The sequence below is a fragment of the Macrotis lagotis genome, chromosome 2 (genome assembly GCF_037893015.1).
Source record: "Macrotis lagotis isolate mMagLag1 chromosome 2, bilby.v1.9.chrom.fasta, whole genome shotgun sequence".
In the NCBI taxonomy this organism is placed as follows: domain Eukaryota; kingdom Metazoa; phylum Chordata; class Mammalia; order Peramelemorphia; family Peramelidae; genus Macrotis; species Macrotis lagotis.
In genome coordinates, this window is record NC_133659.1 from 152,270,305 (window position 1) to 152,342,393 (window position 72,089).

The 72,089-nt window shown below is 35.8% G+C and overlaps 1 pseudogene; it reads left to right on the plus strand.

Annotated features, from left to right (window-relative positions):
- Window positions 1-17,776: 17,776 nt before the first annotated feature.
- LOC141511978 (triosephosphate isomerase pseudogene) lies at window positions 17,777-18,594 on the plus strand (annotated as a pseudogene).
- The last annotated feature ends 53,495 nt before the right edge of the window (window positions 18,595-72,089 follow it).

Genomic DNA, 72,089 nt, shown 5'->3' on the forward strand with positions numbered 1-72,089 from the left:
ATAAACTGCTTCTCTTTCCATCTGACAGGTAAACTATTCTTTGATATTCTAGTTAGCTTATAATATTATCTTTTAATGCCCATATTCTGTACCCATTTTGATCTAAGATTGGTATAGGGTGTGAGATTTGGTATAATCCAAGTTTCTGCCATACTAACTTCTAATTTTCCCAACAGTTTTTATCAAAGAGAGAGCTTTTATTTCAGAAACTGGACTCTTTGGGTTTTTCAAAAAAGCAGATTATTATAATCATTTCCTGCTATCTCTTTTGCATTAGTCTATTCCATTTATGCACCACTCTATTTCTTAGCCAATACCAGACAGTTTTGATGAATGATGCTTTATAATATAATTTTAGATCTGGTAGAGCTAAACAATCTTCTTTTGTACTTTTTAATTCATTAAATACCTGGAAATTCTTGACTTTTTATTTCTCCATATGAATTTGCTTACAAGTTTTTCTAATTCATTAATGTAATTTTTTGGAATTTTGGTTGGTAGGGCACTAAATAAATAGTTTAAATTAGGGAGAATTATCATTTTATTACATTAGTTTGGCCTATCCATGAGTTGATATTTGCCATTTTTTTAAACCTAATAAAGATGGAAATTATTCTTTCTTTTTCTTTTCTTTCTTGCTTGCTCGCTTGCTCTTTCTTTCTTTCTTTCTTTCTTTCTTTCTTTCTTTCTTTCTTTCTTTGTTTTTACAAGGCAATGGGGTTAAGTTTCTTGCCTAGGGTCACATAGCAGAGTAATTATTAAGTGTCTGAGGTTGGATTTGAACTCAGATCCTCCCAACTCCAGGGCTGGTGCTCTATCCACTGCACCACTTAGCTGCCCCTCCACTGTGCCACCTAACTGTCCCAAAGATGGACATTTAATGAAATAGGGGACTTTCATACTTTCCTGATGAAATAACCAGTGCTGAACAGAAAAATTTGTTTTTCGAGTTCAGGACTCAGGTGAAGCATAGAGAGCATGGACAGGAGGGACAAATCATGAGGGACTTAATGATGTTGAACTGCTTGTTTTTTCTTCATGAGAAGATGATACTGATAACTTACTCGTATGAACCTTCTCATTTATTAGGGCAATTAGAAGGACCATATATAGACAAAACACAGGAAGGGAGCTGAATTTAAAGGTATAAGATATTAAAAAGATGGAATTAATGGGGGAGAAATGAAAGTACTGGGAAAAAGGGAAAGAAGAAGTAGAATGGGGTAAGTTATTTCACATAAAAGATGTCAGAAAAACCTTTTGAAGTGGAATGTAAGAGGGGGAAGGTTAAGGGGGTTGAGTGAACCTTACTCTCTTTGAAAGTGGCTCAGATAAGGAAAAACATATACACTCATTTCTGTATAGAAATCAAACCTAGAGGAAAATAGGAGAGAAAAGGGATTGGAGAAAGGGGATAGAGGGAGGGGAAGGGATTGTAGGTGATAGAAGAGAGGGAAGATTGTGGGAGAGGGGAGTCAATTGCATTACACTTTTGAGGAGGGACAGAGTGAAAGGAGAGAAACAATAAAACAAAACCAAAAGAATGAAAAAAAAGACAAAAACGTGAAATATCTCTTTGGAAAAACAACTGAGCTGGAAAACAGATCTAGAAGAGATGATTTTTAAATATTTGAACTACCTGAAGGTCATAATCAAAAAAAAATACTCTAGATTTCTTTTCTAAGAAATTCTCCAGGAAAACTGCATTCTAGAAGTAGAGGATAAAATAGAAAGTGAAATAATCTACTGATCACCTCCTGAAAGAGATCCCAAATGAATACTGCCAGAAAGGTTATGGCTGTGTGAGGGGGAAATAGTATTCAGGAAATAATCTAGCAATAACAATTATTGGAGAAAATGTTGAAACAATTTCTCTGGTGGACTTATTATAAAGAATGCTATCTATCCCCAAAATAAGAGCTGATGGTGCCTGAATGCAAACTGAAGATACTTTTTTGTTCTCATTTTAATTTTCCCAAAGTTTCTCTTTCTTTTTGGGGTCGAGTTATGTTTACTTTTAGAATATGAGTATTGCAGTAATGTTTTTCATGGCTACACATTTTAACCTGTAATAAGTATCTTGCTTTCTCAATGCAGAGAATAGGGTTAGAAGAAGGGAGAGAATTTGCAACTCAAGTTTCTGGAAGTAAATATTTAAACTTGCTTTTGCATGTAGTTGAAAGAAGGTTTTTTTTTAATTTAATATTTATTTATTCTCATTTTGTACAAATATTGCTTTTTTATACATTAATAAAATATTCTTGTTTAAGAGTAAACAAAATACCCCTCCTCCCCCAATAAAATATAGACTTGCTTGAGCGATAAAGGGAAGAGTAAAACATTAAAATTAAAATTTAAAAAAATGATAGTAATAATTGTAGGTATGGCCAGGTGGTGCAGTGTACAGAGCACCAGCCCTGGAGCCAGGAGCACCCGAGCCCATATCCAGCCCCATACACCCAAAAATCACCCAGCTGTGTGACATGCAAGCCACCCCAACTCCATTGCCCTGCAAAAACCAAAAATAAAAAGGAAAAAAAAGGACCCCAAATAAAATAAAATAGTAATAATAGTAGGGGCGGCTGGGTAGAGGAGAGAGCATTGGCCTTTGAGCCAAGAGCACCCGGGTCCAAATCCGGCCTCACACACCCAACAATCACACTGCTGTGCAGCCCCAGGGAGGCCATCCAGCCCCATTTGCCATGCACCCCCAAAACAATAATAACAATAATAATAATAATAATAATAATAATAATAATAATAAATGTGCTTCAGTCTGTGTTCTAACACCATCAACTCTGTCGTGGATGGATCACATTCTTTATGATAAGTCCATCACAAAAGTTACTTCCATATTTTTTGACCATTGCCATTACTGATCGCAACTCCCTCCTTTCGTATTTCTCCACTATCATGTACTATATTTTCTCTCTCCTTTCACTCTGACTCTGCTATAGGGTAGCTGAGTGGCACAGTAGACAGATCCCTGGCCCTGGGGCCAAGAGACCTCCAGCCCCCATACCATGCCTTAGACCCAACATCCACCTGGCCCTATGGTCCCAGACAGGCCATCCAATCCCAGCCCCTTGCAAGAAGTAAAAAATAAAATGTGTTTTATATCTGACCACTCTCCCCCCATGGTCCATCCTCTCCTTCATTCACATCCCCACAACACCTTCCCCCTGCCCCCCTTCTTACTCCAGATGTCTATACCCCATTGAGTATATATGCTGTTTTCTCTCCTAGCCACTGCTGATGAAAGCGAAGATTCCCTCATTCCCCCTTGCCTTAACCCCTTCCAAATCATTGCAATAGCTCATTGTAATAAAGAAAAATCTTATTATATGAAATATCTTGGCCTAGTCCCCCTCTCCTTTTTCTTTCTCCTATTACATTTCCCTTTTTTCTATTGAATCCATTTTTACACCATATCTTATCTTCAAATTCAGCTTTCTCCTGTGCTTCATCTATAAAATCTCCCTCAACCTGTTCTGTTAATTGAGAGGGTTCACATGTGTATTATCAGTGTCACTTTTCTATACAGGAATACATGCAGTTCATCATCATCAAGTCCCTCATATTTTCCCCTTCTCCTCCACTCTCTATGCTTCACCTTAGTCCTGTATTCAAACCTTCTGTTCAGCTCTGGCTATTCCAACAGGAACATTTGAAATTCCCCAGGTTCATTGAAAGTCCATCTCATTCCCTCGAAGAGGACATTCAGTTTTGCTGGGTAGTTGATTCTCGGTTGCATTCTAAGCACTTTTTTCTTCTGGTATATTATATTCCAAGCCCTATGAGCTTTTAATATAATTGCTGCTAAGCCCTGTGAGATCTGATTGCAGCTCTACGGTATTTGAATTGTGTCCTTCTGGCTGCTTGTAATATTTTCTCTTTGACTTGGGAGATCTGGAACTTGGCTATAATATTCCTGGGAGTTGGTTTTTTGGGATCTCTTTCTTGGGGGATTGGTGGATTCTCTCCATTTCTATTTTTCCCTCTGCTTCTAGGCTATCAGGGCAATTTTCCTGTAGTAATTCTTTGAAAATGAGGTCAAGGCTCTTTTCCTGATCATGACTTTCAGGCATTCTAATAATTTTTAAATTATCTTTCCTAAATCTGTTTTCTATATCAGTTGTTTTTTCAATGAGATGTTTCACATTTTCCTCTAATTTTTCATTTTTTTTTTTTTTGGTTTTGAAGTATTGATTCCTGATTTCTGGTAAATTCAGCAATCTCCCTGAGTTCTATTCTTTGTCTGAAGGATTTGTTTTCCTCAGAGAGCTTTCTTATCTCTTTTTCCATCTGGCCAATTCTGCTTTTTATAGCATTCTTCTCCTCAATAACTTTTTGAACTGTTTTATCCATTTGACCTAAGCTCGTTTTTAGCATGCTATTTTCTTGGATTCTTTTGGATTTCCTTGACTAGGCTGCTGATTTCATTTTCATGTTTTTTCCTGAATTTCTCTCCTTTCTTTTCACAGTTTTTTTTCTAACTCCCTCATTTGATTTTCAAAGTCTTTTTTGAGCTCTGTCATAGCCTGAGCCCAATTTCTGTTTTTCTTTGAGTCTTTAGATGCAGGAGCTTGTGCTTCCTCATCTTCAGACTGAGAGTTTTTATCCTTCTTGGGCTCACAGGCTAAATATTTCTCAATGGAGTTCCTCTTTTTTCTCTGCTTGCTCATTGCCCCAGCCTAAGCCTTTTTGGGGGGTTGCTTCCTCAGCTTTTGGGACACTCCCAGAAAGAACTCAGTGTATGAAGCTCTGTTTTCCCTCCTGGTCTGTGAATGACCATAAATTCCCCCCTCTGCCATTGGGCTGAGGTGGGGGGGGGCTGCTGTTTTATGGGGGGGCCTAGACTGGGATCAGGATCTGAATGTGGTCAGAACCCCAGCATCCTGTTCCAGGGGCAGAGGATAATGCTCAGCAGTCTCTCTTCACTCCCCTCCCTAGGTTCAATGGGCTCATGGCTTGGGGGCTCCTGCTTGCGGGTTTGCCTGCTTCTGTTTCCTGGATCTGGACTACCTTGGCCATGCTGCTTGCTGTGTGCCCTGGGGGCTGGGCTTCAAGTGCTTGCTCTGGCAGAGGTCCCCCTGCTGTTCCTCCCAGTTGTGCCCAGTGCTCCCCAGGGCATAGGTCAGTAAACTCCCCAGCTGCTGGGAGCTGCAGCTGCCAGCACCTTGGGGCTGCCTCTGGGAGGCTGAAGTTCTTTTTCTCTGGTGGGCCACCCCTCTGGCAGACCACCCCTCCAACCCCGGGGAGCAGAGCCTTTCTGCTCTTTTCCAGGTTACCTTGAGTAGGAGAACTGCCTCACTGGGTCCCTCTATGGGTTCTGTCTCTCAAAAATTTAGTTAGAGTCCTTAGTTTATAAGTTTTATAAGAGAGTGCCTAAGAGAGGATCCTGTCTTGTAGCCATTTTGGCTCTGCCCCTTGAAGGAAAGTTTTAAAAAAAAAATTAATAAGATACCAGACAGTGAGGTTCTTTTTAGAATTAAACTACCAAGCATACAAACTCTTCCCCAGAGAGCATAACTCCTATGGACTACTCACATTGTTTGAATGTCAAATGTACAGCTGCCAAAAAGAGCTTCTATGAATATTTTTGTATATGAAGGATTTTTTATCCTTTTTCATTATTTCTTTAGGATACCAACCCAATAATGGTATTGCTGCATCAAAGGGTATGCCCTTTAAGTAAAATTCCAAATTGCTCTCCAGAAAGGTTGGATAAGTTCTCCACTCCACCAACAATGCATTAATGTACTAGTTTTCCCACATCTCTTCCAACATTGATTATTTTCCTTTATAGTCCAATATTGAACAATCTGAGAAGTAATTTTCATTTCTCTAATCAATAATTATTTAGAGAAAATTTTCATATGACTACAGATAGCTTGATTTCTTTGTCTGAGAATTGCCTTTCTATCATTTATCAAACTTCTACAAGAAAGGATTAAAAGAATTAAAAAAAATAAAATGAAAGATTATACTAAGGAGAAGGCTGGACATGAGTGGATAAATAACACCAGATGAAGAGATCCAAAGGCCTATTATAGTAAAGGGAAATAACTAAAGGTGTAACCATTGAGCAAATTCTACCCAATAGATTTGAGCCAGAGACAGAATGATACTCATTCCTAATTGGGTATAAAAATTTATCTACCCTACAGGAAAGAGTGGGGAAAAGGGAAAGAAAAAGGAAGAAGCAGTTGATAAAAGGGAAGCCTGGAAGGCTAAGGTATAAGTGAAAATATAAACATTTGAAAGAAAAGTTAAAGGGGAAAGGGAGCAAAACAGGTGAGGAGGAATAAAAGGAAAAGAAAAAGAAAAGTACAAACAGGGAAAGACAACATGGAGAGAAATAAAGAATAAGTAATCAAACTTAACTGTAATTGTGAAAGGGATAAACACTTCTATAAAACAGAAGTGATTAGAAGAATGGCTTAAAACCATTGCTGCTTACAAGAAACACATTTTTAGTAGAGAGATATACACAGAGTAAAGGTAAAAGGCTGGATCAAAATAGATTATGCTTCAACCAAAGTAAAAAAATCAGGGGCAGCTGGGTTGCACAGTGAATAGAGCACTGGTCCTGGAGTCAGGAGGACTGGGTTCAAATATAGTCTTAGACAATTACTAATTACCTAGCTGTGTGACTTTGGATAAGTCACTTAACCCTTGCAAAAATAAACCCCCCCAAAATTATGGGTAGTAATAGAACTTATTAAAAGGGATCTTTTTAAAAGGTACCATAGACAATGAAGTTATATCATTATTAAACATATATGCTCCTAGAGGTATAGCAACCAGATTCTTATAGCAGAAGGTGAATAAATTACAAGACACAATAGACAGCACAACTACAAAAGTGGGGACTTCAAACTTCAATCTAACCACAAAATAAACAAGACAAAAGTCGAAAAAGTGAATAAAATCACAGAAAATGTAAATATGATATACCTCTAGAGAAAACCGAATGGGTTTAGAAAGAATATACCTTTATCTCGGCAGTAAATGGCACTTATACCAATGGAATAAAAATCTTACAATCAAATGCAGAAAGGCAGAAATTATAAATGCATACTTTTCAGATCATGATGCAATAAAGTTACATGTAATAAAGGACCATAGAAAAGTAAACCAAAAATTAATTGGAAACTAAAAAATTAATTTTAAGGAAGAAATCTATTAACCAATAAATCATAGGAATAATCAATCAATCCATCCTAGAAATTGATAAGAATGAGATATCATACCAAAATTATGGGATGCAGTCAAAGCAGTTTTTAGGGAAAATTTTATATCTCTAAATGTTTACAAGAATAAAGTAGAGAAAGAGAACATCAATGAATTGGGTATGTCACTAAAAAAGCTAGAAAAAAAAGAAATTAAAGATCCTCAATTAAATGCCAAATTAGAAATTCTGAAAAATCAAAGCAGATTAATAAAATTGAAAGCAAGAAAACCATTGATCTAATAAATGAAAATAAGAGTTGGTTTTTATGAAAAGAAATAGAATAGATAAACCTTTGAACAATCTGATGTAAAAAAAAGAAAGAATACCAAATTACCAGTATCAAAAATGAAGAGTGTACTCATCACCATGAGGAGGAATTTAAAGAGATGATTTTGTCCAGTTGTATGCCAATAAATTTAATAACCTGTGTGAAGTGGATGAATATTTACAAATATACAAACTACCCAGATTAACAGAAGTGGAAATAAAATACTTAAATAACCTAATTGTAGAAAAAAGAAATTGAAGAAAATATCAATAAACTCTCTAAGAAAAAGTCTCCAGGTTCAGATGAATTTACAAGTTAATCCTACCAAACATTTAGTGAACAATTAATTCCAATTTTGTAAAAAACTATTTTTAAAAAATTGGAAAAGAAAGAGTTTTGCCAAATTCCTTTTATGACACCAATATGGTGCTGATACCTAAACCAGAAAGAGTTAATACAAAGAAAATTTTAAACAAAGATCACTAATGAACGTTGATGCAAAAAATGTTAAATAAAATTTTTACAAAGAGATTATAGCAAGTTATTACTAGGATAATGCACCATGATCAGGTAGGATTTATACCAAGTTGTCAGGGATGGTGCAATATTAGGAAAACACTCAACATAATTGAACATATCACTAACAAAACCAAAGGAAATCATATAATTATCTCAATAGATGCTGGAAAAACCTTTGAAAAAATGCAACATTCATTCCTGTTAAAACCCTAGTGAGTATAGGAATACATGGAGTTTTCCTTAAAATAATAAGAAGCATCTATCTAAAAACATCAACATATATCATATGCAATGGGGATAAACTAGGTCAATTTCCAGTATGATCAGGGGTGAAACAAGGATGCCCATTATCATCATTACTATTCAATATGGTATTAGAAATGTTAACTTTAGCAATAAGAGAAGAAAAAGAAATTTGAATTGACAATGAGCAAGCAAAATTTTCACTCTTTGCAGATGTTATTATGGCATACTTAGTATACCTGAGAAAATCATCTAAAAATTTACTTGAAACAATTATCAAATTCAGCAAAGTAGCAGGATATAAAATAGACTCTCATAAATCACTAGCATTTCTCTATATAAACAAAGTCCAAACACAAGAGATAGAAAGAGAAATTTCATTTAAAGTAATTACAAAAAGCATAAAATACTTGGAAATCTACTTCTCAAGACAAACCCAGAAACTGTATAAACACAATTACAAAGCAGTTTTCAAACAAATAAAGTCATATCTAAAGAACTGGGAAAAAATTTAATTGCTCATGGTTAAGTTGAGCTAATCTAATAAAAATGACAATTCTACCAAAATTAAATTACTCATTCAGTGGCATACCAATCATACCATCAAATAACTATTTTGTCAAGCTAGGAAAAATAGTAACAAAATTTATCTGCAGCAGCAAAAAGTCAAGACTATCAAGGGATATGATGACAAAAATATAAAAGCAGATATTCTTGCTGAAACAAATCTAAAACTATACTCTAAAGCAGCAATCATCAAACCTCCCTAGTGCTCTTTAAGGAACAGAGTAATGGACCGGTGGATGAGGACAGATTTAATAGAAACAGTTGTAAAAGTTTATAGTAATCTATTGCTTGACAAATTATCCCTTAGCTTCTGTGATAAGAACTCACTATTCAAAAACAATTGTTGGGAAAATTAGAAAATAATATGGGAAAAACTATGCATAGACCCATATCTTACATCCGTTACCAAATAAGATCAAAATGGGTATAGGATTTAGATATAAAGGGTGATACCATAGATTAATTAACAGGTCAAGAAATACTATATCTGTAAGACTATGAAAAGGGGAAATGTTTATGCCCACATAATAAATGGAGTACATTAGAAATTGCAAAATGATGATTTTGACTATATTTAATTAAATAGTTTTTTTGCACTAATAAAACCAATGCAGCCAATATAAAAAGGAAAAGAGAAAGCTGGGAAACAATTTTCACAGTTAGGGATTCTGAAGATCTCATTTCTAAAATATATATAGAGAATTGAATCAAATTTATAAGGTTATAAGTCATTCTCCAAGTGATAAAGAGTCAAAAAATACGAGTAGGCAGTTTTCAAATAAGAAATTAAGCTATATATCTATATAGATATAATTATATGAAAAATGCTCCAAATAATTACTGATTAGAGAAATGCAAATTAAATATATATGAGGTACCACCTCACACCTATCAGATTGGCTAAGGTGATGAAAAGGGAAAATGATCAGTGTTGGAGAAGTTTGGGACATCAATGCATTGTTGGTGGAGTAGTGAACTAATCCAACCATTCTGGAGAGTAATATGGAACTAGACCCAAAGAGCAATAAAACTGATCATACCTTTTGACCCAGAAATTCCAATTCTAGGTCTAGCTTTTTTGTTGTGGCAAAGAAATGGAAATTGAGGGAATAGCCATTAAGTGGGGAATGGCTGAACAAGTTATGGTATATGAATGTTATAGAGTACTATACTATAAGAAGTCATGAATGGTTGAATTCTCAATAATCATAGAAATATTCACAGGAACTGATGTTGAGTGAAGGGAGCAGAACCAAGAGAGCATTGTGCACATTAAGAACAACATTGCAAGTTGATCATTTTGATGGATGGAGCTCTTCTCAGCAGTTCAGAGAGCTAGGACAACTTTGGGAAATCTGTTATGGACAATGTTATCCACCTCAAGGTGAAGAAAAACAAAACAAAAACAGAAAAAACACTACAGAATCTGAATGAACATTACTTTCCCTTTTAAAAAATTTCTCTCATGTTTTTCCTTCCTATCCTATAGTTTTCTTTCTTTTCACTTAGTCCTATTTCCTCATACAGAAAATGACTAATCTGTAAAACAAATGTACATATGCAATGTTCTCTAGATTGATGCTGAGGGAAGAGGTTGGGAAGGGAGGGAGAAAGGAAATTATGTAACATAAATATGCATGCAGATGAATGTTGAAAAATTTTCATGACATGTAATTGGAAAAATATAATAAAAGATCAATTAGGAAAAAATAATATATGGACATCTTGAAAAACTTACAAAAGTAGAGCAACCACCATTAGTTAAAAAAGACTAAAATAGCCCGAGATCTGGAGGCTGTACATTAGAAAGGAATAGGTGGGTACTATGTTGCCCAATTAGCCAAGAAGCTTAAAAAATGCATGATAGAACAAACAGATTAAGAACAAGCTAAGGAACAAGATTATGATACCTGATCCTCAGGCAGGAGCTATTTTTTCTTTGTCCTTGTTAGACTGATCCTGTTTTACGTATGTGTGTAGGTAAAAGAACAGAGGAATATTTTGCAAATGGGAAGAGGCAGGTTTGTCAAGTGCTGACAGATCCTGATTGGAGCAAGTTCAGAAGGTTAGAAATTCCAGGAATTTATATGCCATATAAAACACAGTTCTACTATGAAAAAGAGCATCACATTATTGATATAGGCCAAATCATTATTAAATTGAATTCATTTGAATTAAATAGAGGAGACTGATTTTGAGACCATTGTAATAGTCCAGACTGTATTTGTATTTCCAAAGATTATAGAGAGAGAAGACAGCGGTAAGTGATGTGACACAGGAATTAACAACATCTTTTATGTTAAAGGATAGAGAAGAAGCCCAAGGTTCAAAATGTGGTAGAATGGGGGTGAATAGTATCATGGACAGAAAGAAGCAAATTTAACAGTTGAAAAGGTTATAGGTTAAGAGATAGGAAAGCATTAATATTGACATGATGACTTCAAGTTGACAATGAGAACATCTGGACATCTGAATGAAACTAAAACTTCAGTTATCTGGAACTCAGATCTGGGGTTTAGTTTAGAGAATGTGACAAATGAAATTTGGTAATCATCTCTATAAAGGTAGATGAAACCATAAGACTGAACAAAATTGTAAAGGGATTAAATATCACAAAAGAAGGAAAATTGTCCAGAGAAAAAGTCATAGGGAATACCCAACCGAACAAGTCAGGAAGAGGGTAAGGAAGAAGTATAAAACTAGAGAACTAGAACATGTGATTTTTTATGATTCCATGGGAAGATAGAATATCTAAAAGAAGGAAATGATAAATACAGAAGAGAAGTTCTCTATGAAGGCTTCCTTGAAACTCTGGTTCATGAGGATCTCTCTTTGAAGTCAGGGACTGTTTCATTTTTGACTTCTGTCCCCAGAGTGAACAAAGTGCTAGACATATGACAGACATTTAATAAATGCTAGCTGGTAGATTTATTATCTTCTGGAATTCAATGTTAGATTGGCCATAATTAGTCATAATGCTATGCATTATGCATTTCCTCAGGATTATATTATTTCCTACTTTTCTCCATTTTATATATGAATCTTGTCTCTCCAATTAAATAATGGGAGAGTCAGGAAATGTATTTTTGCTTTGTTTTCTCATAACACCTAAAACAGAACTGAGCACAAAGTATTTGCTCAGGGGTATTTATAATTCTGAAATATTTTTCAAATGCTAGTTCCTTCTCAAATCATCAGTCATAGAATCTTAAAATTTTACTGTTGAAAAGAATTGTATACCCCTAACTAACCTAACTTCTATTCAACAGATGAGCTTCTCTCCAAAGATGTTTAATGGGTGGTCCTTCAACTTTGACAGCCTCTTCTACTCTTGGAAAATTTGAGTTGATTTTTTAAAGTACCCCCCCCCAAATTTATTAAAACAAAAATGTGATTCTAGTTATTTTTATACACTGGGAAATGAAATACATGTGAGACATCAAATACATCTATTTCCTCTTCTAGATTATAGTCCCTCATTAATTTGAAGACAGCTACCATTTACAAATCATTGTGGTAGTGGATTTTATGTGGCTGAACAAGTTGTATTATGGAATCATGATGGAATAATTCTGTGCTATAAGTAATGATGATCTTCTTGATTTTAGAAAAACATGGAAAGACTTACACAAAATGATAATGAATAAAATGGGGGTGGCTAGGTGACACAGTGGATAGAGTACCGGCCCTGGAGTCAGGAGTACCTGAGTTCATATCTGGCCTCAGACACTTAATAATTACCTAGCTGTGTGGCCTTGGGCAAGCCACTTAACCCCATTGCCTTGCAAAAAAATCTAAAAAAAAGAATAAAATGAGCAGAACCAAGAGAACATTGCATACCAATAATCACAATATTGTTTTAAGAGCAACTCTGAGAAAATAAGTTATTTTGACTATTATAAATCCCGAAATTAACTGTAAAGGACATTTAAAGAAAGATGCTATATGTATTCAGAAAAGAATTGATAAGAAGAAAGCATAGAACAAGTTTACCTCTATATGGAATATTGTTGAGTCCCCCACTATCCTCTCCTGCTTCTTCACAACTTGCTTCAGCGTGTTGATATCTTTAAGTGTAATGTTTACATCAGCTCTCCAGTTCTGATCACTATACTTATGTTAATGCAGTTTAAGTTTTAATTATTAATTATGAACTTTCAAAAAGGAAGCCATGTCATTCCTCTGGTGCATATTGAGTTTGTAACCATCTGAAACCCACAGGGATTTTTTTATATTAATTCCAGTTAACTGAGATATTTCATATTTGTACAGGCAAATTTTTTTAACTTAATTTTGCTCCTTGAAAGAAACAACAATATTTCAAAAGTTCTTATACTTATCCCAACTAGGTGACACAATGGATAGAATGTCAGGCTTGAAGTCAGGAAGATTGACTTCAGATCTGGCCTCAGGGACTTACTTACCACCTGTGACCTTGGACAAATCACTTAACCCTGCTTACCTCAGTTCCTTGCTTGTAAAATGAGCTGGAGAATTATGAAGAGTTGGACCCAAACTGAAACAATTTAACAGCAAAGATTTATCCCATCATTCCAAGATATCCATTTCTCTTTAGACCCTCATTCTATCATGCTAAATGTCAGTTCCCTTTCATGTTTTTGTTATCACCCAAAATAAGGATAATCACAATACCTGGGTCTTCTGAATCAATGTTACCCAGGGCAGGGGTTAAGCAAAGCTTTGAGGAAATCTGTCTCAATATTAATTTTTTCAAAGAATTAACATCTAACCATTAAAAAACATCATCCAGTTGACTGCTTGACCCGTCTAGTCTTCATTCACCTTATTCCAAGCAGATGAACTCTGTAATCAAATGACATAGGATTCCTTACTATTCCTCATACAAGATGTTACATTTCTCCAGGTATGTTCACCAACTATCCCCTATTTTATCTAATCTTTTCCTCCTGGCTTCCCTGACTTCCTTCAATTTCCAGACAAAAGTCTTTCCCAGTTCCCCTTAATGTTGGTGCTTTCTTCTGAAATTATTCTCAATTTATCCTGGAGATAACTTATTTGTACATAGCTTTCATTGGCCTCTTGGCTGCCTCATGCATACTCCTAGAGAAGAGGAACCTTGATTTTGCCTTTCTTTGTCTTCTTTACTTTTAGTAAGCATTGAATAAATAAATGGTGATTGACTGATTTGACTCTTGCTCCACGTGAGACATCCTTTTTTGTTATCCAAGATGTCAACCTAGATTGTTAAAGGTCCTTACCTTGTTTTTCAATTCAGAAGTCTTTTATTCTTTTTCTGACCCTTGAAGTTTCCTTCAGTTGTTCCAGGTGGTCCCACAAAAAAGTTTTCTCCATTTCAATGACCTCTCTCTGAACTTTGCTAGTGCAAGGAAGGGTTTCAAACTGGGTATTTCCCCCAGAAAATCCAAACAGACAGAGGCCATCATTTGTCACCATATGTTAAGGGGTTGGGAAGGGGGCCCTTTTGCTAAGTAACATTATGCCAAATGGAGGCTGATAGTCAAGTGCTAATTCATATAGTATACACAGGATGTACAAGATAACTTTTGTATATGTACATACCATTTAGGTTTATTCATGTTTATACGAACAATACATGTAAATTATGCATGCACTAACTATGTGTTTATATGTATTAAACTATACATAAAGATTCTGCATGGTTGCATAAATGGAGTTGGCATCTTGACTGATTTCTCAGAACATTAACTGAATAACAAGGGCTGTCATATCATAAAAAGGTTAAAACTAACCAAATACATTTTTTCCAAACAAATGTGAACAGGTCTTGGAAGGACAAATACATCTAATGTATTTAAGTGCCCCAACAATTTGAATCCTATTTCCTACTTCAATTTTGTTTTATGTTACTCCATTTTCCAGTTTAAATTAAAAAAAAAAAACCATTGGCTGTCATATCCCTTGCCTTTACACCTCTTGTGTGGGGCTGTCACCCATGTCTGCAATTCCTTTTCTGCCTCTTAGAAATCTCCCCTCTTTTCCCTCAAAGCATAGCCCATGTGTCACTTCTTCATAAAAACTTTTTAGATATCCAAATTTCTGGTGTTTTCTTCTTTGAAATTACTGTATATGTTATAATTCTCCTCCTCAGTAGAACTGGATGTTCCTTTAGGACAAGAACAATATTTCAGAAAGAGTTTAAATGAACTGAATTTGTGGAGGGAGGTATTAGAAATTCAAACTGACAGTAATCATTTATTAGGCACTTGATGTTTATCCAGGACCATCAAAGTGGTCTTCTCTCTATTCCTCACATAGGGCCCATCTTTCATCTCTGTGTGTTTGCACCACTTGCTTCCCATTCTTGAAATGCATTCCCTTTTCATTTCTGTTTCACAGAATCCCTCTATTTCTTTGTTGTTTTTGTTGTTCATCCTTTAATTTTAAGAGGCCAAAACATCACACAGGTGATGTCTTTCCTTATGTGTAAACTGGATTTAAATGAGGCAGAACTGGGAAAAGTCATCAGCCTCACTCTCTTCTATAGAACTACTGAAGTCCAGGACAAACGTCAAAATGCAGTGCGTGACCTTGACTTAGGAGGCAGCTCAAGCACCACCTTCTATATGAAACTTTTCCTGATCTGTCTCACTCTTATTAATGTCAACTCCCATACTACCTTAAATTTAATTACTTTATAATTATATTTGTTCATTTACCTTTATTATAAATATATTTCTATATATATTTGTTGTCTTCCCCACTAGAATATAGGTTCCTTGAACTTAGGCACTACTTCATTCACTTTATTTACAGCTCTAGTACCTAGTAGTCTTTGTCACATGGAAGATAATCTCCAATTTGAAAAAAGTGAGTTATATTAAGTGGCAGAAGCAAGGAGGCAGAGCATTTCAGGCATAGGACTAGTTGGTGCGAAGGCTATTCAATACCATCAATTGAATCTGAATCTATTGACCACCCGTACACTCGATCACAGGACAGTTAGGTGACATAATGGATACTCCAGATCTGGAGTCAGAAAGACCTGGGTTTAAATCTGACCTCAGACATTTACTAGCTGTGTGACACTGACCAAGTAATTTAACTCTCATTTGCCTCAGTTTCCTCAATTGTAAAATGAGTTGAAAAAGGAAATAGAAAACTACATCTTTGTCTTTGCCAAAAAGACTTCAAATGGAGTCACACAAAGAGTTGGACATGACTGAAAAAATAACCGACCAATCAGTACTGCCATATTAATCATTATGTATTTGATAAAATTTAAATAAGAGAAAGAACTTGCTATATGCTAGGCATGCTAAGTGTTTCACAGATATTATCCAATTTGATCCACACAACAGTTCTGCATTTCCCCCCATTTTACTGTTGGGGAAATAAACAGAAGTAAACCGAAGTTAAGTGACTTGCCTGGCATCACAAAGGTTGTAAGTATCTGGTGAGGTTTGAATGCAAGTCTTCCTGATTTCAAGCCCATTGTTCTATCTTCTGTGTCATCTAGACAGCTCAAATAAAAATAGAAATTTCAAAATGAATAAGATGCCAATGAAATAATATTTGATTCCAAAATTAATAAGGATTCACTTGACATTATTGAATAGCAGAGTTATATGGTCAGGCCTATAGTTAAGAAAAGTCACTTTGGCAGATATTTGGAGGATGACTTGACAAAGGATGAGAAATGAAATAAGTATATTATTTAGTTCATTATTGCAATAGTGTAGGCAAGAAGTGATGAGGATCTGACCTAGAGGGGTGCTGTGTGAATAGGCAGAAGGGTACATATGCAAAGGATGGGGAGGAGGCAGAAATGACATGATAAGGTAAATGATTGTATAAGGAGAGTAAGGGAGAAGGAGGAGTTCAAGATGTAATTGAGTTTGGGGGGTGGAAAATGGTGAAGATAAGCTTGAATGTTTCCAGTAGCCCCACCAAGGTACTACTATTCTAATGGCTCTAAAGGTCCAACACCTGACTCAGAAATAAGAGAGATAAAGCATTTGGACAGCAGTCAGAGCAGTGTGGGAAAGTGCTGGTGGGGGTGGGGTGGGAAGGGAGGGTGGAAGGAAATTTTGTAATTTAAAAATATACATGTGCATATGGATGAAAAAATAAAAAATAAAATAAAATAAAGTGTTGGGTGGAAAAACCGGGCGGGGTTATGGTGGGTTTGGAGACAAACCCCATTATCATCTTTCATGGAGAAAGTGGACTACAAATGATCTTCCCCCATCAAACATCCTTTGAGATTAGGTACTTCACTTACTACAACTCCAGAGAGCACCTTGGAAACTATTAGAAAGTGATGATAGAAGATGATTAAAAAAAAAGCAAACTCCTTTCAGTTTTATAAATCTGTGTCATGTAACACAAGATGCTCTGAAATATGACACAGTTGTATACAAATGATAACCTAAAACTCCTTTATACTATGATAATAGATCAGGCATAAACTTGAACTTACTCAAGGTGGTAGGTACAGGTGAGCATGAAGCATGGATCAAATGTGCCACCATGCCCTGGGGGAGCATTTCCATTGACCTCTCTCTTTTCCATCAGATCCCAACCTATTAGTGTTCTATGCATTCTTTTGATGCTAGGGAACAAGATAATCGCAGCCCTAGTGGCTATGATGCTGTAAAGGAAAAACTAGGAAAATGTTATTGAATCTAAGAACCTAACTTGTGAAGGAGAAATACAATTCTTTCTCACCAACAGGTCATTCCCTTCATAGTATCAATGGAAAATTTACTCAAGAGTGTCAGCAATGGAGAAACTGGCTGAAGCACTTTCCTTTTGGGGGCTTCCCTTGGAGCTAGTGAAGACCAGAGAGAATTGTCCATTTCATCACAGTTACATACTTTGACAATTCCTGGGGGAGAGTAACATTGAAAATAATATGATTAATTGTTCTCTACTGCTCACCTTGAATCTGCTGCAGAGCTGTCTACCTCCCATGAGCTATGTTACCATGGAAATTCTTCATTGGGGGGCAAATGGAAGATGAATAGGGAAAAGAAGGATTTGGGAGAGTTCATTGCTATGATTAAGGGAGCCAAGTTGCCCACCAACACCAAAATGATATATCAAGTTCCCTCTCTCTACTTCACTTTGGTTCAGCAGAAACTGGATGGAAAATTTGGCATAGCTTCTCAGAACTGCTACAAAGTAAGTCTTTACAAGGGAGATCAGCCCTGCCAAGATTAAGAATTGAGCAGTCAATTGGGTAATCCTCAGATACTCTGACAAAAGATAAATCTTCGGGGAGTCAGATGAGCTTATTGGGCAGAAGATAGCCCAGGCTCTGTCAAGAAAACCTAGGAGTGATTGTCTGTCTTGGTGAGAAGTTAGATAGGAGGGAAGATGGAATCACTGAGAAGGTTGTTTTTGACCAGACCAAAGCCATTGCAGATAAGTGAGGAGCTGGAACAAAGTGGTTCTAGCCTATGAACCTGTCTGGGTTATTGGTACCAGCAAGAAAGTTACCCTTCAGCAGACCCAGGTGGTACATGAGAAGTTTTGGGGCAGGCTTAAGACTCGCATCTCAGAAGATGTATCACAATTTACAGATCACTTGTGGAGGCTTTGTGAGAGGGGTCAACTGTAAGGAGCTGATGTGCCAGATTGATTACTTGGCTTCCTGGTGGGTGAAGAGTCTCATAGACCTGAATTCCTGGATACCATCCATATCAAAAAACTAAGTTCTTCATGTGGTCCTCTTAGTCTGGTTTATCCCTCCCCTTCCCATGTGATTGTGATGATGGCTCCCCATTCCCTGTGATCTAATTCAAGTTACACCTTTGTCTGCCATATAGGTTGTGTGTATCACTTCTCAGATCCCCAGCTCTTCCTCTAATGGATAGGGCCTTTCTCCTTTTACTGTAAATTTGAAGGAAGCTCAAAAAAATTGTATGATTGAAGAGAGTAAAGGCACCCCTGAAAGATCACATAAACCACTTCTTGCCAAAGAGCTCTTTAACAATCAAAACTTTGCAGCTTCCAGAGATCAGGAAAGCAACTTTACTGAAAGATCAACATTCTTTTAAAGTTAGGATAAGCAAACAACAAAAGGCATGCAGTGAGTTGTAGGGCCAAATTGTAGTTTATAAAGCAAATATTCAGCCTAAACCAGTCTGGATTCTATGAGTTACACACATAAAGCAAAGAAACAGTCCATGGAAATTAGCTCAAGACATCCACAGGTAATTCTGTAAAGGTGACCTCAAGGACAACTGCTTATGATTCATAAGGTAGTGAATTATAGATGCACAGTCTGTGAGTTCATGGCTCATCTTTCCATAGCAATAGTATTTATAGGACTCTGACACAACAGATGGTGTATTGTCATCTTGAGTAGGAAGAGATTAATAATATTGAAAATCTAGTTTCAACTATCTATTAATATTCTTCATATAATTTTTTTGCTGAAAATCAAGATAAAGCAGCCTATGTCAGGGCTTTAGACATCCACAGAACAGTACAAGAGGCATAAAAACCTATGATTCTATAAATCAAAGACTCAGAGATGGAGGGGCTTTAGAGTTCACCAAGTTCCTCTATTCTCCCAGATAAACAGTCTGTTCCATAAAATACTAATTATCCATCCTCTCTTTAAACTCCCACCAGAAACCATCAGACACCAGTACGGTCTTAGTGACTTACAATACTATCCTGTACAGGACTTCAGCAGAATGTGGTCAGGGTATGATCCTCCTTAGCAACCATGCTGTCTGCCCAGTATAGTCTTTTTATAAGCAGATTTCATCTCCCATTGTCCTCAACTGGTCTTTAGAGCCATTACTCCTTTATGCTATTGTTATTTTTCAAAACATGCCTTCATTTTTTTCTTATCCATCATTCTGTGACTTAGCCTTTTCACTCACTTTCCCATTTCTGCCTTCCTCATCATCCTAAAGATGGTAGCTTTTTCATTTTTCCAGAGGAAAAGGTTTTGTAAAGTTGCCCTGGTTACTAATAGCTCAAACATAAACTTCAAATATAAACTTAAATGATCTTTTGCACAAGTCTCAGATTTGAGTGGTCTCTTGGTGCCCATAGGAACATCCTAATTAAGTCTGGATACTGTATCATTTAGGAGTTTTTGTGATACTGTTTTTCTCTTGTTTCTCCTATTTGTCTTTTCCCTTTCATTTAGGGATCTCATAAGCTTTCATGGGTTTAATTAACATTTCTTTGTGAATGACTCCTAGATCTGTATATCCTGTTCTAGTCTCCTGATGGTGATTCCTATCCCACCAACTACTTATTAGACATTTAAAATTTGATGTTCTCTAAGTAATTCAAACACATGTCCAAAACATAATTCATTATCTTCACCAAACTCACTCCATCATCAAACATCTCTATTTCGATTTAAAATTTCTTTTGGATTTATAGAATACAAGCATTTCTATCACATAGTACAATTTTTATAACATAGTATCTGAAACTGTAAGTCTACTATGCATATATTATTTCTTTTAAATATACAACAGAATTAACAGATAAATTTATTTTCTGCTCCCTATGCCCTAGAGATGGCTGCCTTTAGACACAAATATGTGTGTATAATTACATATACACACACAGACACATATATGTTAATTAATTCTATACATACTTTCATTTATCACTTCTTTCTCTGGATGGATGTACTTTTTATATATCCTTTATATTTAATTTTGGTATTTAGAATAGACTTATTAGCTTAAAGTAATTTTTAAAACAATATTGTTATTATATACATTGCTCTTTTGTTTCTGTTCATTTTGATTCTCTTCATTATTTTGTGCAAATCTTTCTATTTCCCCTCCCCCCACAAAAATTGAACTCATTCCTGTTGCAGAGTAATATTCCAACACAATCATATACCATAACTTGTTCTGCCATTCCTCAAATTATGGCCATTCCTACAATTTTCAGTTCCTTGAAACCACAAAGAATGCTACTAGAAACTTTCTAGAACATATAGGATACTTTTAATATCTTTGTTTTTCTGCTTTTAGCTATAAATTCTTTTGGTCAATATTTGTAAAGTTTCCATGAACAGCTAAGAAAAAAGAAATATGTTCCTTCTATTTCCATTCAGTTCTTTCCATATATCTATCTTATTTAATTAATCTAAAATTCTATTCATTTTCTTAACTTCTTATTTATTTTGTATTTAGATTTTAGTAGTTCTGAGAGTACTGAGAGTACTATTATAGTACTACTATTTCCACCTGAAATTAATTCAGTATGTCTGTTATCTCTTTTTCAATAATTTATTTATTTATTTATTTTCATATCATTGCAATAACCTTGCTGTGAAAGTAGACATAAACCTCCCCCCCCCAAAAAATAGAGAAAATTCAAGAGAAATGAAATGAGAGAAAAAAATAAATGTACTTCAGCTTGTGTTCATTCACCATGGACTCTCTCTGGACAGGTTGCATTCTTTAGCATAAATCCATCAGAGAAGTTGCTTCAATATTTTTTCCCACAATTGCTAATATTAATTAGGTAGATGGTCATTGGATTCCTTCAATTTCTATTGTACCCTCTTCTTCTAGGTTTGCAGGGTGATTTTGATGCACTATTTCTTGAAAAATGTAGTCAAGGCTCTTTTCCTGATCATTATTTTCAGGTAGCCCAATAATTTTTAAATTAGCTCTTCTGGATCTAGGTCTTCTAGGTCTGTTGCTTTTTATTTTCAAAGAGATATTTCACATTTTCTGTAAGTTTTTCATTCTTTTGGTTTTTTATTGTTTTTTTTAATTAATTAATTAATTTATTTATTTTTAATTTTACAATTTTTCCCCTAATCTCACTTCCCTCCACCACCCCATAAAAGACAGGCTATTACTCTTTATATTGGTATACATTGATCCATGTTGAATGTGATGAGAGAAAAATCATATATCCTTAAGGAAAAAAATAAAGTATAAGAGATAGCAAAATTACATAATAAGTTAACATTTTTGAAAAATTAAAGGTAATAGTCTTTGGTCTTTGTTCAAACTCCACAGTTCTTGCTCATTCCTGATTGTTGCACTGATGGAATGAGCAAGTCCATTAACTTTGATCACCACCCACATGTTGCTGTTAGGTTACACAATGTTCATGAGGTCCCCCAACCAATGGAGTTTTGCTGTCTATGTCTTCCTGTAACTCATTTTCCTTCTCCTTTAAGAATGTGGATGTTATACCATATTCATTTAGTATTGAAATTTCTTCATTATCTATGGTATCTTTTAGGAGGTTATAGTTTCCTTTCTTTGTTCTTTCAATAAGATCTATTTTTGTAACTGCTTTGTCTAAGATAAGGATTGCTACCCCTCCCTTTTTTTCACTCCAGCTGAAGCAGCCTTTTACCTATACTCTGTGTGTATTTTTCTACTTCAAATGTTTTTCTTGTAAACAGTATATTATAGGGTTTTAGTTTCTAATCCACTCTGCTATCCACTTCTATTTTATGGGAGAATTCGTTCTATTCACATTCACAGTTATAATTACTCTTTATTGCCCTTGAATTTCCTCTCAGTTTGTATTTTCCCCTTCTTTCACTTTATTCCTCTTCCCCAGTGTTTGACTTTTGAATAACACCTCCTTTAATGTATTCCCTTCCTTGTATTCATTTCCCTCCCTTTTCTTTGCCCTTTTCCTTTTCCTTTTCCCCTTCATCCTTCCTTCTCTTTTATCAGTCTTTCCTCCTCCCCCTTTAATGCTTGAAAGATAAGATAAATTTCTTTTTAAAAAAATTTATTTAAGGCAATGGGGATTAGTGACTTACCCAAGGTCAATTAACCCGATTGCTAGGCAATCATTAAATGTCTGAGGCCAGATTTAAACTTGGGTCCTATCGATTCCAGAGCTGGTGCTCTATCCACTGTGCCACCTAGCTGCACCCATAAGAGATAAATTTCTAAGCCTAACTAAATGTGTGCATTAATCCTTCCTTGAACCAAATCCAATGAGAGTAAGATTCTGGCAGTTTTTACCTCCTCCCTTCTTTCCCTCCTTTGCACCTCTTCATGTGATGTAACCATTCAACCTTGCCTTTCTTCCCATCTCTTTATATTCCCCACCCTTTTTGTTTTTTGTTTTTTTTTTTGCAAGGCAGTGGGGTTAAGTGATTTGCCCAATGTCACACAGCTAAGCAATTACTAAGTAAGGTCATATTTGAACTCAGGTCTTACTGAGTGTTCTAACCACTGTGCAACCTAACTGCCCCTAGCTCCCCTCCCCCCTTTTAATGAAATAATTTTTGAAAACATTCCAGCAAAATCATGGACATACCATGAATGTCCACACCTAAGAATATTCCCTTTAATAGAGTTACAATGCTTAAGAGTTATGAGAATCTTCTTTCCAGGTGGGAATGTAATCTTATTGAATAACAGCTTTTTTCTTTCCCCCAGTTTACCTTTTCATTTATCTCCTGTTTTTTGTTCAGCTCTGATCTTTTCATTAGAAAATTTTGAATGCCACCTAGTTCATTAAATATCCATCTTTTACCCTAAAAGAAAAGGCTTAATTTTGCTGCATACCTTCTTGGTTGAAATCCAAAATTTTCTCTTCATAATATCATATTCTAGATCCTTCAGTTCTTTAATGTTGATGCAATGAGATCCTGTATCATCCTTGGTATTTGAATTGCTTCTTTCTGGCCAATTGCAGGATTTTCTCCTTGATCTGATAATTCTGGAGTTTGACCACAATATTCCTTGGTGTCTTCATTTTGGGAATCCCTTTCAGGGGGGGAATGATGGAGTCTTACAATGACTATTTTGCCTTCTGGTTCCAAGGTATCAGGGCAGTTCTCCTTAACTATATCCTGAAGAATGGAGTTCAGGCAGTTCTATGATTCTTAAATTTTCTCTTCTGGATCTAATTTCCAAGTCAGTTATAGTAACAATAAGATATTTTACATTTTCTTCTATTTTTTTCATTTTTTTCATTTTGTTTAACAGAGTCTTGTTGTCTCTGAAGTCATTAGCTTCCACAGATTCCAATCTATTTTTTCAGGGATGAATTTTCCCCATTTAGATTTTACATCTCCTTTTCCATTTGGTCAATTCTATTTTTAAAAGTTATCTTTTTCCATTTGCTCATCTGTTTTTTGTGTTGAAGGAATTGTTTTCTCTTTGCATTTGTCCAATTTTATTTTTCAAGGATTTGTTTTCTGTCATTTTTTCTTGTTGTGAGATATTATTTTTCTTTTGCATTGTATTAATTTTCTCTTGCATTTCTCTCTCTAATTTTTCCATTTGATTTTTAAACTCTTTTCTGATCTCTTCTAAGAAGTCTTTCTGGGCTGGAAACCAATTCATATTCTCCTCTGAAGCTAAACATATAGCATCCCTTCTGTCATCCTTTTTTGAGTTGGCTTCCTTATCTCCAAAGTAACATTCAAAAGATCCTGCTTTGTGCTGGTCTTTTTTTTTTCATTTTGGGATATTAGCTTTTTTTTCATTTTGGGATATTAGGGTTTTGTGTTGGGGGAGGGGGGTTGGTTTGCAGATTAGGTTTTCAGAATCCTGCTTACTAGGGTTAGGAACTCCAAGGGATTACTCAGTGAGGCAACCAGTAAGGAATGCCAGATTTTTCTAGATTGTCTGTGTCAGTTTTTCACTTCCTAGGTCTGGGGATGGATCTGTGCTATACTCACACAATCTAGTCAGTGGGCTATGCTGTCAGGATGGAAATGTCAGAGGGTCTTTCTGGATGACCAGAGTTGGGGAATTCCTACAGCCATCACACCAGGGCTTTGGGGAAAGATGCAAACATCTGGGGCTATACTGGAGAAAATCAGGTCCTCCCCCAGGTATTGGGGAAGGAGAGAAGGTCCACTTGGAAAACTTCAGGTTTGGGCAATCCAGACCAGTTGAACTGGCACAATGGTTATCCTGGCCAGTCACACTGGAGCTCTCCCAGTCTACCCACACTGCACACCAAAAAAGCTTCTTCTTCTACCACCATGGTTTTCAGGTTAGACTCCCACTCCACCCTGTTGCCCATGAACTGAGTCTCTGTTCTATGCCCTGGGCATATCCATGGTCCCCTGTGACAGACTTTGCTGGAAAATGTTTCTCTCTGTTCTCTTGTGGGTTCTATTCATCCAAAATCTATTAAGAGGCTTGATTCATGTCAGTTCTGAGCCAGGAGAGCTTAAAACAGTGCCTGGCTTCTCTCTGCCATATTGGCTGAAAATCTTCTCTTTCTTTTCTTTTCTTTCTTAATTTTGGTAAGACTATGGGGTTAAGTGATGTGCCCAAAGACACACAGCTAGGTAATTAGTAAGTGTCTGAGTCTGGATTTGAGTTCAGGACCTCCTGACTCCAGGACCAATGCTCTATTCACTGTGCCACGTAGCTGCCTCCCTATTTCTTTCAAGGACACCAACAGTCTTCTAGTTTCTCAGATTAACAACCTCATTATCATCTCTGATTTTTCCTTATTCCTCACCCTACATATTCAATTATCAAATTTTGCCATTTCAACCTCCACAACATCTCTCGCATCTGTCTCATGTTTTCTTCATCCAAGCACAAACTCAAGCTAACTTTTGTCTGACTTTTAATAGGCTTTTAATTGTTTTCCTAGTCTCAAGGTTCTCCTCATCCTAATTCTTCTTGTACACACTTGTCAAAATAATTTCCTTTAAAAAGAGATCTGGGGGGGGGGGGTGGAGCCAAGATGGTGACATGAAGGGATCGAGTCTTAGGAGCTCTCTGATAAAAACTCATAAACTAAGGACTCTAACTAAACTTTCAAGAGACAAAACCCATAAAAGGACCCAGGGAGGCATTTCTCCTACTCAAGGTAACCTGGAAAAGAGCAGAAAGGCTCTGCTCACCAGGGTCGGAGGTGCGGCCTGCCAGAGGGGTGGCCCACCAGAGCCAAAGAACTTCAGACTCCTGGAAGCAGCCCCAGGGCACTGGGAGCCTCAGCTCACAGTGGGGGAGTCTCCTGAGCTGCTCCCCAGGGAGCACCGGCACAAAGTGGGGGAACAGCAGGGGACCTCTGCCAGAGCTAGCACATGGAGCCCAGCCCTCAGGGCACACAGCAAGCAGCTTGGTCTTTCAGCAGCCTAGACCTAGAAACAGAAGCAGGCAGAGCTGGTAAGCAGGAGCCCCCAGGGCATGAGCCCATTGAGCTGAGGGAGGGGAGTGAAGAGAGAGAGAGACTGCCCAGGTCTGTCCTCGGCCCCTGGAACAGGACTCTGGGGCTCTGATCACATTCAGATCCTGATCCCAGTCTAGGCCCCTCCACAGAACAACAGGGCCCCCCCCACCTCAGCCCCATGGCAGAGGGGGGCGCTTATGGTCATTCACAGACCAGGTGGGAGGAAAGACCTTCACACACTGAGACCCTTGTGGGAGTGACCCAAAAGCTCAGGAAGCACCCCAAAAAACAGGCTTAGGCTGGGAAAATGAGCAAGCAAAGGAACAAGAGGAGGACCATTGAGAAATATTTTGCAAATGAGCCCAAGAAGGATCAAAATACTCAGTCTGAAGATGAGGAAGCACAAGCTCCTGCATCTAAAGACTCCAAGAAAAACAGAAATTGGGCTCAGGCTATGACAGAGCTCAAAAAAGACTTTAAAAATCAAATGAGGGAGTTGGAAGAAAAACTGGGAAAAGAAAGGAGAGAGAGATGCAGGAAAAACATGAAAATGAAGTCAGCAGCTTAGTCAAGGAAATCCAAAAAAATGCTGAAGAAAATAGCATGCTAAAAACCAGCTTAGGTCAAATGGATAAAACAGTTCAAAAAGTTATTGAGGAGAAGAATGCTTTAAAAAGCAAAATTGGCCAGATGGAAAAAGAGATAAGAAAACTCTCTGAGGAGAACAAATCCTTCAAACAAAGAATAGAATTCAGGGAGATTGAGGAATTTACCAGAAATCAGGAATCAATACTTCAAAACCAAAAAAATGAAAAATTAGAAGAAAATGTGAAATATCTCATTGAAAAAACAACTGATATGGAAAACAGACTTAGGAAAGATAATTTGAAAATTATTGGAATACATGAAAGTCATGATCAGGAAAAGAGCCTTGACATCATTTTCAAAGAATTCCTACAGGAAAATTGCCCTGATATTCTAGAAGCAGAGGGCAAAATAGAAATGGAGAGGATACACTGATCCCCCGAGAAAGAGATCCCAAAAAAACCAACCCCCAGGAATATTATAGCCAAGTTCCAGAACTCCCAAGTCAAAGAGAAAATATTACAAGCAGCCAGAAAGACGCAGTTCAAATATCATGGAGCTGCAGTCAGGATCACACAGGACTTAGCAGCAACTATATTGGAAGCTCGTAGGGCTTGGAATACAATATACCGGAAGGCAAAAGAGCTTAGAATGCAGCCAAGAATGAACTACCCAGCAAGGCTGAATGTCCTCTTCCAGGGAAAAAGATGGACTTTCAATGAACCAGGGGAATTTCAAAGGTTCCTTTTGGAATGGCCAGAGCTGAACAGAGGGTTTGATCTTCAGATACAGGACTCAGGTGAAGAATGGAGATTGGAGGAGAGGGGGGAAATATGAGTGACTTAATGAGGATGAACTGCATGTATAGAAAAATGATACTGATAATATTCATATGAACCATCTCAGTTAATAGAGCAGGTAGAGGGAGCTTTTATAGTTGAAGCACAGGAGGAAGCTGAATTCGAAGATAAAATATGGTGTAAAAATGGAGTCAATAGGAAAAAAAGGGAAATGGAATGGGAGAAAGAAAAAGGAGAGGGGGAATAGTCCAAGATATTTCACATAATAAGATTTTTTTTTATTACAATGAGCTATTGCAATGATATGGAAGTGGGGAGGCAAGGGAGAATGAGGAAACCTTTGCTGTCATCAGAGATGGCTAGGAGAGGAAACAGCAAATATATTCAATGGGGTATAGACAACTGGAGTAAGAAGGAGGGGGGGAGCAGGGGGAAGGGGTGAGGATGTGAATAAAGGAGGAGAGATGGACCATGGAGGGACAGTGGTCAGATATAACACATTTTCTTTTTTACTTCTTGCAAGGGGTTGGGATTGGATGGCCTGCCCAGGACCATGGGGCCAGGTGGAGGCTGGGCCTAAGGGGTGGTAGGGGGGCTCAGGGCCTCTTGGCCCCAGGACCAGGGATCTGTCTGCTGTGCCACTCAGTGACCCTACAGCAGAGTCAGAGTGAAAGGAGAGAGAAAATATAGTACATGGTAGTGGAGAAATAAGAAAGGAGGGAGTTGCAATCAGCAATGGCAACTGAAAAAATATGGAAGTAACTTTTGTGATGGACTTATCATAAAGAATGTGATCTACTCACCACAGATTTGATGGTGTTGGAACAGAGACTGAAGCACATTTTTTGTTATTGTTGTTTGGGGGAGGGTGCAGGGCGGTGGGGCTGGGTGGCCTGCCTGGGGCCACATAGCAGGGTGATCTTTGGGTGTCTGGGGCTGGATTCAGACCCGGGTGCTCCTGGCTCAAGGGCCAGTGCTCTATATGCCACCCAGCCACCCCTACTGTTATTGCTATTTTGTTTTATTTTGGGTCTTTTTTTTTCATCTTTTTTGGTTTTTGTAGGGCGGTGGGGATCGGGTAGCTTGCATGTCGCATGGCTGGGTGATTGTTGGGTTTGCAAGGCTGGATATGGACTTGGGTGCTCGTGGCTCCAGGGCTGTTGCTTCATCCATTGTGCCACCTGGCCATGCCTACAATTATTTTTTTTATTTTGATTTTTTTTCTCTCCCCTTTACTTTTTTGCCCAAGCAGGTCTATCTATGTTCAGGGGGGGAGGGGTGTTTTATTTACTTGTAAACAGGTATATTTTATTGGTGTAAAAAGAAACATTTGTGCAGAATGAGAATAAAAAAAATAACTTAAAAAAAAGAGATCTGATTATGCCATTCTTCTATTCTAAATTTCAATGACTCCTGATTATTTCTAGGGTCAAATATAAAGCACTCTGCTTGCGTTTAAAAATATCAAGCAATTTAAATTCCTTCTCTATTTTTCTAACCACATCACTAAACTTTCTACACTGCATGGTCTAGTCTGGTCTGCTTTCTTTCTCTTGTACATGTTCCTCTATTGTCCATCTTCCTGGTGATTCACTGGCAATCCTTTACACCTAGAATATAATCTGTCCTCACCTCTGGCTGCTATTGGTTTGGACAATAGGTCTTATTTGCAATGTGTGTCTTTGTATAACTGGCATTTGATGAGAAAGGATTTAAGCCTTGAATATAAAGTTTGGAGCACTCCCTCCTCATGAAAGGATTACCATCAGGAAGATGATTTGAACACAAAAGTTATTTTCTTCAGACAAATGATATTTAGAGGAGTGCATAGACAGAATTATAGTTTAGCACATTTTTTTTCTGACATTCAGAGTGGCAGGCCTTTTTGACTAATCTATTGCTTCCCTGATGGCAAGAATTAAAATTTTCTTTGTAGAAGAGGAAATTCTAGAAATATCTTTCCATATCTTACTGAAAGTAACATTCATGTGAGTATGTATAACTTACTCCCCCCCCCATACCAATGGACTCTTCAGTGCTAACAGACTTCTTGACTTGCCTTAATGACAATTTAATCTTTTAATAGGTAAAGGAAACAACAAGGAGAAATTCTATTCTTGATTTAATCCTCCTTAAATGGGGGAAATTGGCAGATGATATGATGGTATATGTAGAGAACCCAAGAAAATCATCTAAAAAACTACTTGAAACAATGAACAAATTCAGCAAAGTAGCAGGATATAAAATAAGCCCACATAAATCATCAGCATTTCTAAATATGAACAACAAAGTCCAAAAGCAAGAGATAGAAAGAAAAAATCCCATTTAGACAACATTAAATATTTTAGGCAATTAAATTGCAAATTTTGCAAATTGCAATTAAATCGCAAAATTAAATTGCAGAGAACATTAAATATTTGAGAATCTCTCTTCCAAGAAAAACCCAGGAAACTGTATGAACACAATTGCAAAGCATTTTTCACATGAATAAAGTCAGATACTTACAATTGGAAAAATGTCAGTTGTTCATGGTTAGGTCAAGCTACTATAGTAAAAATGACAATTCTACTCAAATCAAATTACTTATTCAGTGCCATACCAATCAAACTACCAAATTCTATTTTACTAATGTAGAAAAAATTGCAACAAAATTCATGTGAAGCAAAAAAAGCTTAAGAATATCAAGGGAACTGATGAAAAAAATGAAGAAAAACGGGGAAATGATTATTCATCCCAGATTTTGATAAAACTTTGATAAAAGAAAAAACCTAGGGATATTCTGATATGCATCTTAAATTTTAGAGAAATTGATTTTCAATGGTTCAGAGAAAAAATACTTAGGATCGTATGGACTATAATGCTATAGGGAAAATTATTTGGGGAGATAGTCAAGAATAAAATTCTGAATACACAAAAGGAAACGATTATAAGAAGAGAAAAAATGGTATTTGAAAAAATTGGTGTGTGTTACAGGAAATTCACCAAACACATTAAAAATTGTTTAGAAGATAGAAACAAGGCAAAGGGACAGAGAATGAATCTAGAAACATGGCATGGTCCTATAAAAAGAAGTAGAAAGAATCAGCTGAGGTTGAAAAGAAATAAAGACAATGATGAAAAATTACTTTTGTTTTTTTGTTTTGATGTTTTGTTAACCTTTAAAAAATAGTTATATTGTGAGAAAAAGGAGGATGAACAGATGGAATGTTTTCTTGAGGGTGAACACAACCAACACAACAGAAAGGATTCACCACTGATCCATATCAGGCAGCTGAAATAAAGCTAGTCCACATCTACGTGTCACAATTTTTTGTTTCTTGTTTTTCTGCTTCTGAATCACTTCAATCATTCATGTAGTCATCCAGTCATTTAGCAATAGTGACATTTAGGATTTTTTGCAAGGCAAAATGTGGTTAAGTGGCTTGCCCAAGGCCACACAGCTAGATAATTACTAAGTTTCTGAGGCTGGATTTGAACTCAGGTACTCCTGACTCCAGGGCCCATGCTCTATCCACTGTGCCACCTAGCCACCCCTAAATATATTTTTCAATAGTAATAATAATTACTATTGAATACTTATAGGAACAGATTTTCAGATCTCATAGGCTCCTTGTGGCCAAGTCAGGAGGGCTTTCATCTTCTCTATATCTGATACATTGTGACCCACATACCTGACAGAGGCTCTACAAAATGACACTTAACAATTTAGTAATTTGTTTTTTTTCCCCCTGAGTCAACATTTTTAACAGTCTCTCTTCATATTCTTCTAGTGTTCCCAAAGAAAATGATGCTATCAAGGTACACCAGTATTTGAAGATACTTTATCTCCCACCACTTTCTTCATTTATCTTTACAAAGTGGCAAGTTCCCTTGAGATGCATTGAGGGTATGAGTTTAAAATGGTAAAAGGCTCTAGATGGATGAAAAAATCTTCCCTGCTTATTTTCTTTTCTTTGTCATATGGATCTAGCAATAGACACTACATATACTCAGCAAAGCTACTTAACTGCTTAGCAGGAACATTGAGGTACAAGGCTTGTCTGATATATATATATATATATATATATATATATATATATATATATAGAGAGAGAGAGAGAGAGAGAGAGAGAGAGAGAGAGAGAGAGAGAGAGGTTATGTGATTCTGAGGAAGTCTTTTAATTTGTCAGGGTATATAATATATGGTATATGATATATGATATATGATGTATGATATATGATATTATATAATCTCACAAGACTATAAGGTATAAGAAAGATGCTGACCTAAATTAGTAGAAGGACTTCTTACCTATGAATCCTTTACCAGTGAAATCATAAGAACAGTTTCTATCCCTATTTGACCTCTCATTTCTTACAGTTCCTATGAATGCTCATTCATTCATTTCTTCACAAACATTTATTGAGTACCCATATGTAAATGATTTTGGTGGAGATACAAAGGATCATAAGACATGATCCTTCTACTGCTCTCAAAGGTACATATTCACACTATCACAGACTAATGATGTTTTACAGAGCTTCTGGTGAGGATTTTCTTTTCCTTTTCATTCTCTTCTATGTCACATTCTTCTACTCACCAGCCTCTTGATGCTGGCTTTGACTTTCCCCATCCTTTGAGAGTCTTTTCTTTTCTGGCTGCCAACTTTTATTTGTCCTTCTATCCTGTCCTGGAAGACTTCATCTTCTCTAAAATGCTGGAGTTTAGAGAGATTTTTATGATATTCCTTCATCTTCTGACAATAGAGATGATCTTACATTTGTAGTAGTTATGACTGGTGAAAATTTTAGATAAAATAAAACAATTCAACCAATATACAATAATAACAACAATATTTAATGTTGGCAAAGCGTTATAAAATATTATGAAAATTGTTTCTATTTTTTTCTGCATTTTGGATGAGGAAACAGATGCAGACAGAGGTTAAGTAACTTGCCCAAAGTCACATAGCAATAGATGTCTGAGACTGAATTAGATCTCAGATCTTTCTGATGCCATGTCAAGTAACCAATATACTGTGCTTTTTAACCCAATTATCTTATTGATTCTTCACAATAACTTATGAGGTAGATAATTATTTTCTTCCATTTGACAGATGAGAAGAAATTGAGGCTAATGGGGATTAAGTGGTTTACCTAGGGCCATGTGATTAGTGATTAATGTATGATTAGAACCCAGATCTTCCTAAGTCTATATATACATATATATATATATATATATATATATATATATATATACTATGCAATTTTGTCACCTCATAAGAAAATTAATGTGAGATGTAAATTTCATAACATTAATTACATTTGTAATCCAGATGATAGGGTTGATAGGATTTAGAGTCAAAAAGGACTTTAAGATGATTTAGTGGGGGCAGCTAGGTGGTGCAGTGGATAATGCACTGGCCCTGGAGTCAGCAGGACCTGGGTTCAAATCTGGTCTCAAACAATAATTATCTAGCTGTGTGGCCTTTGGCAAGCCACTTAACCCCATTTGCCTTGCAAAAGCCTTAAAAAAATGATGATTTAGTGCCAAAAGGTCCTATCCTGTGTTAGGGACTGCTGTGTGTGGGAGCACTGTAAACTATCATCACCTGGTGTCCTTGAGCAAAAGTGTCTTATTTTACTAATTGCCTCACAAGTGGGAGTGGATTAGAGACTGGAAAGGATATTTAAGCACTTGGTGAATAAACAGAGTATATGTAGACCTTGGTATATAAGAAGAACTTATCTTTCTTGTCTCTCTTGTCTCCCACCCCTTCAGTGCTCACCTGGGGAAAGATTGAGGGAGTCCAGAAAGGGACTCAACATATGGCACCCATACAGGGACAAGAAGATGGAGTTATCTAAGTGAAGTCCAGAATACGAACACAGTAGATCCAATCAAGAGAACCAGGCAACATCCCAGAGCAGAGGACTTTAGAGAAAGTAACAGTTTGATTTGTTACTAGGGGGCTGAGGTATACTATTTTTATACTATTCTTGAACTTTTGTTTACTACTTATGTGGCATTCATTATGTAATAATAAAGAATCATAGGGTATCTGAGTTGGACTTGGTCTTAGAGATGCTCTAGTAAAAACTCTCTCCTAATACAGGTACTCTTGAAGACCACTATAAGATATAGACTAGAATATCTATTCCTAAGAAGAGAAAGAAAATGGTTCTCAGAGGATCAGAAACTTCTTATGGAAGTAGATGGGTCATGGAATGAGGAGCTAAGAGGACTAGAACTAGAATTCCATCTTAGACGCTTAATAGCTGGGTAACCCAGACCACATCGTTTAAATTCTGAATTTACAAGTTTCTTTTTATGTAAAGTGAGAGGGCTGGATTAGATAGTCTCTAAGGTCCCTTTCAGATCTAAATCTATAATACAAATTTGGAGCTGGAAGGGAATTTGGAGATATTCAGATCCAGTTCCATCTATTTTCTTTGTGTTACACTGACTTAGTAGCCCCAATATCAATCGCCAATTAATCTTACTAATTGAATCACTTAGGAATAGTCTAAATGAAAAGCAGTAATTTACAAAAGGGGGGACTGGGCAGTGAAAGAATGGAGGGAGACAATGTCAATGATGGCAATTGTAATTCTCATAAGTAATTGGTATTTATGAGTAAATCAAATATAATTTTATGCCATAGAAAAGGGGAGATACTGTATAAAATTTGTACTCTTTAAACATCTGGAATGACTTGAATGCTTTAGTGTAAGTAGTGTATGAATTAAGATGCTAACATTCCAGATAATCTTTCTAGTGGATCTGGTACCATTATAAGTCTTATTCTAATCAAAAATTCTTCTGATGAGGTAACACCTTGAAAATATGACTTCAGGACATAATGCATGAGGATTCATGGACAGTTTGGTTTCAAAGACTGTAAACTTCCAGTACCAAAATTTTCTTTTTTTGTAACATAGGATTATAGATTAATAACTGAAATTGATCCTTGGGGACTATCTAATTCAATTTCTTCCTTTTTTTGAAGATAAGGAAACTGAGGCTTAAAGACGCTAGGTGACTCATCTAAGGTCAGATAGCTTATAAATGCCAGAGGCAGAATTCTAATACAGTTCTTCCAGATACCATGCCCAAAATGTTATCTCTCATGCAGTGTTAAATCATACTGATTAGTTAATAGCAAGGTTCTGGCTCATATTTATATAGTCCTTTAAGATTTAAAGGACATTTTACAAATACTGTCTCATTTGATGATCACAATAACCCCTGTGACATAGTTGTTATTATTATCTCCTTTTTAGAGATAAAGAAATTGGAGTAACCATAGGTTAAGTCACTTACCCCATCATACAGCTAGTATATTTCTGAGATCAAATTTGGACACAGATCTTCCTGACTTAAGATATTTTCAAACAGGGTCACTTAAGTGGCACAGTCCTGGAGTCAGGATTTGAGTTCAAATCTGGCCTTAGACATTTAATAATTACCTATTATTACCTATTTGTATGATGTTGGGCAAGTCACTTAACCCCATTGCCTTGAAAACAAATAAATTAAAAAATATATCTTCAAATATAATGTGGTCATTATTCACTCCAAGTAAATAAGCGCATAGCAGGGAGAGTGCTGGCTGGGCTTGGAATCAGGAATTTAAATCTGGTGTCAGCTATTTACTAGGAGTGAGATTCAGACAAGGGTCTATATCTTATCTGTGTCTGTATCTCTCACAGAACTTGGGGCAGTGCTTTGAACATAATGGATGGGTACCAGGTAATTATTTTTGTAATGCTTAATTTTTCTGATGCTTCATAATAACTTTACTTGCTGATTGATAACTAGAAGACAAGTCAGGAATTTACAATAATGATCAATCTTTGCTAAACTATATAGACCTATATCCTTTCAAATTGCCTAAACCATTAGTCATTTCCATTGCACTAATACAGATTGATTTCTTTTATCATGTCTCATATGCTTTTCAATTGACTCTGAAAATGGATATCCTATAGATATCTCAAACTGGACAAGTCTGAAAGATAACATATTTCCAAACTCACCCTTTCTCCAAATTCCCTATCTTTGTCAAGAGCACCATCATACTTTTAGTCTCCCATATTCATAAGCTCACTGTTATACTTAACATTTCATGTCCATTCACCTTATATAATCAGTTAGTAACTAAGTCTTATTGGTTCTTCTAATGACAGTTCTAATGTTCAACCCCTTTTCATTACTTAAATAGTTATAACCTTCATTCAGGTCCTCATCATTTATCTCCTGGTCTACTGAAATAGCTCTTTAATTGGACTACCTGATTTAAGTCTCTCTTCTCTCCAATCTACCATCTGCAAAGCTATCAAAATGATTTATTTAAATGCTGGTCTGACCATTTCACTCCTCCACTCAATAAACTGTAATGGCTGACTATTACCTTAGTATCAAATATAAACTCTGCTTTGGCATTTAAAGTCCTTTACAAACTTACTCAAGCTTAAATTTCTTATGCATTATTTTTCGTTCTAGTCTGATCTTCTTGTTCCTTGTAAACAGAAGTTAACATCTTTGTGACTTTGGTGTGTCCATTTCCCATGTTTCTAAGTAATATATTGCCTCCTCACTTCACTTCTTAAAGCCCCTTGTTTTCTTCAAAACTCAAATATCATTCTCTGCTACTAGTAAACTGCCTTTCAAAATTAACTTGTAAAATGTGTTTTGTTTTATTTTTTAGGTTTTTGCAAGGCAAATGGGGTTAAGTGGCTTGCCCAAGGCCACACAGCTAGGTAATTATTAAGTGTCTGAGACTGGATTTGAACCCAGGTATTCCTGACTCCAGGGCTGGTGCTTTATCCACTGCACTACCTAGCTGCTCCCCACTGTACCACCTAGCTTCCCCTTACTGCACCACCTAGCTGCCCCAGTAAAATGTGATCATATTTATTAAGTGCTTTGCAAATCTTTAAAGTTCTACAAAAATATTAACTATGATGTATACACAATATTTAAGATATTGTATAGTATATAGAATGTAAACTTCATAAGGTAAGGAGTATTTCAATTTTTTCATTGTAGACCCAACTCCCAGCACAGAGTCTACCATATTAACAAATTCAGTCCAATTTCAAAATAGAACTTTATTCTCCATTTAAGCCCCAAGCAAGAAAAATGTCTATATTGACATGTTTCCTTTGCAATTTTTTTTTGAGTTTTTTGCAAGGCAAATGGGGTTAAGTGGCTTGCCCAAGGCCACACAGCTAGGTAATTATTAAGTGTCTGAGACTGGATTTGAACCCAGGTACTCCTGACTCCAGGGCTGGTGCTTTATCCACTGTGCCACCTAGCCACCCCTTTCCTTTGTATTCTAATGAATACAAAGGTTAAGAGAAAAATTACATTAACATCTGTGTAGAACTCTGTAATTGGAAAAACCTCCTACCTAAAACTCTGAGATCTCTTTGAGGTTTTACCTCACTGTTCATTCATTCATTCATTCATTCATTCATTCATTCATCATTTGGCCCAAGCATCTAGCTTGTGTCTAAGATATCTTATTAAATAAAATAAAAAAATGTCAATGTGATAATGACTTCAAGGAAACTGTAAAATAGACCACCCTTGATGTAATCACCCAAGATATACCCCAGGACAATGCTTTACAAGAAGAAACTCCACCAGGATCTCAAAAAGACAATTAATGCAATCAATTTAGCGTCACATTTGTCTTGTCTTGAAAATTATTGAGTCATTAATCTTAGCAGTGTCAAGACATTGTCATCATTGAATCTCCAGCTAAATTAATGCCAGAAGGCAATATAGAAGAACAGGAGTTACACAGTAGAAGAGTAGTCTACAGTAGTAAAGAATTCTGCAGTAATGCAATCATGCATTGTTGGGGAAATTTATCAAGCTAGTCCATTTTAGAATTGTTCCCAGTGATTTTTATTTACATATTTAAATGTTTTGACCACAATATTGCTGAAGAATAAGAGACTAGAGAGGAGGCATGACCAAAAGAAAGAACTTTGAAAATTTCAGTTATTAGACTAGACACATTAAATCTAAGTTCCATCACTGTATGAACTTAATGAGAATAGGACCAATATTTTTCATCAATGTTTAAATTTCTGTTGGATCTGTTCTCATCACCAGATATCAATTATTTAAGCCCTCAGCAATAATAACTATTTTTCCTTTTATCCTCTGTCTCTCTTGCTCCCTTCCTTTTTTACCTTTCTTCTGCCTTCCCTCCTTCCCTTCCTTCTTTGTTTACTTCTTTCCTTCCTCCTTTATTTCCTTCCTTCCCTCCTCTCCTTTCCTTTCTCCTTCCTTCCTTCCCTCTCTCCCTCCTCCCTTACCTTTCTCCCTCCCTCTCCCTCTCTCCCTCCCTTCCTTCTTTCCTTCCTTTGACTCTCCCTCCTTCTCTTCTCTCCTTCCTTCCATCCTTCCTTCCTTCCTCTTGCACATATTTGGCCCTATGTGTTAAATTCAACAAGCATTGATTAATCATGCATAATAGCAATGGTTGGGAATCTATGAAATCTATGAGTCAGTGAAAGGAAAGTCAAGGAAATTCTGAAGACATTTCAATGAGAAAGAAAATGAAACATTAACCTAAAGAAGTCAAAATGGTCACTAACTAATTTAAATTTTGAAATGACATATTCCAAAAATGGAATGAAGGATAGTAAATAGAATAAAAACAAAAGTATGGAAGAAATATTGAAGGAAATAGGGGAAACAAAGAAAGATTTAGAATAGATATTCAGGGTGAATGGGATATTGATAACTAATATCAAAAAAAAGGTTTTATGTTTTGTTTCTTCTTTTCCTGCAAAGGCTTTGATTGCAAAGGATAGAACAAAATGGTAGTGCCCCAAACAAGTTAAGAGATAAAAGGGAACACCTCTCTGACCTTGATGTCCTCATGTACTGAAATAACTGGTGCATGTGATTGATGAGCTGTGGGGGTGATCTTTGAAAGAGATGAAGAGAGGTATTATGGGACTTAAGAAAGGTAAAAGTACTGATTTTTCAAAAAATGAGAATTAGAATCTGTAAAATATAGACTGATGGACTTGAATCTGAATCCTGGAAACTTCTGGAACATATATTCTCATTCTGTTTTTTTCTTAGTGATTGTATTATTTATTATCTTATATTTACTTTAATAGTGATGATAAATGTGTATATATGTAAATACACATGTATGCATGTATGTAAACATATATATTGGTACATAATGTTGTCTGTTTTAATATTTCTTTTTGAAATTTTCTTTTTTAAAAATTAGTCACTTTTGTTTTTACAGCATATTCATTTCTCTTTTCCCTTAATCTTTGACCTAGTCTATTTTTTCAACAAAGATGCTACAAAGAGAGAGTTCAGGTTTTACAATACCAATCCCAATGCTCATTCTATTATATCACACTGCTTTCTTATTCCCTATGGGTTACAGGGGAGGAAGAGAAGTAGGGGAAAAATCTCTTTCTTCTTCCTCTCAAGCTAAAGACATTACTAGGAGTTAGAAGATAGGCTGGGTTTTTTTGTTCATGGGCCCAGAATTTAAATGTGTACTTAGACTGTACACCTAATATAATATAGATTCCAAAAGGAATGCTTCATATTTCACTTATCTCCAGTTCAGAGTATGATAGGACTCTCTCCTGGACATAGTACCAAACTGTACAGATGGTGTTCCCATCTGACAAGAAGAGTTTTCTTGGATCTATTGGCATTGTGCCAATGAGATGGAAAACATGAGCAGAACAGATTCAGGGCATTGTTGTTTTCTTAAAATAAGCAGTTCATTTTTTAATGCAGGAGAGCTCATTTTACTAGCCTGAATTACTTGGCAGCTATTTCCAACATGGTTGCCTTAATTCTGAGAATCTATGATTCATTCCTTTGACCTTGATAGGGTCCCTTGGTCCATGGAATTTCCAATGGGAGTTATAAATGTCACTTTTTATACTCAAAGTTTCCCAAAGTTCTATGTGATCCAAAAGTCAAAGCCAGCAAATTCCATGACAATGGAACACAAGAGTTGCTATTCATTTAGAAATTGGTCAAATACTCCTTATCTAATTCAGATAGGGCTCTGCAGAAATAAAGACTGGGAAACAACTTAGGTCATTCAGTCTTTCCTCTGTGTTCTAAATGGAATTTTTCTTCATAGATTTTTTTCCCCCTGCCTCATTTATTTTTAATTACTTCCAACTTACATCGTTTGTGGTATTTGTCTGTCTGATAGAGAAAGGAGAAGGTTTTGGAAAGCACAAATATGCACATGTTTAACCATTTTATAAAGCATTGCCTACTTATTATGATACATGGCTGACATTATGGTTGGTCCATAGAGATAACAAAAGAGCTATTAATTAACTTTAAATAGCAAAGATGAGTGCTTTTCAGAACTATAAGTTCTGATCTCTATGACATGATGATATCACAGTACATAAGAATTTAGTAACAACAATGATAGGAGATGAAGCCAAATCATATCTAAAGATATCACTGTAATGGATTTAACTCCACAAGTACATATGGAGACTATTATGTTCATAGCAGTATGCCATATTGCTACTTCAAGAAATACAATAAAATCAATAAGCTATATGCATCTAAATATTTGATTAACATAACCTATTTCAGAAGAGATATGATAGCATAGTAGATAAAAAGGAACCAAGAAGATCAAGTCATGCCCCTGGCACATGCTAGTTATGTGACAAAGAATGATTCGTTGCTGAGAGACAGTTGGGGGGTAGGTACAATAAATTCTGTGCTAAACCTGAAGTCAAGAAAGTGTGAGTAGAAATTTTTCTTCAGACACTTAATAGCTGTATGACTCTGGGCGACAACATCATGTATTTATATGGCACTTTACATAAGCTATTTCATTTGATCTTCTTTCAGAAACGCTATCATTCTAAGAGTGACAAGACCTGTAAACATATTTCACTTTTTTTCTACAAGGCTTCGTCCTTAAAATTAATCCATTCTTATAAATTCATTCATTTTTGTTGATCTAACTCTTTATGATTCTATATGGGGATTTCTTGGCAGAGACATTGAAGTGATTTACCATTTCCATCTCCAGCTCATTTTACAGAAAGGAAGCTGAGACAAATGGAATCATTAGTAAATGTCTGAAGCTGAATTTGAACTCAGGTCTTCCTGACTACAGACTTGGAGCTCTATCCATTGCACCACTTGGTCTCCCAAAGATAACGAGCATCAACCATATATTGGGAATGAATTACATGGTCCTGTGACTACATAAGACCAGTGATTTCTAGCATAGTCACTTTTTCCAGACTCATATTTTTATGCAGAAGCTAGAGAAATTTGTTGTAAAAATCTGTAATAAAATATTTTTTTGCTCAGTTGGCATTTGTGGTCAAGAGATTTTGGAGATTTTGAGTTTTTGTCATGGTCACTTTTGAAAATTGGTGGTCTGAGTTAAAAAGTCTTGTAGGATTTTAATCTGAATAACTTGAATTAATTTTTTAAGAATTTTTGTTTTCCTGCTACAAAACACAAACTTCCTATCCTTGTTTACCTGAAGAGATTTTACAGTTCTGCCTTTAGCCTAGATCTTTGAGCTCTTATGTTCAGATTAATAAAGATCTGAAGCAGGGGTTCTTAACTGAAGAGGCCTGAAGATAATTTCAGGGATGTTTATGAACTTGGGAACAAAAAAAATTCTAATTTTATTTTCACTAATCTCTAACTGAAATGTAACATTTTCTTTAATGCTGAATGCAGATAACAATCATTAGTCTGAGAAAGGATCCATAGACTTCCCCAGAGTTCCAAAGAGATCCATGTTGCACAAAATGATTAAAAATGGCAGGTCTACAAGTGAAGAAGGAGCTATATATTAAGTCTACACTAACAAAATGCATTATGAAAACTGGTGAACTCTGAAGAGGAAACACACACACACACACACACACACACACACACACACACACACAAATTGAATTACTTTCAGAACATAATGAAACAACAACCGAGTCTTTTTCTTGAAGTTTAAATTTTTTTTTTCCCCAAATCACCTTCTTTGACTTCATAACAGCCCTTGGATATGACTAGCTAAAGTATAAAAATAATAATTCTCAATTTTATTGTAAGTGAAACTGAGACATAACACAGTGCATTTTATAAAGTCCGTTAATCAACAAACATTTATTAAGGGCATATTAAGTGTTAAGCTTTGTGCTGAATTTTGTACATGTAAAAAATGGCAAAAATGGTGCTTTCTGCTAACAAAGAATTCATTCGAAGAAAATAGACATGCAAATATGGATATACAAAAAAACTATTATAGAGTTAGGAGGAAGGTAATTAGGTAATCACAGAGAGAAGAGAGGATCTGAGTTGAGTCTTGAAGGGAACCAGGGAAGTATTCTAGGCATGTAAGACAGTAAGTGCAAATGTCCAGTTTCAGGAAGTAATGTATCAAGGAGGCCAGTCTAGCAGAGAGTGATTTTTAGATAAAAAAAAAAAACATAGTTCCTGCTCTCAAAGGGCTATAAGACATATTATAAGACATATAGCTATGAATAGCTCTAAGACATATTACATGAAAAATTCATGACAGTAAAAACAAAGTACTATATAAGGTTTAATAGAGAAAATGTCATAATTAACTCAGGATTGTAGGAGGTATCAAAAAGAAAATAGCATGACTTTAAAGGATGGACAAAACTTTAACAGGTGAGTATGTATGGAAAGAGAAGATATGCTAGACATGAAGAATGATATAGCAAAATTCAGAGAACAGAACATGGGTTGTTAATTTTGTGTGTATGTATGATATATTTTTGTCAGACTGGTGAATCCAATGAATAATTCCTCAGATTGTTTTAAAATAAAATCAATGAAATATTTATATGTACTATACACACACAGACACACACATATATCATATAGGAATTAAAGAAACATATGTGTGTGCATACCCATACACACATACACACACAAACATACACACAAGTATATACCAAGCACAGGGGGCCAACCAGGACTGGGGAGGGAAGAGGAAGGGAAAGAAACTAGAAAAAATGTGGTACTCAAAATATTATCAAAAAAATGAATGTTGATATGATGGACTTGCTCATCTCAGTAGTACAGTAATCAAAGTAATCAAAGACAATTCTAGAGGACTTGTGATGAAGAATGCCAGTCATATCCAGAGAGGGAACTATAAAGTCTGAATGCAGACTAAAATGTACTACTTCCAATTTTTTAATTTTGTTTTATGTATTATGGTTTTTTCTCTTTTTTGATTTGTTTTGTCTTTCACAGCATGATTAGTATGGATATATATTTAACAGAGTTGTACATGTATAGCCTATATTAGATTTTTTTTGTCAGAGGGAGGGAGGATGGAAGGGAGGGAGGGAAAAATGTGAAACTCAAAATGTTACCAAAATAATGATTGTTGAAAATTATCCCTGCATGTAATTAGAAAATAGATAAATACATTTAAAAAAATAAATCTAGGGGTGGCTAGGTGGCGCAGTGGATAGAGCACTGGCCCTGGAGTCAGGAGTACCTGACTTCAAATCTGACCTCAGACACTTAATAATTACCTAGCTGTGTGGCCTTGGGCAAACCACTTAACCCCATTTGCCTTCCAAAAACCTAAAAAAAAATCTAAAAATAAGATGAATGTTGAAAACTATCTTTGTATGTAATTGGGAAAAATAAAATAACTTTTTTTCAAAAAAGAACACTGATTTGAAAGATGATCAGAATAAGAGAGAATAATACAGTTTTGTTTTAATATATACTATCTGGAGGTGTATAATATAAATCTAAAAAGACAAAATTTGGAGCAGAAGATTAAGGAAGATTTCTAATGTCAACCAAAAAGTTGAACTTTACTGAGCAAATTTTAAGGAGCCACTGAAGGATTCTAAACAACCAGTGAGTCTATACTTCCTCTGGACCAGCGATTGTACTGAGGACTGAAGATAACAAAAGAAGGCAAAAACATGGTCTCTGTCCTCATGGAACTCACATTCTAATATGTGAGAAAGCAAGTAGCTAACTATGTCCCAGATCTGTGCATCAGAGAGATTATTTGGCTGTGTTATGAAGAATACCTCTGAGAGGGAAGAGAGGAAAAGTGAAAAGCCCTGAACATAGACTATTATGATAATTCAAATGGGCCCTGCTAGAATAGTGGCAATGGGAATGGAAAAAAGAGACAAATGTTAGAGAGGTTAAATTGCCCTATCTTGGTGCTTGATTGGATATAAGAGGAAAAGAAGGCAATAAAATGCTTATCCTAAGGTACTGACAAGAACTCAATGTCACAGTATTCCTTCCCTGATGGTTCATATAAGGGCATCACTGTTCATCTCCACAGTTTATAGCCCTAGGTGTTAGGAAGCTTGTGTCTAACTTGAAGCAAATACGTTATACAGCAATTTGAAATTAAAAACAAAAGTTAATATAATAGGAGATGCTTTTCAAATAATTTGTATCTCTGCCTCACTTAAAACAGAATTCAGTTTACAAATTGACTTTTTTAAATGTAGTCAATAATTGTTATTCTGTTGTGTCTGATTCTTTGTGATCCCATTTGAGATTTTCTTGGCAAAGACACTAGAGTGGTTTGACATTTCCTTCTCCAGTTCATTTTATAGATGATGAAATGGAGGAAAACGGAGTTAAGTGACTTGTTCAGGATCATATATAAAGTTGATTTGAACTCAGAAGGAGTTTTCTTCCTGACTCCAGGGCCAGCATTCCCTCCACTGTGTCACTTAGCTGCCTAGCTAAGATTGAAACCCCAAGAAAATTTGAAAATTAATCCTATTTAATAGTAATAGCTAACCTCATCATAGTGAAAGTATGCAAAGTGATTTTTAGATATTGTGATCTACATAACTATGTTTTGAAAAAGATGGTAGAATTATCCCATTTTTATAGATGGGGAAACCAAAGTAGAAAAATTGTATCTAATCCAGGACCACACAAACTTGGGTCTAAGACAGGATTTGAATCACTCTATCTACTATGCCACTTAATTTAAAAGAAACAGAGATGTAAAAATAAAACAATAGCCAAATTCCTAAACTGGAGAAAAAAATACTTTAAAAAATATGTTAAGTCCTTCCCTCCCAAAATAAATGCCAGTTCCTTGAGGACAAGACATTTCATTTTCATCTTGGTATTCCCAGACCCTAACACAGTACATGCCAGATATTGGCTTACTGATTAGGATATAAAAATTAAGTTTTTACACAAGGCTATCAAAAATATAATATATAGTACTTAAAGTTAATGTATGCTGAATGGCTTGGGGGTTGAGTGTTATTTATTTTCAATTCCTAGTCCCTTCTTTTAATACTGGATAAAGATATTTTCATTATTCTCCTTCATTTTAGGAAGAGGACATATGCAATATATTATTATTTCCCATTTAAGAGTTAATTTATCAGAGTAATACAGGACTTAAGAGGTCATATAGCTGAAAACTACATTTGAGACTTCACTCTCAGATGCCTCCAACAAGAAGTGATGCAGATTTTCATTGAAGACTGCTATTTAAGGAGAAGCAAAAAATTCTGAGTTAGCCAATTCCACTTTTAGACAGTTTTAATTGTTAGGACATTTCTGTTACATTAAGTCTAAATCTGCCTTTCTTCAATTTACACCTGCTATTCCTGGTTCTGAACTCAAAGATCAAGGACCATAGTTTTAATCTTTTTTTCTATGAAACAACCTCTCAAAATCTTTTCTTTTGAGGTTTAACATCCCCATTTCTTTCAATTGATTTGCATGGGCATAAACATGACAGGCCTGGGAGTTTCCTTATATAATTAACAAATTATCAATGTCCTTCCTAAAATATGCACCCAGAACTCAACACAATACTCCAGATCTGACAAAGGCAGAGTATATAGAGCTAGCCTATCTTCCCCCCCTTTCTGGATTACTATTTCCCTTTTATTGCCAGTCTAAGATGTAATTGCTTCTTTGTATGTCAGAAACCTTTACATCTTGGAGATACCTGTGTCCTAGGAACTCTCAGGATTGGTAAATATTGGCTACCTGTACTGTCATTTCATGGAACAACCCAGTCATGGTCATTTCACTTAGCTCAAGAGGACTTCACAGGCAGGCTTGCTCTCTCCACTCACTTTTGATGACATTCCCTCCCCAACTCTCAATTATTTGTTTTTCTGTTTTCTCTTCCCTCAGTAAAGGGTAGGAACCATCTTGTGTTTTTTTGTTTTTGCATCCCAAGTGCTTAAATTAGTATCTGGTATAATAGGAAGTACTTAATAAATGATTTTTCAATTTATCTTATACTGTTGGCTCAAGTTGGCCTTCCAATCTGTTGAAATCCTACATATATTTTTGGACAGATTGCTATCTACCCATATAAAAAATACATGCTTAGTAAATGTATATTGAATTGAACCCAAATCTAGCCTTTTTATTGATACTAAACAGGCTTCAAATAATATTAAAGGCCAAATTAAAATATATGAATATTTCCCAAAAGTCATGGGAAAAGGGGGAAAAGAGTAGTATTTGGAACACACATACACACACACACACACACACACACACACACACACACACATACACACATTCTTGAAACTTCCTGGTGTGTGACTGTTTAAAAATGAATATTATAAAACAAGCAAATGAACACTAGCTAGTTCTATATATTCTCTGTCCCCATGGCTTTCCAAAATTGATTATTATTGGGAGGCAGTATGGTACAGAGGAAAACAATCCAGTTTAGAACCAGAGGACCTTGGCTCTGATGTTGGATCTGTTATTTGTGCTGTTGAATAGGCCACTTCATCTGTAAAATCAGAGAATTAGATTAGATCATTTTTAAGTCCTCTTCTATCTTGAAATCTGTCTTGGGTGATTTTGTGGCAAAATGTTGCAGTTATTTTCCCCTCACAACTCCCGATTGAGATGTATGAGATCCAGGCAAGACAAAGCTCTCTCAAATGGTTGATGCTACAAATTTCAAACACAAACAAATAATAAAACACCAAGAAAAAGTTTGAGGGAAGTTAATTTTATAGGAGGATATTTCACCCTCAGGCAGTTTGTGTGGCAGTGAAGTGAAGGACCAGCCAGCTGATCTTTGGTGGCAACTCTTACCATCACCATGGAAACAGAAGTAAAGGGAACTAGGAAAGATACAGCCAATTTCTTTGTGTTTCCATTTCCAGGGAACAATTATTTTCCTCGGAAGAAAGTGAACCATTAAAAATCAGTTATGATTTGTTGCCTCCCTAAGCTTGACTTGAGCCTATATTATGGGTGAATTATGGTATGATTGAAAAGGGTTAATAAGGGAGAAGACTCCCAGCTCCCCTTTAACCTGATGCCAAGAATATGATGGGGGATGGGTCACATGGTTGGGGGAGGTGGGGGGAATCTGAGACATTCATGATAGAGATATGAACCTTGAGTGCAGGAAGACTAAGAAGACCCTGAGTCTGCTAATCCAGGGATCAAACATTGGCTCTTACTTGATTTCACACATTACATCTGATTAGAACGGAGTTCTTTAGCGTCATTAAAGTTTTCACTTTAAAATCTACCTCCTGTTCTCCCATGCTAGAGTTTTCTGATATAGCCTGTGAGTGAATGAGAGAGAGGGGAGTGGATGGAAAGAAAAAGAAAAACAGAAAGACAGAGGAGAGCAACAGAGATAGGTAGAAAAGAGACATAGAGGCAAAGGGAGAGAGGAAAAAAAGGGAGAGAGAGAAGGAAGGAAGAATAAAAAGAGAGAAGGGAGAGAAGAGAAAGGAGAGACAGAGAAAGAGACAAAAGAGAGAAATACATAGAGAAACAGAGAGACACATAAACACATAAACATAGTGATTTTTAAGTCTCCCACACCATGTGCTATTTTTTTAAAGTCTTTTTTCATCATTAGTCCCTTGTTCAGGGTTTTTGCAACAGGGAAACAGGGAAAGACAAAGCTCAACAAAACATCATAAAAGTTCTTGCAGTTCTTCTGGCCCAAGGTAAAATAAACATTGTAATACTTCCAAGCAACAAATGATCAAATCATAGTGACTAGATGGTACTCTTAATGGCCACCACTGAAAAAAAAATAGGTTCAAGAGACGAAAGTCTAGACAATAGAAAAATAGCTGATATTGAACATATAAAGACTCCACAACCCTAGTTAGAGTAATTAAGGATAAATTTCTAGAAGAAATGTTTTTAATCTAGATTACCTATACAGCATATCACCTCCTAAACCACTGCAGGCCCCTCCACTCCAACACAAACACAAGAGGAAATTGTTCTGAGCAGCCTACTAAGCATAGAAGAGGGCTCAATTCTTGGTTGCAATTTATCAACCGAGTAGGTAGGATTCCTGGGACAGAATATCTGAGAAGACACATGCTATGGCTACAAGCAGGATTACTTAAGGAATTTCTTTCAAAGTTAATTAAACTCTCAAAATTGTGTGATTTGTTACACTGAACTCATTTAGAATCCTTGTCTTCAAAATTCTTACAATCAAAGGTCTCCAGCTCCCTCTCACCAAAGCATTAAACGTAGATATCCACACTCGGATACCTCAAAAAAAAGCTAAATTTGGTCTTTGTGTGTTTATGTATGTGCTTTCATTTAAATTTAATTTTTATAATTTTTGTAACCTGGAAAGATATTTACTCTAGAATTGCCCCCAAAGATTTCAGTTAAAGTTAAAAGTAGTAGTCAAAACCATAAATTTATTTTATTTTTAATTTATGGGATAAAACAAGTATTGCCATACATTGTATAATAAAAAGATGACTTTCACATGAAACTACAAATTTATTAAGTACAACTTTTTATTTATTTCAAATATATCTTAAACCTACCAAATTTTCTTTTTTTCTTCCTTTCCTCCCTCCTACATAGAGATAGCTACCATTAATCACAAATAGGCGTATATGTGTGCAAAAAATACATATATATATATATATATATATATGTTTACATATTTCTATAAACATGTGTATATGTGTGTATGTGTATAAAAATATTTTATCCATACTTCTATTTGTTCTTTCTCTGGATATAGATTACATCTTTCTTCATATACCTTTCATTTTTAATTTTTATATTTATAATAATCCAAATGACTTAGTTGCCCAAAGTTATTCTTAAAACAATATTGTTGATACTATATACAAGGTTCTTTTGAGAATCATAAGTTTAAATTGCAGGTCTCAAACAGAAAAAAATTGTTCTAGAAAATTTTAAAAAGATTTCTTACACTCTAATAATTGCAAAATAATTCCTTATAATCTATTCTTCTTTGAGAAGTTAAGTAGGACCATATGCTCCCATGATGTTTCCAAGACCTTTTAGGAACTTATTATTTCTCCTAGGCATAATACCTATCAAATTCAGGTAACTACTACCAGGTGGATGGTACAAATTTGACTATCGAGGCCATATATTTAGGTTTACCCCACCCAGGCTGGGATAAATGAAAAAGAAGAAAAATAACACCCTTTCATACATAAAACATGTATATTTGTATGCATGCATAAATGTGTTTTTGTATTTATATATTTTATGTATATTATACATATAAACATGCATGTAATATTTTGTTTAAAAATTAATTATTAACAAATTTCTACTTATCAGGTTTTTCTTAAGTTTATGAATTTGTTTTACATACTAAAATGAAGATATCATATAGAACAATATTTAAGAAATACAAACACTTAAGCAAACAGCTCAGCTAGTATTAATCACCTTTTAAATCAATCTGGATTTTTCTTCCTTTCTACATGAATGGAGAGAAAAGTTACTTAGTTGTTTGATTTTGGTAGGGAGAGTTTGGTTGGAGTTTTTGTTTCTTGTTTTTAATTCATGGTGCTTTGATTTTCAAAATACCTAATAATTATGTTTGTATACAATTGTTAGTCACACCACTTCTGTCTGCTCCTTAATTCTCTGTTCACCTTGGCCTTTCTTTGACTTCTTTCACTATTTTGGAACTTCAGAGTGATAGCCAATCCCCTTTCATGTTCACTAGTTATGTTTTTTTTTTGGGGGGGGTTGATTTTTATTAAAAGGCAATGGGGTTAAGTGACTTGCCCAAGGTCACACAGCTGGGTAATTATTAAGTGGCTGACTCCTGACTCCAGGGCCAGCACTCTATCCACTATGCCACTTAGCTGCCCCCTACTACTTAACTGCCCCCCATGTTCACTGTTTAGGAAAGAAAAAAATTTCATTTGTTACCTACTGCTAGTCTAACATAATATACTGTGCTTTCAAGGGGAAAAACAACCTTTAACTATACAACTTCCTCTAGTTTGTAACTGAGTCCTTCAACCTTCCCTCCACCACACACATACACACACACATTCCCCATCCTTGCTAGGTTACTATTGAGTTCAAGGTCAAGAAGAAAGAGAAAAAAACTGGCTACAAAGTGATGTATCAAATCCTTGATGTTCTTTTTCTTTTCATGAAAAGGTTGTTCTATATGCTGTGCCAGATATGATAAATTGCCACATTTAAACATGCTTTTTTAGAGTTTTAATTTTTTAGGATGTAATCATATTTTGCCTTTAAATTTTTTTATTGTAAACCTGAGAGGTAGTTTGGTGTAGTGGATAGAGAGCTGAACCAAGAGTCACATTCTAACATTTTCTTCTAACATTTAATCCTTGTATAATACTGAGCAAATTGCTCATATTCTCTATCCCAGGAAATACCATCTTCCTCCTCCAACCAATAATTAATCAAGTAATCACAGAGAATGGACAAGTTGATAGATAGATAGATGATAGATAGATAGATAGATAGATAGATAGATAGATAGATAGATAGATAGATAGACAGACAGATATGTAATATACAGATAAGAAAGGAAGGAAGGAAGGAAGGAGGGAGGGAGGGAGGGAAGGAAGGAAGAAATAAAGAAAGAAAAGAGGAAGAAAGGATAAAAGAAAGGAAGGAAGGAGAAAGGAGAGAGGAGAAAGAAAGGAAGAAAAATAAATAATAGATAAAAATAAACAGATAGATTAGAGACAGAAAAATAGATACAGTTAGGTAAATAATGATAGACAGATAAATAGATAGATAGATAGATAGATAGATAGATAGATGATTGATAGATAGATAGGTATAGACAGACAGTCAATTGTATCAAAGTAACAATTGTATCAACCCTTACAAAGTCCTGGCAATAAAAATACAAAACGAGACTGCCAAGCTGGAACAGGACTCTGGGGCTCTGACCACATTCAGATCCTGATCCCAGTCTAGGCACCCCCCCCAATAGAACCACAGGGCTGCCCCCACTTCAGCCCCGTGGCAGAGGGGGGACGCTTATGCTCATTCACAGACCAGGAGGGAGGACAGAGCCTCACACACTGAGATCCTTGTGGGAGTGTCCCAAAAGCTCAGAAAGTACCCCCCAAAACAGGCTTAGGCTGGGAAAATGAGCAAGCAGAGAAACAAGAGGAAGACCAATGAGAAATATTTTGCATATGAGCCCAAGAAGGATCAAAATACATAGTCTGAATATGAGGAAGCACAAGCTCCTGCATCTAAAGACTCTAAGAAAACAGAAATTGGGCTCAGGCTATGACAGAGCTCAAAAAAGACTTTGAAAATCAAATGAGGGAGTTGGAAGAAAAACTGGGAAAAGAAAGGAGAGAAATGCAGGAAAAAACATGAAAATAAAGTCAGCATCCTAGCCAAGGAAATCCAAAAAAAATGCTGAAGAAAATAGCATGCTAAAAACCAGCTTAGGTCAAATGGATAAAACAGTTCAAAAAAGTTATTGAGGAGAAGAATGCTTTAAAAAGCAAAATTGGCCAGATCGAAAAAGAGATAAGAAAACTCTGAGGAGAACAAATCCTTCAGACAAAGAATGGAACTCAAGGAGATTGATGAATTTACAAGAAACCAGGATTCATTACTTCAAAACCAAAAAAAGGAAAATTAGAAGAAAATATGAAACATCTCACTGAAAAAACAACTGATATGGAAAACAGACTTAGGAAAGGTAATTTAAAAATTATTGGAATACCTGAAAGTCATGATCAGGAAAAGAGCCTTGACATCATTTTCAAAGAATTACTACAGGAAAATTGCCCTGATATTCTAGAAGCAGAAGCCAAAATAGAAATGGAGAGAATCTACTGATCCCTCCTGAGAAAGAGATCCCAAAAAACCAACCCCTAGGAATATTATAGCCAAGTTCCAGAACTCCCAAGTCAAAGAGAAAATATTACAAGCAGCCAGAAGAACACAGTTCAAATACAGTGGAGCTGCAGTCAGGATCACACAGGACTTAGCAGCAACTACATTGGAAGCTCATAGGGCTTGGAATACAATATACTAGAAGGCAAAAGAGCTTAGAATGCAACCGAAAATCAACTACCCAGCAAGGCTGAATGTCCTCTTCCAGGGAAAAAGATGGACTTTCAATGAACCAGGGGAATTTCAAATGTTCCTGTTGGAATGGCCAGAGCTGAACAGAAGGTTTGATCTTCAGATACAGGACTCAGGTAAAACATAGAGAGTAGAGGAGAGGGGGGAAGTATGAGGGATTTAATGATGATGAACTGCATGTATTCCTTCATAGAAAAATGACACTGACAATACTCATAGGAACATTCCCAGTTAATAGAGCAGGTAGAGGGAGCTTTTATAGTTGAAGCACAGGAGAAAGCTGAATTTGAAGATAAAATATGATGTAAAAATGGAGTCAATAGAAATAAGGGTAATGTGATGGGAGAAAGAAAAAGGAAAGGGAGAATAGGCCACGATATCTCATATAATAAGTTTTTTCTTTAGTACAATGAGCTATTGCAATGATATGGAAGGGGGAAAGGCAAGGTGGAATGAGGGAATCTTTGCTCTCATCAGAGGTGGCTAGGAGAGGAAACAGCATATATACTCAATGGGGTAAAGGCATCTGGAGTAAGAAGAAAAGGGGGATCAAGGGGAAGGGGTGGGGATGTGAGTGATAGAGGAGAGGATGGACCATGGGGGGGAGAGTGGTCAGATATAACACATTTTCTTTTTTACATCTTGCATGGGGCTGGGATTGGATGGCCTGTCTGGGACCATAGGGCCAGGTGTATGCTGGGCTGAAGGGGTGATAGGGAGGCTTGGAGCCTCTTGGCCCCAGGACCAGGGATCTGTCTGCTGCGCCACTCAGCTACCCTATAGCAAAGTCAGAGTGAAAGGAGAGAGAAAATTTAGTACATGATAGTGGAGAAATATGAAAGGAGGGAGTTGCAATCAGCAATGGCAACTGTGGAAAAATATGGAAGTAACTTTTGCAATGGACTTACCATAAAGAATGTGATCCACCCATGACAGAGTTGTTGGTGTTGGAACAAAGACTGAAGCACATTTATTATTATTATTGTTATTATTATTATTATTATTATTATTATTATTTGGGGGGGGGTGCAGGGTAAATGGGGCTGGGTGGCCTGCCTGGGGCCGCATAGCAGGTGATCATTGGGATTTGGACCCGGGTGCTCCTAGCTCAAGGGCCAATGCTCTGCCACCCAGCCACCCCTACTATTATTACTATTTTATTTTATTTTGGGTCTTTTTTTTTCTTTTTTTGGGGTTTTTACAGGGCATTGGGGTTGGGGTGGCTTGCATGTTGCATGTCTGGGTGATTGTTGGGTGTACAGGGCCGGATATGGGCTTGGGTGCTCCTGGCTCCAGGGCTGGGGCTCCGTCCATTGCGCCACCTGGCCATACCTACAATTATTACTATTATTTTTTTAATTTTAATTTTTTCTCTCTACTTTATCGCTTAAGCGAGTCTATATTTTGTGGGGGGAGGGGGTATTCTGTTTACTCTTAAAGATGAATATTTTATTAATGTATAAAAAACATTATTTGTACAAAAGGAAAATAAATAAATATAAAAAGAAAGATAAAAATAAAATAAAAAGAATTTAAACTCAAAAAAATAAAAATAAAAATGCAAAACATTACCTTCTTTTCTGGTACATATATAATAATGCATAAAGGTGAACTGGAAGGATAAATAGGAGAGAGTTGGGCCTATGTTTGTGCTATAATGGTATGGAAACAGGGATTAAGAAACACCAAATTCTGAGCAATTGAAGAGTCCAGAATCCCCATAGCAGAGTCTCAGGTGCTGATGGCAGTGAGATAAGGATGATGGTGGGAGCAATATGGTTTAGAAATGGTAACTGAGAAGGAAAAACAATATATCCAATCTCAGTTCCAAAGAGCTGAAGATACATTGAGGAAAGACTTCACACACACAGAGGACAGATAGGGTTAGGCCTCTTTAAGGGCACTGAATCTCAGAGCCCAGCAAAGTTACACAAAAGAGGAATTCCATGAAAGCTCCACAAAGGGAGAAAATAAGTCCTAGTAACACAGAACTGTGAGTTACCTTTCAGCCCCTTCTGTATCTATACAGTTACCCCTTTCACATAATGGGAGTTAGGGGCAACTGTGCTAAAGTCCACATAAATTTTTTTGACCTTCTCTTTCTTACCAGAATGAAGTCCAGATTATTTTGCAATTAAAAGATAAAATATATTGATACTATATAATACGATAAATAAATTTTATTCATTTCTTAGTTTCTAAACTTTTTTGTGCCATCTTCTGGTCTTTGTGTGTTATCTGCGGCTTCTGCATAACTTCAAAGTTCCTATTTAATTTCTTATGCTGAATCATGACATAGGGAAATCATGAAAGGGAAAGTTACAATGTGGAAAGGATAACTACACATATCTTAGTAACATCATCCTCTAAGTTGAGTCCACTATTCCAAAAATTTCTAGGCGCTTTAGGGGGACTGTACCCCTGACTTGGGGGAACTATTTTTATGACTTCTGATTTTTCTAGACCTTCTTAGTAAATATTCCTTTTTTAAGCAAATTGAGGTTATTGATTATAATTACTAGAGACCATAGCAGAAAGTGATGTGAGTGACTGTATTAGAACATCCCCCATTTGGAATATCCCTAGAACCATAAGAAAAATTATAGTCATTCTCTGAAGATTTGACTTGGAGGGTGAAGTTCTGGAGGTATTGTATACACTTATTATCCTCAATTTATATATTATGAAATTGAAGCCCAGAGAGTATATGTAATTTACCCATGTTCATACCAAAGTCTTCAAAGTCATAGGAACTAGATTAGACTATAATGGAAAATGTTTAACACAATCAATTTTTAAAATTCATTACAACAAAAATATTAATTTGTATGTGATCTGCAGGTATCATTTCTGAATGAGTTTTGATATCATTTATATAGATAAAAAAGTATTAATGAAGAACCTGGTAAATTTAGAATGTCTAGTCTTATTCCTGAACTATCTGGTTGTGTCTTAAACCATTTTATATCTTAAATAATTATTCTTTTTCTTGTTCTTGGTATTTCAAATTGAAGCTCTATCTGTATGTTTTCCAATATCTTCTTAGAGATGCTGACAATAAATCTATGTATTCTTTCTAACTTGCCTAGGTGTTTCATTTCTGAGTAATAAAATAAATCAAGTACAAAGGTTCCTAGAGGGCACAGCAAATATATTTTAAGCTCATCTGTCATAGCACTGATCTATTTGTATTTTTATAATATAGAGAAAATAATCCTTTTCTCAGCTAACTAAATTCCTTCTTTCTTTCTTCCTTCTCCCTGATTCCCTTCCTACCTATCACATATAATTCCAAATGGCATAAAAGACAACTGAAAGCAGATTAAATGTCATAGCTTCATGAAAGATATACAATTTTTTCTTAAGGTTAATTTTTTCTTGCTAATCTCTATCACTGGAAAATGTGATAATTCTTTCTAAGTTATCTAAGTACCCCCAAGCTAAACAGAGGAAGCTGTAATCAAGCCATTTTGAAAGAAGAAAAATAGAGACATTCTCCAGGATTGGATTGATGCAAGCATCCAAATAAGGCAGTTAGGTTTTATCTAATCCTAGCTTGTTTATACTGTGACTTCATTAATTTTTAAGGTATCATCTAGCTTGAGAGAAAGTATAATGCAATGAAAACACACTAACTAGACGTCTAGAGTGAGAAACCTTGAGAAAGCCATTCTACTTTTTTTCAACCTCAGTTTCTTCATCTGTAAAATGGAGATAAAAATATTTCAACTATTTATTTCATAGTTACTGTTTTTTCATGAGTATTCTGTATGTCCATGCATGTATAACTTTATATGCTTGAGGCTCCATGTTCTCATATGCATAATGGGGATAATTCTTGAGCATACACATATGGGGCTTCATCTCTAGCTCACACTGGCTAGTTTTCAGAAGAAGGTAACTACATTTCCCCTTCAAAATTCAAAGGAAAAACTGGGGTTTTTTCATTGTGAACAAAAAACACAATATGCACACAAAATACGTTGTAAATCAAAATTTACACAAATGTAAGTTATTTTTATTTCTGAATTACAATGTTAGCACTTATGAGATTGTCAATTTCTGCTCACCTGTTGGACCTGCAATTAAGGCAAGTTGATGTCTTCATTTGTTATTCATTCATCTTCCAAAGAGTAGATTTCCCATAAATATTGTTTTAAAAATAATTTTATTAATATCTTTTGTTATTTTATATCACTTTCATTTTACATCATTTCATATCACTTTATATCACTTTATTTCACTTTATATCACCTTCATTTCCTCCCTTTTCTAGAGAGTCATTCCTTATAATAAAGAACATAAAGATGAAAAAATACAGTTTAGCAAAACACTGTCATATTAAAAAAAAATCTGGCATCATATCCTACGTGCCACACTAGAGACCTCCACTTCTGCCAAGAAACAAGGAAAGATGCTTTTTCATATTCCTTTTTTTTTTAGATTTTTGCAAGGCAAACGGGGTTAAGTGGCTTGCCCAAGGCCACACAGCTAGGTAATTATTAATTGTCTGAGACTGGATTTGAACCCAGGTACTCCTGACTCCAGAGTAGGTGCTTTATCCAGTACGCCACCTAGCCACCCCCATATTCCTTTCTTAAGGCAAATCTTGGTCATTACTCATTTATGCAGTTACCTGAGTCAAAGGGAATAACAAACCTTCTCCTTAAATAATACTATCTTCTTTTCATGAGAAGCCCAAATCATATTCATCTTACCCCTAGTTTCTCTATACTCTTGATTTCACTATTTGTTTGTCAGCAGCATTTTCATCCAGAAGGTGCCTCTACCTCAAGGTCCAACCGAACCCTTTCCAGTTCTCCTTTTTTTGTATCATTTCCCCCTATTAGAATATAAACTCCTTGGTGGGGAGGGATTGTCATATTTATATTTGTATTCTCAGTACTTAGCTATTCTCTGAAAACTAGATAAGATACTGGACCTTGATTGAGAAAGACTTACTTCAAATATAGCATCCAATTTTACTGTGTGGCCTTACTTTATTTCTGTCTATCTTAGTTTCCTCAAAAGTAAAATAGAAATATGAGTAGCACCTATCTTGTGGGGTTGTGAAAATAAAATACAATAATATTTTGAAAGCTTTTTATAAATTTCAAAGAATTATATCAACTTGAGCTATTATTATAAATGTTATATATGTCCAAATTCTTTCTTCGATGGATCTGGGATCTCAACAATGTTTGTTAGTGTTCAATAAAGTGATGTAGTTAGTAACTCATTTATCTCTATCCATCCTGTGTTATTTTTATTTATGTCCTGCTGCAAATCTTTCAGGGGGAGGAAGATGAGTAACATTCTTTGAGCCTTCCCCTAAATCTCTCGACATTGCATAGATCTCAGTAGAACTCACAAGTCTTTTATTCATTATATTTCACTATCCATATGTGACTCTCCCATCTTTTTCTCTGATTATACATTTCTCTGATGAGATCCTCTGTGTCACTTCTCCTGGGCACGTCCCCATTTGTAATAGCCAAGATATTTCTTTAAAAGTAGAAATAATGCTTTTTTATGACTTCGGTTCTTTCATTTTTCATGGTTAATCATTATAAAGAAGTACCTATTTCCCAGTGTTAAGAATGCCTTTGAGAGAATTCATTATATTTTCCCACCACAGTCTATTCCTCTATATGACTTTCCTGTTTTGGTTGAAGGTGCCATCATCTTCCCAGCTAGCTAACACAGGAACCATCCTTGACTCTTTCCTCTCTCTCAGTCTCCCATTCCTCTGTATCCACTTATTTGAAAAGTCCTATTGAATCTATCCAGACAATTCTTTTCTTTCTTTTTTTTTTTTTTTTTTGCTAGGCAATGGGATTAAGTGGCTTAGTTAAGTAATTATTAAGTGTCTGAGGCCAGATTTGAACTCAGGTACTCCTGACTCCAGGGCCGTGCTCTATCCACTGCACCACCTAGCCACCCCCAGACACTTCTTTTCACTCACATTATCACCACTCTAATTAAGACCAAATCACCTCTCTTTTGCACTATTGTAATAATGATACATTTTTCATTTGACTCATATCCTCCAGTCTCTCAATGCTCCACTTTATAAATGATCCTTATAATGCACAGAACTGACCATGCCACTCCCCTGCTCAAAAAGGTTCTGACTCACTGTTGCCCCTAGAAATGTAATATAAATTCTTCTGTTGGATATTTAAATCCTTTAAAATCTGATTCCCATTCACCCTTTCAAGTTGATCATTCTCTCCTCCCCTTTAGATAATTCTACTTGCTATTCTCTGTAAATAACTTTTTATCTCCTATTCTTTGTCACTGCACACACTATTTTCTTTTACTCTTATTGTACTCCTTCCTTATCTCTACCTATTAAAATCCATTTTGTGGTTTCCCATTTTTCATTACCACCATTTGGGATTTTCTTGGCAAAGATACTGGAGTGGTTTGCCATTTCACTCTCCAGCTCATTTTATAGATGAGAAAATTAAAGCAAAATGTGTTAAATGACTTGCCCAGGGTTACATAACTAGTAAATCTCTTATTTTGGATTTGAACTCAAGAAGATGAGTCTTCCTGGATTGTGCCACCTAGCTGACCTATTAAAACCCCTAACTCCCTACAAAGCTCAATTCAAAAAGTAACTCTTTTTTTGTTGTCATTGTTGTCAGTCATTCAGCTTTGTCCAACTCTTCCCCCGAGTCCTTTTCTAATCTTCTAAGCTATATACACACAGGCATTTGTTTGTTCAATCAAAAGAATGTCAGCTCCTTGAGGATAAGAAAGTTTTCCTAATTTTTGTATCCTCATAGCTTAAACAGTATATTAAGTATAGTAAAAATTTGATAAGTATGTTGATTAATAAATTGATCCTCCACTCTAATGCCTTATTATAATATGAAGGTTACCCTGAGTTCATGACAATTAATGAAACAATAGATCTGACAGATTTTGACAATTCAATGATGGCCTATGTGTCTCTCATCTACCCCAACTGGGTAAATCCAGATGGTGAATTGGCTACCACATGATATACCTTGTTTTGATTTGATGGTCAAACAAGAAGTGTTAGTGAAAAAAATATTAGTTTTGAGGACAAAAGATCTGAATCTAGATCTCTATATGGGGTGAATCAATCAATCAGCCAATAAACATCTATTAATCACTTATTAGTCACTATGCTAAGTTCAAAAATTTTAGGGAGTTCACAGTCTAAAGGGGGGATGATGGACAAATAAATATGTTATATTTAATATAACAAAATTATATACAAGCTAAATGGAAAACAGCTTAACAGCTTAAAGAGAAAAGGCACTGGAATTAAGAGGAGCTGAGAAAGAAGAGAGAGAGAGAGAGAGAGAGAGAGAGAGAGAGAGAGAGAGAGAGAGAGAGAGAGAGAGAGAGAGAGAGACTTCCTGGATAAGATGGGGTTTTAGCTGGAATTTAAAGGAATCCAGGAAAGCCAAAAAATGAGGAGGATAGCATTCCAAGTGTGGCAGATGGCCCAAGAAAATACTAAGTCAAGAGATAGTTTCCTCTTTGTGGAATAGCAATGAGGCCAATGTCACTGAAAGTTTTGCTAGATTATCTTTAAAGTATATGACTCTATGAGCTCATTAAACCATCTAGGATGATGAATTCAGGTCACAATCTGCATTAGTAGGGGGTTAAACCAACAAGAAAAAAATAATTTAACCTCAGAGTATTAAACTGTGGTCATAAAAATACCATAAGAACCTGAGATTTAAATCAGCTTTATTTTTCTAATTTTGTGTTATTTTAATTTCCCATAGCATCTTGGCAATGTCAAAAACAAAAATACAAATACATGGATGTAATCAGTTTAACATTTAAAGCATGAGCCTATGTCACACCTTATTGTTTTGGACAGTCTTGACAACAGGAACAAACCAGAACAATGGACAAAGTAGAAGCCAGATAGTTGAGAACCCGAGGTTTAAAACAAATCCCAATAACTTGTACAATTTCCCATTAATTCCTATCTATTAAGAATTTTTGCTTAATCTCATATAATTTTCCCTAAAGCTTTAATAGAATGCTTTTTGGAGAGGGGGGGAAGTTGCCCTGAATATTTTTCTCCCCTTACTCAAAAGTAGAGTTTATGTTACTTTTTAGAGACAGTTAGGTAGAGGTAACTAGCGGTCATAAGACTTAGACATTATTTCTGCCATAGACATTATTCTTGCCTAGACATTATTCTTGCCTTAGACAGTATTCTTGCCTTAGACATTATTATCTGTAGGACCCTGGACAAGGTATTTACCTTTTCTCAGACTCAGTTTCCTCATTTGTAAAATGAAGATGATAATAGCAACTACCTTAACAGGGTTATTGAGGATCAAATGGGCAACTTATCTTCTAGTAATTATCTTCTTGTAATTAAAAAATTGTAATTCTTATAATTAAAAAAATTACATCTTCTTGTAATTAAAAAAAACTGACCACCTGTAATCTTTTCAGAGAAAGGTTCTCCATTTGCTCTTCCCTGTTTCCTATTCAGTTCCTGTTTCTTCTCTCATCTTTAGATCAAACAAAAAGATGGAGGGGGAAAGGTTATTATACAGCAGGATGGTAACACAAGCCTGGTGATATCCATGACCCTTGATTACAAGTCTAGTACTGGTACTGTTTTCATGGAATTAAGTTGTCTCCTTATGATCCAGGGTCAGACTCATGACCTAAAATAATGAGTTTGCCCTTTGGTTTCTGTTAGAACATACCTTTGCAAGTTTGGGGGCAATTCTCCCTTTGTATACATTAGCTGGTCTTTTGAGCATGGATGCATGTTTTTACTACTTCTTGTCAAAGAGGAGTTATCCTCTCCTCATTGGGTCTGTAGCAATAAAAAAGCTGCAGGGGCCCATTTGGGGGGGAGTAACCCTCTCTGTGAAAAGGAGACTGGAGACTTTGGCTTTATATGACCTCTCTCTGAACCCATCATAAACTCAACTGTTCCTGTTGAGAGATAAACTTAACTCTCTCACCAAGCAAAGCATAAATTAGATCCTGCTTAATGCTTACTCTTTAATCTTTTTATGAAACAGCTGCTCCCAGCTAATTGTTTCCTTAATCAATGTAATAATCAAATTCAGGACAATATAAGCAAAACTGACCATGTAGCTTTGTTCTGAATCCAATCCTTGTTTGTCAGATTTCTGCTAGCTGGCCAGATTCCATCCACAGTGACAAATTTTTTAGAAGGTAGAAAGCTCCTAGAATTGAGAACCTAAGATTCTGTGGACCTCCTCCAAGGAGAACATGGAAACCCAAATATCACTATGGAAGAGCCAAACCCATTTGGTGGACATAGCATCACTTAGAGATACAGAAGCTGGGGTCATAGGTAAAAACAGGACTCGGGCCTCTTGCTTTGAAAAATTAATCTAGTTTTAATAAGCCCTAGTTCTGTAGATCAAACATACTTTGCTTAAGAGAACCTTGAATGGTTCCAGGTTAATGAAACTTTGAATGGTTCCAGATTAAATGAACAGATAAGTCAAGCATTAAAGCAACGTGCTTTCTTCAGGGTCATCAGTCTTACTAAGCTGCACTGGACATCTTTTAGAGGTCTTTCTCATATAATATAGTGTGCTATTCTTGTGTGGAAGATAAAAAATATGAACTTGACTAAAGGTGTCAACATATAACAAGAACAATGCTGTTAAAACAGATTAAAATGAAATTGGGAAATATTTAACAAAATCAATTAAAATTCAATAGAAAGTAGAAAGAAAAACCCTCTGGGAACTAGTAGGATGTAACTGAACAAAAGCTAAGTAAATATATGAATGTGAGGGAGTACTATGAGTGCTGTAAAAGATGAGGAAATAGCCACCTTTAAATGGTCATAGTTATATAAATTGATACAAAATGAGGTGAGCAGAAATAGAATAATTTACATTCTTATATTAATATTTTCAAAATAAATAATTTTGAGAACTTTTATAAATTGATGAAGAATAAAATAAACAGAACTAGGATAGCAATTTATGACAAAAGTGTAAAAACGGACATTGAAAGTTGAAAGATTTGTGATCTAAATACAACATACAACATACAACATACTATCCATTACAGAGACATAATGGATCTAGGGTATGAAATGAGATTCTCTCTGTGTTTGTGTCTGTGTATCTTTGTGTGCGTGCGTGTGTGTGTGTGTGTGTGTGTGTGTGTGTGTACAGCAGCTTTTAGGAGAAATTTGCTTTTCTTGACTCTGTGTATTTGTTACAATTAATGTTCCTTTTTACCCTTTTTTAATGAGGCAGAGTAGAGAGAAAACAGATGTTAATAGAGGAGGTATGAACTGTGCATACACTTTCATTTGAGATCACTACATTATGAGTTTTAATTAACTATTCCTCTTTATTACAAAAGACCTCTCATAAACTAGGAGTAATCTATAAATGTTTGCAATTTTAAAATAAAACATCAATAAAATCAGAAAAAAGTAAATTCTAAAATAAATGTAATGAGAGGAAATGCTTTAGGGTTAAATGTAAAAATCTTGTGGTTGGTGCAAAAAATCAACTTCACAAACACAAATTGGAGGAGATATTAGATATGTATGAGTCTTTTTCCAAGAAAAAAATCTGAGAGGAGGGGAGGTTTAGTGGGTTACAAGTTCAATATGACTCAGATGTGTGCTATAGAAACCACAAAAGTGAATGTGATCTTTGGCTGCATTAAGATAGGCAGAACTTCCAGGAATAGGGAGATGAAAATCCTATTCTATTCTACCTTTTTCAAAATGTTTCTTGCTTAGTTCTGAGTATTACAGTTTAATGATAATATTGAAAAGCTGTAAAATGTCCAGAGGAGAGAAACCGGGATAGTGAAGGGCCTTGAGTCCATGTCATATGAGAATCTTTTTGAAGAACTTTGAATGTTTCACCTGGAGAAGACTCGGGAAGAGACAATAGTTGTCCTCAAGTATTTCATGGTTTCTTTCGAATATGGACTTGTCCTGTCATGGTCCACAGGACAGAACCAAGAATAGAGGTAGATATTGCAAAAGGTCAAATTTAGTCTGGATGTCATGAAAAACTCTTTAACAGAGCTATCAAAAAGTGTAAATGAGTTCCCTGGATACATGAAGGTTTTCAAGTAGAAGCTGGACAACTCTTTGCCAAATATATTACAGTGGTAATATTTTTAGGTACAGTTATCCCCTCTACATCTAAACTTTCCCCATTCCCATTTTGCTATATTGTAGATGGGCAGAAGAAATTACATTGAGGTGGGGGGGAAGAGTTTTGAAGGAACCATAAATGATACTCAAAGGTCAGCAGATGACACAGAAAAAGTATTTTTACTTTGTATTGACCTACATATAGTTTGTGACCATATACTTAACCCAACTTTTACAATAATTTATAGAAATAAATGCCCATAAAAGAAAAAGGAAAAATTCAGACTTCTCTGGTTACAAAGAAAGGTGCAAAAAGTTTTTACATAGCTTTTCCTGATCAATGTGGAAGGGATAGCTGTAATTGTTTATGGATTGGATTCAATGTCTACTAGGTCCTTTCTAGTTCTCATATTTTGTGATTCTCTGACCTCTACTAGGGCTTTTCTTCTGCCTTGATGACTAATGACTATTCTATTCCCTGAACGTTTATCTTGTCACCAGCTTCACCACACAGATCCAACTATACATGAAATTGTAGCCAGCAAAGTTCCTGATTTTATCAACCTCTTTGTTACACTTTTAACCTTGACCAAACACTCATTAACCACAAAAGTTGTGCCAGACAAATTTTGACAAGTACAGTAATAACTGACATTAGTGTAATACTTTTTGTATTTTCTATAAATTTATGAAATACTTTTATACATTATCCCATCTGATTATTATCATAAACTCTTTACAACAATCTTATGAGGTAAGCACTAAAGATATCATCAAGACAGCTTCAAAGAAGTTAAATAATTTGCCCATGAGTATAAAGTCAAGTATCAAAGATGAGATTTGAATCTAGGTCTCTCCTAACTCCAGATACACAATATCTGAATCTAATAGAAGATCATCACAGATTCCTCTTGGAACTAACAATCTGTGCTGGATCTCAGGTATAACATATCCACCTTACCCAGAGGCAGAGCCACAGACAAGTTCATTAAAGTATAACAGAGGCACCACTTTCTCTCCTGACTGGTTTAAACCATCATCAGAAAGAGAGAACTAATTAGTGAGAAGCCTGGGCAGGGTGTATCGCTAAATGTTTAATAACTGGTTTTCTGGCCAAAAAAATGTACATAGGGCACATTTTTTAAGATTAATCTACATTATCAATACTTTTTAAACTCTAGACAATCAAGGAAAAACAATTTCAGTTATATTGAAAATTTGACAAATGGTTCTTACAACAGTTTGAGGTGATTCCAGCACATCCCTGAGCCAGGACCACCAATTTCCTTGAGTTAATTTTTAGTTAAGTGACATCTGATTCTCTCCTTTTCCATTCTGTGTTGCTCTTCATCAATAGAATTATAAAGGGAAGGTTCTAGATACATTGCTAAGGATTGCATTAATTTTCCTACTCAAAAGACACCTTTAGCAAACAGCTTAAAGTTTCAAAAGTTGAAATGCTCTTCTAACGCTAGACTCTGGAAGCATCTAATATTGCTCTCAGAAAGTCAGACACAATAGTGTTTGGACAGGAGGCCATCTATGAAAACAAGATATTGGGGGATTTTATTTATTTATATTTTGGTATATATTTGAGTAATGTTGCTACTGTAAAAATATACTGTATATATATGTTAATTATCAATTTTATATTGTTTATTAATCATTTTAGCATATATTGACTTTAGAAAACTATTTGAAGAAGTCTCTGAGGTCCTCTTTGGATGTAAACAAAATATATGAGGGCTAAATTATAGTAATGTTAGATGGATTTGCAACTGATTGAACAGAATTGTCACTAATGAGTCAATGTTACCTTGGTGGATGATTTATAATAGAGTATCCCAAGTCCTTGTCCTTGTCCTGGTACTATTATCTAAAGAGAGGCAGAATTCACAAGTTTATTAAGTTTATAAACAATGTGAAACTAAGGGAGAGTTAATGCATTACATAAATCAGAATCTTAAAAGATCTTAGCAAATTCTAATGATGAGATCATCTTAGATTACATTAAATTTAAAAAATCTGAGTGTTGAGTTATATACTTACATTCAAAAAATCAACTTCAGAAGTATAGGATACACATCTGATACATTTGATGCATTTGGTCTAATTGATAAATATTAATAAATGGGACTGAAAATTTAACATCAATCAATGGTGCAAATATGACAACCCCCCAAAACCAAGCTTTTTCTCCAGTTAATTTGAAGGGCACAGTGTTCAGCCAAAGAAGTGGTAGTTCTGCCAGATTCTGCCCTTGTCAAACCATTTTTGGATTGTAAAATTCTGTTCTGAGTACCATATTTAAGGAAGGAATTCGAAAAAATGGAATATCTAGAAGAAGAAGATCAAGTTAATTAGAGGACTAGAGATATCATCATAAGATAATTTGAAGGAATTAGAAATGTTTAGTCTTAAACTGATGATTAAGGGGAAAATGTTAGCTATATTGGAAATGTTATTTGTAGGGAAAGGTTTAAGTGGTTTTACCAAACACCATTTTGGAGAGTCAGAAATAGGAGTTAATGAGATGGATTTAAATCCTACCTCTAAAATTTACTTTTATGACATTTGAAAAGTCATTTAATCTCAGTAGACCTCAGTTTCCTCAGTTGTAAAATGAACACTTTAGATTAGATGACTTCTGAGGTCCTTTCCAACTATACCTCTGGGATCCTATAAGTCAGGCTATTATTTCCTATTTATTCTGTATATAGTTTGTCTATATTGTTACATGCTGTCTCCCCCCATTACACTGTAAGCTCCTTGAGAGTAAAGGGTATCTTTTATTTCTTTTTGTATCCCTAGTACTTAACACAGTACATAGTATATAGTGGGAATTTAATAAATATTTATTGATTGCTTGATTGATCAAGCACCTCTTTCAGGCACTGTTCTAAGTACTGGGGTTACAAACCTTTAAATTGGAGAGGAGATAAATTAGGATTGCTATGAGGGGAAATTACTAACAGTTAGAAATATTGAAAAACAAAATGTGGTAATTGGGCAAATAATGAGTTCTCTTTCATTGGAAGGTCTTTAAGTAGATGCTGAATGACTATTAGCAAAGCTGTAGTCAAATAATGAAGTCTGATCAGAATGAATTCTTCTTTCCCTCTCCTGAGGGATAGATGACAGAAAGAACAGGAATAATCAATAGGACCATAAATACAGCTCTTGAACCAAAAGAAATTTTACCAATCCCTCTATTCATCTTTTTTTAGTTTTTTGCAAGGTAAATGGGGTTAAGTGGCTTGCCCAAGGCCACACAGCTAGGTAATTATTAAATGTCTGAGACCCGATTTGAACTCAGGTACTCCTGACTTCAGGGCCAGTGCTCTATCTACTGTACCACCTAGCTACCCCTCTATTCATGATTGTTCTACTCAAAGATGGATAGGGTCTCCTGTTCAAGGTTGCCATGCTTGTAAAGGGTACCAGTTCCCTTTGTGTATCTCAGTTCTCAACACAGGCCACTTAAAGTCATTTGGTAGTTTTAAGTCATGCTATTTCATCTTGGAAAATTACAGCCAAGGGTAAACTTGGGATGATGGCACATTTGATTAGTCCATTTTTGCGTAGGTTTGGATTCTCAGTGATGTGCAAACTATCAATAAGACCTATATTTAAATTTCTTGAAATCTCAGAATAGACTAGTATAGTGAATATTGATGTGGTCAAATATAGATGTGGAATAGATCAGGATTCTTAACCTACAGTATTTTAATTGTTATGTTAATATTTTGACTGTAAATAGAATTGATTTTGCATATCATCTCATAAATTTTACTTCCTAAATTTAAAAACAGGATTCTGAAAGTGGGATCCATAGGTTCCCAAGACTTTCGAAAATGTCCAGAGATACAAAAAAAAAATTGAGAACCCCTGGACATAGACAATGTCTGAGATACCTTCCTCTGCTGAGATTCTGTGATGTTCATCTTTGGCATTCTGCTACATTTGCCTCCCTTCACCTGTTTGAAGAATGCTAAAGGATCAAATCAGCCTTTGGATAATAGCCTATATACTCAAATCTGTTTTAGATACTTCCTTGGATGAACTAAATTGATTCTTTTAGAATTACCAAAATGAAGGAGGTCACAATCCACCAACTCCAAAAAGGTCATGAAATTGTTTATTTTTCTAGCAACTCCTGTTTCAAAGTTTAGGAATTCCTATTGATAGAAGAAATGATTGATGGGTATCTCCCAGTCTGTGGTCTCATGGGACTGTTTAAGAGTATTGACTAAGAGGAGACAAGAACTTTGTATATGACTTGGTCCCCAATATCTTTATGATTTGGATAATCCAATTGGTGAACCAAAGGAGTCCTTTGGTCATTTGGCATTTGAGCCCAGTCAATCAACCAATCAAATCAATCCTAGTATTGCCATCAGAATTAGTGGTTTTCTGCATCCAAATAGTCACTAGGTTGCATAAGCATACAAGTCTTTCTTCTCATATTTCTCCATCAGACTATATAGGTAATCTGATAATTTATATTTAAGTAGAACAGTTTTCTCTATCATAATCAGAGAAGTGATTCTGAGAGAAGTTATGGAAAAGAACATTCAATAAGTGTTTATTCAACTGTCTACTGATGAATAGAATATGGTCTTCCAGATAAGGAGGAGATAGTCATACCTTATAAAAATATTCAGGCACGAAATGCACTATTCTCTCCCCTCTCTAACCCACTCTTTGCACAGTTGTCTAAATAAATTTCCTAGGTGCAAGTTTTAATTCCCCTTCTACATCAACCACAGTGATTCACTTTTGTCTCAGGATCAAATATTGTATAATCTCTTGGAAAAGCCCTTCACAACCTGGTCCTTACTTTACTTTCCAACCTTATGATACATTATGCCTCTTCCTGAATTTTTTGGTCCAGTCAAACTGGTATTGCTATTCTTCACACATAACAATCTATCATCCCTATTGAGAATGTAGACTATGACAGAGCAATGAACCTATGCTAACCACAGTGGTTCGGTAAAGGCCAAGTATTGGTTCAATTTATTAGCCCCAGGGTTTCAGTAGTACATCTGTCTAGCTAGCTCCTGGGTTAGACTAAAATATATCTCCTCATTTATATCTCTTTTCCTTTAAAATTCTTCCAACACCATCTTCTGAATGGCATTTTTTGATCTACAAACAAATTGCCTTGTACTTCTATTGAATATAGTTTGTATGTACATGTAGCTTCCCTGATAGAATGCAAATTCCTTCAGAAATGGAATTATTTCATGTTTTTCTTTGTATTGTAATTTGCTACCAATGATAAGTCTGAGACAGTTTCTGAATAATTAATTAGCAAGCAATCAATTAGGCTTTAAGGACAAAACCATGGAGATCCCTGAATTCTTAAATACTTTCAGTGGCCCTGACAGGTGAAATTACTCCTGATTGGTGAAAATTAATGAGGAGTTAGACCTATTAATGGGCAGGTATTCATTTCCTTTGGTCAAAAATTCACCTATACAGTATTCTGTTTATACTTTAAATAGAAGTAAAATTTTCTAGTTTGGTGAGAGACTGCCCAAAATTAACAGGTATGTACCCAGAGAATTTGGATAATCTCATCAATCATCAATGTTCCTCAGAGAACCATTTACTGATCTGCAAGTGCTGTTCCCTGAATAGGGAAATAAAAAGGGAAAACCTCAATCCTAATTTAATAATTAGTGATTGAAATAATGAAAAAAATAATCTTTTCTCTCTCAGTTTAATAAATCTTTGTTGTTTAATTGTCATCATGAATCTACAATCCCTTCCACTGAGATAAGACCTCCTGGACCAATTAGGGAAGAATAAAAGAGCTACCAAAGTGAATATACATAGTTGGTAAGGTTACAATATCTAAAGTAGACACAGAAAAGTAGATGAATGGAAGACTGCCTTTGGGACATGTTCTGACAATTTACAGGATCTAATAATGTCACTTGACCCAAAAATGCATTGTCTATGGTCTAACATCTCATATATGTCTACTATACTTAAAAGAGTCATAATATGCAAGGCTTGGGAGGAATTAGTCCTAAGATAGTCTTCCCTGGCCAAACTTCATCTGAAGTATTATGTTCTGCCCTGAGTACCATATTTTGGAAAAGACAATGATGAGTTTGATAGTGTCCAGCAAAAGATAACCAGGAAGGTAAAAGACCTTAAATTCATTGTCATATGATCATCAGTTTAAGAAACTAATATCTGTTATTCTAGAAAAGAGAGAGCTTATAGGGGAATTTAGTGGCTCCCTCCAAATATCTAAAGGATTTTCATGTAGAAGAGAAAATTAGACTTTTTCTCCTTATATAATTTAGTCCATTTCTACCTTTCCAGTCTTCTTATACATCATTCTTCTCCATGTACTCTGCTATCTGGTGGCACTGACCTCCTTGTTGTTCCTCACACTCTATACTCCAGACTCTAAATCTCGGTATTTCCACTGGCTGTCTCCCATATCTGCAGTCCTCTTCTTGCACATCTCTGCCTCCTGGATTTCTGACTTTCCTAGCTTCCTTCAAGTCTCAACTAAAATTCTATCTTTTAAAAGAAGGCTTTCCCAATTCCCCTTAATCCTATGGTTTCTGTCTGAGATTATTTCTACTTTATCTTGTATATAGAATGTTTGTACATAGTAATTTGTATACTCCTTCACCTTGTAGATTATCAACTCCTTGAGAGAAGATTTTTTTTATTTCCTTTTTATGTTCAGTGCTTAGTGTATTTGCCTGGCAGTTAGGTGGGGTAGTGGATAGAGTACTGACCTTGGAGTCAGGAGAACAGGAGTTAGAAACCAGTCTCAGACACTTGACACTCACTAGCTATGTGACCTTGGGTGAGTAACTTAACTGTGACTCCCTTGCATCCAGGGCCATCTCCAGTTGTCCTGATTCTTATCTGGTCACTGGACCCAGATAGCTCTGGAGGAGAATTCATGATCTTCTTCAAGAATGAAGGACAAACATCATCATCATTCGCCTGGCTCACAGTAGGCATATAATAAGTATTTGTTGATATGACTTGACTTGTTTGTCCTTAGAAAGCAGTACCTAGAGCAGCAGGCAGACTGCAAAAACACATATTTTTACCTTGATGTAAATAAAAATATCCTAATTGTCAGAGCTATGGCAAAGTAGAGCAGACTGCCATGGCAGATACTACATTTCCTCCACCTCAATGGAAGTCTTCAAGGCAAGGCTTGTTAGTTATGTCATAGAAGAGATTATTATTGAGGTATGGATTTAATTACCTGACCAACTCTGTTATTCAATGATTTTTCCAAGTTAGTCCTGGAATGCTGAAAGACTGATTAGATCAAGAAGCCTTCCAGTATGAATCAGTATATGGTTGCATATTTCATGATCAATATTCATCCAAAATTTGAAAAATGAAATGACATTGTCATGACCCTAAAGTATGGAATAGCAGATAGACTATCCACTCTAACTTACAGAAATTCAAAAAGATCTAGAAGAACTTCTCTATATTGTGCAAATCCTCTGTAAAGAAGGATCAAAATCCCTTATCCATCTTATTCTATGTCTTCTGATCATTTCTCTAGCGAGTTGACTTCAGTTGACTTGGACAACTGTTCTATGTCTTCTGATCATTTCTCTAGCGAGTTGACTTCAGTTGACTTGGACAACTGAACAGTTGTCCATAGTTCAAGAGGGGGATGATTAGAAGTTCTAAAATCTAGAAGGATATCAACATGGAGAAGAGATAAATCCTTTACATTCTATTTCCTCCAAAGGAATTGAGATAAAAATCTTTCCCAACAAATACTACTATTATTCTTGGATAGTCCACTGTTTTTATAATTCTAGTTGGGCCATGCCTATTTATTGTTTTGGAATCCCTCAAGTTTGGAATGTGCTTTCCACTGAGATCATCCTCTTCCCAGCCCACTTTCTTTAAAAATCCCCATCTGTCTCGAATTTGAACTTGAGCAGGATCTGTTTCTGAGATCAGCTCGTCACGGTCTACAATGCTCTTGCCCTCATTTCTTTCTTTCTCTCTTTCTTTGGGTTAGTTGGTTGGTTTGGTGGGTTGAGGGGAAGCTTTTACATCTTGAATTCTGTCATTTTCATCTGGGCATGTTCTGGTCATGGAGACCAGGGTGGGGGATTGAAAAGGAAAACAACAGGCTATTCATCTCAATGTGCTTAACCCAATGTAATGCGATAAATATTTTTTTTAGGGAAAAGAGTAGCTGCACTATAAACAGAAACATTTCAGCCATCTGTTCCAAACCTCTTCCAACATAATTACATAACACTGAGACTGATGGCTTGCTGTTTTATCCAAATATTTGGTGGGGAGGGTGACACTCTCAAGGGATGTCATAGCCTAACCACTGCTTCCTGCCTCATTAATTCATTTATCAGTTTCCTACAGCCAATTAGGAGCTGTAAAATATCAGGGTTCCATCACCTCAGAAACAAATCATTCCCTTGGATAAACCTCATCTGATTTTCTAAGTTAAATTATCAAATCAATAAATCTCATCATTTAGCATCTTCCATCTCTGACTGTTTATGTTGCAGGGTAGGTGACAAGGACCCATGAAAGTTGACCCTGAAAGAATGCCCACAAAGAGATTAAGAGGAGAATTCTCCAGCAAGCTTACAAAATCATTCATCATACTCAAGTGCTTACATACCTTGTTTCTCACTCTGCCCCACTGGTTTGTAAACATTTAAAAGGTTTTGTTTCCAGGCTACCAGCCAGCAAGGAGAAAAGATGTACAGTTTAACCTGTGTGTTTATATCAGTGAGTAAATGCTGCCAAAGGGGCATGCCCATTCATTTCTGCCCTGCCTGGGTGAGGAGCATCTGCCATTTCAGCCTTTTACCACTTTTCTCTGTCTGAGAAGTTACTGGGTTAAACATGATGCAATTTAGATTCCATCTTAGGCCTAAAGCAGCAAAGGAAATGGGACCAAGTCCTGAATATCCCCCACTTCTTTGATCCTAGAATAATTAATAGCTCAGAACTTTTTTGCCAATACAACCAAGTTTAGTTTATCTGGTTGGCTTTACCTGATATTTGGATTGAGTCTAAATATAAATGGTTTATTTTGCTTACTGTAGGAAACAGAATAGAATAGGTGACTAAAATTCTGAAGTTCCTAGGATTGAAACCCAAGTCACACAAAGTATAAACCATTTATCCTCTCTCCCCAACATAGAAAAAACAATGTGGAATAATTTTTAAAGTCCTTTCTTTCTCACCCCCCCCCCCCACTACATCCATTGCTTTTC